General features: G+C 39.6%; 1 protein-coding gene across 5 annotated transcripts; it reads left to right on the forward strand.

Annotated features, from left to right (window-relative positions):
- The first annotated feature begins 11,293 nt into the window (after positions 1-11,293).
- LOC117304084 (neuropeptide FF receptor 2-like) lies at positions 11,294-60,354 on the forward strand. Of its 5 annotated transcripts, XM_033788581.1 has the most exons (8): positions 11,294-11,887; positions 23,203-23,289; positions 46,254-46,928; positions 54,169-54,285; positions 54,925-55,238; positions 56,781-56,876; positions 57,140-57,301; positions 59,326-60,354. In XM_033788581.1, the coding sequence occupies exons 3-8, from the start codon at positions 46,550-46,552 to the stop codon at positions 59,395-59,397; spliced, it is 1,140 nt and encodes a 379-aa protein (XP_033644472.1). In that variant the 5' UTR covers positions 11,294-11,887; positions 23,203-23,289; positions 46,254-46,549; the 3' UTR covers positions 59,398-60,354. The 5 variants fall into 5 exon arrangements, with proteins under 5 accessions (XP_033644472.1, XP_033644473.1, XP_033644475.1 ...); XM_033788582.1 differs by lacking the exons at positions 11,294-11,887; positions 23,203-23,289 and adding an exon at positions 45,236-45,284; XM_033788584.1 differs by lacking the exons at positions 11,294-11,887; positions 23,203-23,289 and adding an exon at positions 45,493-45,565.
- The last annotated feature ends 594 nt before the right edge of the window (positions 60,355-60,948 follow it).

The raw sequence follows: 60,948 nt of genomic DNA on the forward strand, positions 1-60,948 counted from the left end.
CAGTTTTATTCTCTTTTCCATTGCGTTTTGACCAAACTAAAGATGCTTATAAGGTGTAGTGAGGTCATGTATGGCTACGAGACACATTCAAGTGTCAAGACTGGGACCAGAACCCACACAGATCAGAAACACACGAGCTTATGGAATAAAACATATTTTGATTAAAAGACGGTATAGGGTCAAGTCAAAGCTGCAGTTATTTCAGATTTACAACTGCAATTACTGAGGAGATCGTAGGGGGGGGGGGGGTCTATGAAACGAGGCCGTGTCAGGTGGGCCTCGAGGAGGACTCGAACCCACACTCTGCTGATAATGGTAATGAAAATAATGTCAATAAAAACTTACGTGGTAAGAAGTACAACAGCTTTGGAAAGGATAACATTGCATTTTGAGAATTTTTTTACTTTGAAGTACTGCGGTTATGGACACAAATATCACTCCTTATCCCAACGAATTTGAATATGAGAAGCGGGACTAAAAGTAATGTTTCTCAGATTGTCTTTTCCATTGCAGATTATTCTTTTGGACAGGTTTCAATTACCAAACGTATGCATTCCTTTAGTGGGAAATTTGTAAAAACTCTTTCTCAAAGATACAATTGTCCTAACAGAACATATAGCCTTAGCCCCCCCCCCCCCGTCTCCACCCATCCACCTGCTCCGTGATAACCAATCCAGTAATCCCTTCATTGGTGATTTCACGCAATTAAATCCTAATTTGGCACAAGGCTAATATCATTTGCCCGCACGGCCGTGGAAAAAAAAAAATTTAATCTCAGGAGTTAGCTCGTGACCAGTGGGTCGGTCCGCCCGGGGTTCCGGCCATCCATCCTCGGGGGAATTGTATCCGCTCCACGCTCGCTAATTTAATTTTCTCCGAAGGGGATACCTGGCCCTATGAATTCCTTAGAAGAGTGGAGAGGATGTACTTGGTTTGATTAAGCACACCTTTTGTTTTGTTTTTCCAAACTGAGTCGATGGTTGGAATTATAGAGCAATACACATTCAGTGCATTCGGCACCGAAAAGGTTGTATATATATACACTTAAAGGCATTGGAAACCTTTAGTTAATGTCAAAGACCAGTATTCTCACTTGGTGTATCCAAACTTATGCATAAAACAACAAATCTGTGAAAATTAAGACTGAGACATAACATACTTCTTAAAAAAACTCACCAGTTTAGAGGGAGCTGTTTATACTGTCAATAGCTGCCCATTGCTCGTAACCAAATACGTTTGTATACCCACAATTATTTTGAGTAATTACCAAAAGTGGGATTTGATTTCATTGAATGAAAGTATCCATTGTTCGAGTACTTTCTTGTATTCGATTACTCGCGAGACTTAAAGACACTGGACACTATTGGTAATTGTCAAAGACCAGTCTTCTCACTTAGTGTATCTCAACATTATGCATACAATTACAAACCTGTGAAAATTTGAGCTCAATCGGTCATCAAAGTTGCGAGATAATAATGAAAGAAAAAAAAACCTCTGTCACACAAAGTTGTGTGCTTTTATATGCTTGATTTGGAGACCTCAAATTCTAAATCTGAGGTTTTACAATAAAATTCGTGGAACATTACTTCTTCCTCGAAAACTACCTTACTTCAGAAAGAGTGGTTTATGTAACGACATTTTAGAGTGCGGATTTGTAATAAGTAAACAAACAGTAACCTTTCCAATTTTAATGATGTTTGATCTGTCTGGAATACCGTAAACCAGACTAAACCTAGACATATTGTTTTCCCGGAAACGAGCATGGAATAACGCAAGACTTTATTTTTTGGCGGCAAATCTAATACCCACGCGTATTGTCAAAGTTATCGTCTGCAATTTGGAAGCTTTGTGGACAAGAATTACCGTCATTAGCATTAGCGTGAAGTACAACGTTCTTTCCAAAATAACAATTATTTTAAAATTTTATCCTTGCACACCAGCTTAGTACACATTGCAAATCCCAGTAGACAGACCCATGTAGCAAAAACAAAACCGTTGTTACGAAAAGTACTTTTTAAGCGGGCTGTAATAACACCTTGAGTATTGGCTAGGCGGGGTGTGGACTTTTGGTAATGTCAGACGACCAGTATCCTCACTTGGTGTATCCCAACATTTGCAGAACGAGTGAAAATGTGGGCTCCTAGGGTGTTTTTCTTTCATTATTCTCTTGCAACTTCGATGACCAATATTGACCACATTTTCAGAGATATTGTTATGTTGTGCATAATGTTGGAATACAACAAATGAGAATACTTGTATTTTACAGTTACCAAAGGTGTCCAGGGGTCGATTTCACAAAGAGTTAAGACTAATCCTAACTAAGGACTAGTCCTAGGAGATATCAAAAACTTAAGGCTAGTCCTAAGTTATAGGACGAGTAACTCTTCCTAAACTCGAGTTAAAACTCTTTGTGAAATCTACCCCGTGCCTTTAAGTACACAATATTTGAGCATGAGAGAATGTTCTCATAATTTTATCTATCTCCCAGACCTTTTGATTAGATCAACATTCCACCAATTGGATGTTTCAAATATCTAATGACAACATCTACACTTTTCCAGATTGGTAAAATTAGCAAGGTTACCAGTTTAATTTCAGTTTATTTCCATAGAGATAAGAATTTTCACAGAAGATGATGCTTGATAATATTTCTTTCTGAGCAAAATATAACAGGATATCAGTCGTATTTTGATTGTTTTAACTGGTAACCTTAATCTGGTAAGCAGAACTTTGTTGCTTAGCTGCTTTTTGTGCTCAAGCATCAGAGCCCATTGACATTCGGCCCAGGTGGGCGTGGCCATTTCATACGCGTTGTCATAAAACTGACAAAAGGCCTTCTGTAACCTGGCACTCCAAACACCAACACCGACATTGCTGCTTGTCTTCAGTAAAACTGATATTTCAATATGTCAAAGTCGTTTCGTTTCATAACGAGGACTGAGGAAGAACTTCAACGATCTGTAGTTGTTGCGTGCATCAAAACCTGACCGCAAGTAAAACAACACAAACAAGAAAGAAAGAAAGAAAGAGAGATATAGAGATGGTGTAGATTTCTAATTGGGCGCGAAGCCAAGCATTGGATGTTACAATCGTAAGAATGCCTCTTGCGTCGTCCTGGGGGATCATGGCGCCAGAGGTAGACGAGGCAATATATCTTCTTCTTCTTCTTTTCTAAGAGTAAAGTCAAGCAGGAGAGCCGATGATTAAGATGTCATGCATGATGTTAACGCGCTGCTGCGAGAAAGGGCGAGAAAAGAATCACTGGGTTTTATTAGAGGGCGTATGTTGCCACTATGTATAGTTATGTTCAATCAAAGAGATCATTCAGATCAAAAAGAACAACTTGAGGTTGCCATTTGTCTAACATTAGACATATCAGTTATCTCATCAAGCTATGGGAAATGACAGTACTGAAGGTAACAGGGCAATGTTTCCTCATCAAACAAGAACAAGACAAGTTGCATTGAATAAAACGACAGCAATGGGAGACTTTTGGGACGCTTGGTGGCAGCAGACTTACCAGGTAAAATCCATTGTTCTCGGTAGTGTGCGCATGCTCAGAACTACGTAAACAACAGACATTTACCTGGTAAGTCTGCTGTCAAAGTCTCCCATAATGACAGCGACAGCTATAGCAGCAACGACAACGACAATGACAACTATAACGACATTAGAAACGACGACAACAACACTGACGACGACAGCAAAAGCAGCAGCAGCAACAACAACCAAAACATCAACAGCAACATCAATGAACAAAGCCGCAAAAAAGGCGATGATCTCGTAAACAAATGGACTTATCCAATCCGCATCTCTTTTTGCATTCATATACTCACTCACAGAGGCCTAATTACTTCTGTTGATCCTGATTAACCAAGAAGCTATTGCATTATACTCGATTAAGCTCCCACTAGAAACCGCATTAACTAAACATGAACTCTTGGTATATAGAAACCCCGATAAAACACACGGATATCTCCAAAGAGTTATTCAAATTGAGCCGTAAAAATGCACGGAAAACCAGGTTAACCAAACGGGTCGTTACACCAGCACGGGGGGTTGGACAATTTAGAAAATTCTGTTCACCGCGCTCTGTTTAAAAGTCCCCCATAGCGCGCCGCTTGAAGACAGCTAGAGTTGAAAAACCGACACAGTTTTGTATTTTAGAAGTCAAACAAATATATTATGTAATTACAGTCGCCCATCTATCAGAAAACATGATGTTCAAAGCTATTTAATCTTACTGACATGCAGAGCTCATGTATGTTGGCTATCCTGGGAATTCATTGGAGCATTTGCCTGTGAGTTGCTAAAGGGAAGGTGTACGTTTGGTAATCACTCTTAAATTAATGGCTAGACAAATTCTTGGTTGGAAGCATACAGCAGAATTCCATAGTATTGAAGCCCTTTTTAGGTATCTGAAAGAACACATTGACTTTGTGCAACAGGGTTGCTTTTTCTTGATTATTTCCTTGCAACTGCGACGACCAATTGAGTCCCATTTTTCACATATTATTTGTTAATTAATGCACATATTATGATACACCAAATGAGAATACTGGTCTTTGACAAATACTAAAGGTGTCCAGTGCCTTTAAAGTACGTTCTGTGATCATCATAAGCATCTAGGACTGTGTTGGACGCTTAATTTATGTAACTAATTTTGACAATTTGTGACCGTTAATATGTGCTTCAACAACTGCTGTGGCATGGCTGGAAATTCAATTTAGTCCAGCAAACCAACTTCATTGTGTTAACAAGACAATTGAGCATATTGAATGCACATTAATTGCATCAACGCTGAGGGTTGTCCGTTATTGGCTTGCTCTTTAATTAAACAAATTAGTCACAAATGAGTTACAGTTAGTTCACCGTTGGGTCAACCACCATTCGCTCAAATGTTTTCAAAATATATTCGTTGCAAAGACGGACGTTGGTACATGCTGATGTATTTTAATATTTCCATTGTCTTAACAACATCGTACACACTGGTCAGCTCATATGCAATGATACCCTAAGCTGGACCATGCCACTCATCTAAGAGGGGTGTCAATCAACGGGGTTAGTGATTTGGTGAGAAGGGGCAGGACCAAACTCTGCCAGCATCCTTTGTCTACAAAAGGGGTTCGCCCGGTGTTCCTGGTGTAATTGGCTGCATAAAAATAATTCGCCACATCACCTTGAAGACAATTACATTGTGATATTTAAAGGGGAAAGGTCCCACACTTCAAAAAGAAGAATAAAGTTTACTTGTTTATGAGTAACGAAGAGTTTCTACAAACGGGAGTATAGGGTATGGTAGTAACATAAATCTACCATCTATTAAATTAACCATGCAGTCTACATTTTCCTCACGTAGTGATACTTAGAATTCTTCGGGGTCGGGTTAGTGAGTGACAAATTACCACCTTCTCACAAACTACGTTACTTCAGAGGAAGCCGTTTCTCACAATGTTATATACTATCAACAGCTCGAAATTACCCGTTACCAAATAAGTTTTTGTGCTAACATTTTGAGTAATAATACCATTAGTGTCCAGTGCCTTTAAGCTGTGTAACAACATTCCACCACTTTCCGACGGAATCCCAACGATTCCAATCAGTTTTTCACCAACAATTTCCGTAACAAATTTCGTTCAGAGCAATTGACCTATTATCGGAGCCTATCGATGCATACCAAAGAGGAAGCTCTTCTTAAATTGTCCGTGAATAACGGATAAGTCAAGTTTAAGATTCAAACCTCGCCTTCTGTGATGACCTAGTTTAATCTTGACATCCAGGCAGCAATTTCGTTTGATATAGCAAAGGTTTGCGGTAAGACCATGTAATGATAATCTCTAAATGAGTTGGGATTGTTCTGAAAAGAACCGTTGGTTTGCACTCGTTGTTTCGTTCAGTATGCTCTGATCGCCTTGGAATTTTTTTGTTCTGTACTCCAAAATGACCAGTGCCGTAGTGCTTTTCAAAGGGGAAATTTGTTTCTTTTAAATCGAGTTAAACAAAAAAGGGATTCCTAAAAAATAAGTTCAGGGAATAATGTCTGAAGATGGCAAATCTAATGTGCAGAAATAAATCTGCTCTGATTATCGGGGCTAGATGTTGCTGGAAGTGCACAGGTTGTATCATGTTGTATCAAAATTTTCACAGAGTTGTTATTTTATGCAAATGTAGGGATGCACCAAGTGAGAATACTGGTCTTTGACATTTATCAATGGTGTCCAGTGCCTTTAAAGCTCATAGCTATTGATTCAAAAAGTAACGGACGTATAGCTGGCATTTGTGTAGTTCCCGTGTGTCCATTTCTGTATTCATCTACAATCTATATCGGAATTAATAATTGTTATTCCATTGGATGCCATCCCACGAGGATCTGGTACTTCGCATCACAGGTGCGATTAGAATAACAAACCGTGAATGGCACCAGCCTCCCAGCTCGAATCACCCTGGGTTTTAACACTGTGATTTCTCCCGCCAATTGTTTCTGACGTAGCGGGAAAATATTATTGCTCGACTGTTTTTGTTTGCACCCCCCCGCCCCCTAGTTTCAGGAGTGAATCCGTCAGGTAGGGGTACTAAAGACGCAGGCGTTTTTAGATATATAGTATTACAACTATTGCTAAATCTCGAGGGATTTGTTTAAAGTCACCTGGAAATAAAAGTTTTTTCTTTCTAACATAAGAGTATATGCTTACGAACAATAACACAATTTTTTTAGTAATTGTTTGTCACGATTTATATGTTTAAAAAATATATAAAGTTGTTTGGGGGCTGACTCCGCCTACCCCTTTTGTGACGTCAATCGAGGCAGACTTTGCCTGCAATGCGTATAGTAAACACACGTGCAAAGTACATGTATGTCCAAGTCGTGAGTTGGTACGTTTCAAAAAGTGTTTTTTCTGCATTCAGCAGCAATACACCTGGTCGGCATTGCCGGAAAAAACACAAAAAAATCTTTTTTTGAAACGTACAAACTCACGACTTGGTCCGTACATGTACTTTCCAATTGTGTTTACTATACGCATTACAGGCAAAGTCTGCCTCGATTGACGTCACGAACAGCGCCCTCTCGGGTCGTGGTCTGCTCTTAAATTTGTAAATAACATAAGAACTGATTTTGTAAAACCTTAGTTAACTGTTTATTCACATTCCACTCATCAAAACACATATATTAGTGACAAAAGCTTTATTTTGAAAAAATACCACTTCCAGGTGACTTTAATGGTTGTTTTTCTACTTGTAAGGTAAATTTTGGAAGCTGATACAGGTTTGGTATGCAGCAATTTACGTGGTGGGTGAAATCTGAAATGATAATAGAGTTTGTCAGCCCCCTAACGACAATTGCTGTTTATTTAGTGCGATAATTTTCCCATCTATGGGATGGTTCAGAATAAATAATTCACCTTCAACTAGCTTAAAGGAAGGGTAGATACCTTTGATATTAGCTCCACAAATTAAATGATTTTAAGTCTTTCTGCGCTCAGCAAAATCAATTCAGATGTTCAAGAATGGCCTCAAAGCACCTTTTCACCCAGTGATACCTCTTGTGCCGTGCTCATTTTTTCCCTTCTTTTTTTCTGTCACTATTTTCTTGCCACTCAGATGACCAATTTTCGCAGGTCATTTTATTTTAGGCATAAAAATACGTTGCGATACACCAAGTGAGGACACTAGTCTATGAAAATTGCCAAACAAAACTGCTTTTGAATAGTTGTCATCTTTTACTGTGATCATTTACACTTTACTAAAAAAAAATGGTTGTTTTAATACATTTGTTGTTAAGGTTGTTGTCCCATTTATACACATCAAAACAAGTATCAACATTTACATCATTAGGTGTTAAACTGGCACTAATTTCTACCTATTTTGTTATTTTTTATTCTCTCTTCGTTATCTATATTATGTGAGTCTTTATAACAACACCATTTCTACCTTCCCTTTAAGATATTCTCGAAAGGACAAAATCAGTATGGTTGACTGATTTCGATCTTTAATACTTAAATATAATTTCAATAACGCCCTTGGAATTAATATTTTAATAAAATTTACATGCGAATGGAATTTTTATTTTTTGAATCCATGATATTTTCCAAATATGGAAATTGAATTTGAAATTTGATAGCAAGAAGGTAGCCCATCTTGTTACCCAAATCGTTTTTTTAATGCTCAAAATAAAAGTAATATTTTTTTCCTTCAACCCAAAACGGTTTAACAATTCACACAGTCAGTATTACTAGTGATTCATTACTTGATAAAAAAAAAACAACAACACAGATTTCCTCCAATGACGAAAACACATAACTAAGGGGTGGTTTGGGAAACTAAAAAGCTAGACTTCAAAGTAGCAGTCCAACACTTTGAGTGGGCGTGTGTGTGTGTGTGTTTGGGGGGGGGGGGGGGTGTAGGGTACATAAACATGCATACACGGATAAGTTCGATCATCACTGCCCTCTGTGCGGCACCAAATGTAGCCCGAGCCCTAAATGTAGCCTGACCTAAATGTAGCCCCAAACATGCACCTAGATGTAGACCGGACCTAAATGTAGCCCCAAACCTGTACAAGGTGCCGCACAGCCCTCTGTACCATGTCAGAAACTCTCAAAGCCAATGAAGCATTCTGTAACATTTTTAAGAATCCATCTAGCCTGCAAAAACAACACATGAATCTTCTCCGCGAATAGCTAGCAGATCTCGCAACATCACATTCTTCATCGATGCACTCCCCAAGTGCGTCTCCCCCGAACTTCCCGCTGAGTCCAACCGATGAATCATCCCCGGGAATCGACGCGATTGACACCCCCTAGCGGACTCATCACCCTCTCCCTCCACCGGTCGACCTGGTATCAACGCGGATAAAAGTGTGGGTGATAGGCATCGGGATGTTGATCTACTTAAACAGCTGGGGCTGTCTCCCCTGACAAAAACACACATCCCGATGAACTGGACCAGACAAGATAACGAAAGCACATGATATCTCAACTTCATTAAAGTTAAACAAAACAGGGCACAATTTCATCGAGCTACTTTAAGCACAAAAAGTAGCTAAGCACAACTGAACCAATGCTTACCAGAATAAATGCCTCTCTTCATTCATGCATGACGTCATAATTTTTACCAAAGTACCACTTGCAGCGCCTGCGCCTGTGGCCTCGTTTTGGGTTAGAATGGTAACGTACTCATGCATATATTTAGAGAGGCGCATGACTTGACACGGTTGTCTTGAAGCAAGACCAAGTTGTCACACAAAACAACTTTTACGGTCAACTTGGAGGCAACTAACAGCATTTGATGCCATCACCACTTTTGTGGGTCATTTTTTCGAACAATGTTTTGCGATCCACACGAAAGATAAAATGAACATTAAAATGGGAATGGCTTTTTTCTTTGAAGTTGGCTGGAACTGGTTGCCAGTAAATGACCTCTTACGGCATGGCCGCAGGGGTAAACTCGAGTATCCGTTACAACATAGCCAATTCAGAACATGGATTGTGCAATCCATCACCGACAACGTCAATACCTCAATACACTGAGGAGTCCCCACTGTGCCCCCCAACAGTAATTCACAAAATGAGGCTACAACATAAATTGCAGATTGGACTGGAGACGCCGTTAGACTAAAGGCGTCCATCCCGCCAGCCTACTCATGGGTTTATTTGATTCAAGTCACTGCGTCTTCAAGAGATTGCGGTCCGCTGAACTGTGAGATGCAACGGATGAAAAGAGCAAATAGTTCGTAAGACTTGACTCTCAAGTCCCAATACCGTGCGATCGCCTGAAAACTATTGTGTTGTGATGCTCTGCATTACCCCAGCCTGATGTCCATTCTGGGGACCACATTTTGACGGCGAGCGCGCACCTTACGGGTTGTTTGCTAGTTGGCGCGATATGCTTGGGGACCTTTCATACGAGAACGGGACTTGAATCAAGTCTAATAGTTCGTTACACACGTGAGAGAGTAAATAAAATCACCCAAGTTTCAACAGTACTCGTTCAGCCGTCTTTATTTGCCGTGATTGTGGTATTTGTCCTTTGGGACTTAAGACCTGTAAATCTGGAAAGGGGACTAGAACCTGGAAGTCAGGGCAGGGACAAGGACCCTGAAGTATGGAGTGGGGCTGACACCTGGAAGTTTGGATGTCAATTTGGATTCCCTCTTGGGTATCTGTATAACAACTATATGACAACACCCTTGGTGTAAATTTGAACACCCCACTTCCTTGCAGTGTAAACGAGAAAGTACCTGCTGGGTTGAAATCCTAATTGCATGCTTAGTGCTTTAACCGCCTCACGATGGCCTGGCTATAACAATACAATCTTACCGTTACCATCGAACTACACTCAGGTTTCTTTTGTCGTTTCTTAATCCTCGAATAGCACAAGAGGTTTAATCCCCCCTCAACCTTGAAAATGTCTCATCCCCCTTTTCAAGCCTTGTGTGAGGAGAGGGATTATTGCTAATATCGACTATTATCGATCAATGGTGTTCAAATCATCGAACCCTGACGATCAAGCCTGGTATCATATTCGCATCAGGTCCAGCCAGTACATGAGTGAAAATGAGAGTGAAATAATTCAAAGTGTCAAATTAGTATAGTGAACAGTTTTTGCAATGCTAGCCAGGTATAGTAAACAATTCACATTGTTACAATGAAGTTTATATCAAACCTGGCTGTGTCTGTGAGAAGAGTTTGGGAGTAGAGTTTGTACAGTTTTAGTGCAAATGTGACATTCTGGGATTACAAGAATGGGCCGATCACGACGCTTTGCAACGTAGGTATGAAGTTAAAGGTGGCCTAAAATTACACGCTATTCCATTGATATTGCAAGTCAATTAGGACGACAGACCCATATGGGTTTTGTACAAACTATTCAATTAAAACATTCAAACTTAAAGGAATGCTTGTCCTCCTCATTGAACCCAAGTCTCGACACTCCTGGGGTGACAGGTATTTTTCTTCAGCTGCGCCACGCATCTGGGACTCTCTCCACGTGATCTTAGATATTGTCTTTGTACCACAAATTTCAAATCTCTTCTCAAACTTATCTTATGTCACAGTTTTTCAAGAACTAATTTTGTTGTGTCTGTTTCCTTTCGTTTAGTTTTTAGTTTTACTGCAGCGCCTTGAACACCAAGCGGGTGGACATAATGTGCGCACTACAAGTATATTGTTATTATCATGATCTCCAAAACAGACTGCTGAACTAGTTTCTTTTTTTACGGTTTCCCTCATACAGAATCTGGAGTGCGTTAACCCTAACAAGTGCAGAGGCGATATAAACAGAAGGTGTGGGTTCAGTCACGAGTGCAAACTATTAATGCGTAGCCACCGTATCGCTGGTGACTGTGTACCCGGTGTTTACTCCGCAGTGCTACCTGAAAGCTGAATTATTCAAAATAAAATGGAGTAGGCGGGAGCCCTAGTCTTGATTGTGTTAGTGAGTCCACCCCTGACGTCTGATGACACGACATTGAAGAGAGAGGGAGTTGGTTTGCGAGTCCGTTTACCGATGAGTGTATAATCGCCACTCGATTTGCTCTACGCACACCGACGCACGGAACACCGTGGAGCCAGACGTGTGGTCCTATAGCTGGGACATTTTTACAGGCTCTACATGTTGTGCAGTGAGGCTGCATAGTTTTTCTGCCAGAACGTTTTCAGTAGCTGTAGGCTGGGAACAAAAAACAAAAGATGTCGCGTTCTTTTAACATTCGCTTCAACAGGTGACAAGGTTGTCTTGCGATTTGACACCTATCAAGGCTTCTCTGTGAAACATTTTTGAGTTGATAAATTATTGTGTGCTTATAAAATATCTTTCACTGAGTTTCACTTGCTATGTGGTTGAGCTGCAGGGGAAACATTTATAAAGTGGATTCAACTCTCACTGCAAGGTAAGACCAACTCATCAAACTATTCTAAACTTAGGATTAATCTTATGACTTAGGACGAGTTAAAGCAACACGTTGCCTTGGATCGGACGAGTTGGTCTATATAAAGCGTTTGTACAGGCGTTTGTTATAAAATGTATATGGTTGGAAAGATTTTTTTAAAGTAGAATACAATGATCCACACAATATTTGCCTCGAAATTGCGTGGTTTCCTTTTACTTTGCGAACTAACACGGTCGGCCATTTATGGGAGTCAAAAATTTGACTCCCATAAATGGCCGACCGTGTTAGTCGACGAGGCAAAAGGAAAACCGTGCAATTTCGAGGCATGATTGTTTGGATCATTGTATTCTACTTTTACAACATCTTTCTAACAAACGGTTACAAACGCTTTTCAAAGACCAACTCGACCGATCCAAGGCAACGTGTTCCTTTAATTTCCGTATCCTAAGACGTTTCGACTCTTGAACCCATTCTACGCAGACGAGTTACTCGTCCTAACCCGAGTTAGGATTAATCCTAGCATTTCGTGAAATCGGCTCACAGGGTCCGATTCCATAAAGAGCTAAGATTGATCTTAACTTGAAATTAATCTTTTGCTAAGCAAAGTACGGAGGAGGCGCACACACAAGCCAAAAGCCAACTAATGTACACGAACATACGGATTTAACCTGTACGGGTGTGATTGTTATCCTCACGTATAACAAAACCCTTGGGATATTAGTGTTGCACTTCATGCCTCGTTTACAAACCGTTTATGAACGTAAATTCTCAAAACAGATGTTGTTTCGTCCCCTTTGTAAGTCGCGGCACAAATCACTTCTGCAGAGTGTATTTTTCCAATAATGACAATGTTTATTAAAGGCAGTGGACACTATTGGTAATTACTCAAAATATTTATTAGCATAAAACCTTTCTTGGTGACTAGTAATGGGGAGAGGTTGATGGTATACAACATTGTGAGAAACAGCTCCCTCTGAAGTGCCATAGTTTCCGAGAAAGAAGTAATTTTCCACGAATTTTGATTTCGAGACCTCAGATTAAGAACTTGAGGTCTCGAAATCAACCATCTAAACGCACACAACTTCGTGTGACAAGGGTGTTTTTTCTTTCATTATTATCTCGCAACTTCGATGACCGATTGAGCTCAAATTTTCACAGGTTTGTTATTTTATGCATATGTTGAGATACACCAACTGTGAAGGCTAGTCTTTGACAATTACCAATAGTGTCCACTGCCTTTAAAAGGCTCTGCAATGCAGACCAGAAGTTCCCACTACATTGAACACAAACTGGGGTAGTAAAATTGACGCCTTGTTGTGACATATAACAAAGATTCAAAATGTACACCACAGTGTGGTTAAATAACACAAATTTCTGCATAAACATTAACATTTTTGTTATTTTAACACTAGATGTAAAACAAAAAATTGATTGTTTCTTATGATGTCAATGTTAACATCCCAGGTTTCGCAGTGCATTTTTCTTGAAGACAGACCTACCGAAACGTCGACTACGGTCATTCAGCAGTACGTGCATGTATTTTGGAAAAGGAAACAAGTTTGTGTTTTATGGTAGAATTGGCTTGTATTCTACTAATGTAAAAACAGCTTTCCCATCAAATTTTCTTGATGACAGGCTACCGAAACGTCGTTTTTTTCCCCGCCTAGTTAGGCAATCTGGAATGGCAAATATTTGTTTATCCGTACTCGTGGCTTCCGTGTTTTATTTTTGGGGGGGATTTTTTGGAGAGAATTTTTTTTGGTTTTGTTCTTTTTCTTTCTCGAAGACACTACCGAAACGTCGACTTAAATCATCCAACATTCATAATAATGGTGAAACATATTCCACAGCTGGTTGCTATTCCATTCGACATTATCCCTCACTCGTTCATGGCCTCATCTTTGTCAAAAATCCCCTAAGCCCCTAAATCGTCTGCTTAGAAAAATGTCATCAGTGCAATTTGTATTGGTATTATAAATAGCTTTTGCATATATACATGTACTTTTGGGCTCCTGGTTAATGGGAAGTGTTGATCTTGAATGGTATTCAAAACAAAAAATATTCGTTTTTGAGTAAACGTGGTTTACTGACCGAGAGTGCTGAGTGCTCTTCAAAGCAATTGTTTGGCAAACATGAACGTTTATTTTCTAAGTGAAATATTCGATTGATGTATGTGCATTTTTCATTTAGTGACCTTCTGTTTATTCTAAGTATAAAATTGTTACTAAGGACCATTGGACAAACAACATTATTCTGATTGTAACTAATACAAGTAACGGGTGTTATGTAAATTGTTTCTGAAACATCTGGAAAAGAGTATCCTCCACCAAATTTAAAGGTTAATGGCTTGTTTGTTAATTTGTATGTATATACTCGGGAGGAGTGTATTGTGTTCCGTCGATTTCACAAAGAGTTAGGACTCGTCTTATCTCGAGTTAGGACGGGTATCTCGTCCTAACTTAGGATTAATCTTTAGGTCTCAAGCTACAGTGCAGGGTTGGGACTCATCCTAAGCCCATAAGATTAGTTTTACCGGAGTTAGGAAGAGTTTTGTGAAATCGACGGTACCCATGCCTACTCTCTAACGGGTTGTGAAGGGGGTAACCAGGCTGTTTTAGGTATAGGTGGCAACTTGCCCCTGGTGGCAGGTTGGCAGCCCATCGTGTGAAAGACCAATATGAGCGTAAAGTGAGCAAAGATCTTGTTTGGCATTAATGGTCAATACTGGTTGACGGTGACAACTTGCATTTTGTGAAAACCATTCCAAATCAGCATAAATCTAATACGATGTTCCAGGTCTTAATTTTCAAGGAGCCCAGAGCTAGATGCAATTTGTAAGAGTTACATGCAACCTTGGCCTTGGTGCCCCATTGACATATATTTTATTACAATCTTAAGATTTGCAACTTGAAGAGCCTGTTGCCAAATGAAAATAGTGTTGCCCATTCAAAGATGACATTTTTTGGACGTTTTTTGACTTCTGACCAAAAGTTAGTTTGTGTTGTCACAAACTTTAAGCATGAACCTTACTTTTAAGTGAGGGATTTTTTGTGGTCAGTTCCACGTACCACTATATTGGTTGAAATAGCTTAATACCTATTACTTTTAGTTGGCTTTTCTCATAGAGCAAGGCATCTCTCGACGGTAAAAGAAGACCGTCAAACCATGAATAAGTAGGGGTGGCGGCTTGGGGAAGCCACCCGTTGTCCCCAAACAAAAGAAGGGCCACTTTGGACCCCGTTGAGGAAGACTGACATCTCAAAGAGATCTTCTTCTTATCTTGATATATAAGGTTTCTTTAGGAGTCCACAATGCCGGGGTTTGACTGAAATGACCCTTTGTTGCAGAACGGTATTCGGCGAGCAGAGATATTGATAAATTGCACCTCTTTCGGTTTTTGACTGGCGGGCTTTACAGGCAAGGTATACAACAAGTTGTTCCCCATACTATATACACAGATATACCAGCAGATGTACTTTCAGTTAATACAAACTATAACGTGTCCGTGGTGTAAACTTATTAGTTGAGTGACACACGGTAGTGTCGTCGTTTCTAAGTCAAGTTTACTATTTTCTCACCATCATTGCTGTGGAATTCTTTTTGATGTACACCCGGCTTGACGCCATAAAGATAAATTGTGCTGGTATCTACCTGAATCAAACTTAATCTATTAGTTCGGCAGGGACGTGTTTGAATTTCAGTTAGAGTGATAACTTGGCCATTGTCATTCGCCATGCCATAGAAAACGTAATACTATTACTGTAAAGTAAAGGTAGAAGAAATAGTATTCAAGTGGCTTCTTAACGCGCACATGCGTCACTGAGTGACGCTCAAGGTGCTTCAACATTATATATTATATTATTTCCTGCAAGGTCGAATTGCACTGGGTTCTTTTACGCCTGTTACACAACACACGGGACCAACGGTTTAACGTCCTATCCGAAAGACAAATCAATGGTTAAATGTCTAGCTTTAAGGACACATGGTATCACGACTGGGACTCGAACCCACACTCTGCTGAACAGAAACACCGGAGTTTAAAATCGCTGCTCTTAACCGCTCGGCCGCAACACCTCCAGAGTACACAACGGTTACATTTTAGGTACACTCTAAACACTTCCGGGTCAGAGCTTGACCCGGATCCGGGTCATGATGAGGTCGGACTGGGTCAGTATGATCTGGAATCTGGTCACGTGTCGTCCGCAAACATTATCATTGCAATGGGGATTTTGGGACGCTAGGTGGTACCAGACTTACCATGTAATTACATTGTTCTTGGTAAGGGTTCTCTGTAATGCTGTGTTGAGTTTTGACAGTATAGAAATAAATGTGAACTTAATTGAATAAAAAAAAGATGCGCATATCCAGAGCTACGTAAACAATGGACATTTTCCTTGTAAGTCTGCGCCCACACAGGGTTCCAAGTCTCCCATTGGTAAAAAAAATGTATGCATGCTTAGCGTAAACAACGGAAAACATCGTCAGCCTGCTGCCACCTAGCGTTTCAAAGTCTCCCATTGAATTCCCGATACAAAACATATCTATGGACGATTGCTTCCCTTATGCAAACTTATCACACCCGGTGAGTTGTCCCCAATTGCTGATCCAATAACCAGTAAACCTTGTTTGACCACGGCTGTATCTTTAACTCTAGCTCGCCATCTGTGTTGTTTCTACCTGTAACTAGATTTCGCACATCAGTTTCTCACTAAGATACACAATAAGTGCTCCGAGAGCGAATCTTAGTCATTGCTGAACCAATAGAGTCTCTTCAATGATCAACCTGGGAAGGTTAACTATTATCCCCATGAAAAACACCTGACTTGATATTAAGAACATTTACCCGGAAGCGATTTTACTCTGTAGTATATAGAAATGCCATCCTCATATAATTTTCCTGGTCTTTATTTGAAGGATTTCATTTTTTTTCTCACTGAAAAACACTGCGACAGCGGCAATTTTGATGCACAGAAAATAGCTACCCGATTGGTCCGACGACTCTTCCTCTCACATAGGATTACGATAAACAATTTATAAATGATCGGTAAAAACCGACCGGGACTCGAACTCACACTCTGCTGATCAGAAACACCAGAACTTAAGTCCGTTGCTCTGATCCAACCGCTCGGCCACGACACCACAGAAATTTCTTGAAATCTACAAATCATGAACCGCATATTTATTTCTACTTACTGTCTCTTTAAATTGCCTCAACAAACAACGTCTGAACAGAGTTTCACATTAACCTTTGATTGAAGTCAGCTCACATTCTTTCCAGGTAAGCGATTCAAAGCAAAGTATTGGCCTAAGCGCTAGCAATCACTATTAAATGCAGTTGACACTGTTTTGGTAACGATGGGGAGCTGTTGATAGTATAAAACATTGTGAGAAACGGCTCCCTCTGAAGCAACGTAGTTTTCGAGAAAGAAGTAATTTTCCACGAGTTTGATTTCGATACTTCAGAATTAGATTTTGAGGTCTTGAAATCAAGCGTCTGAAAGCACACAGCTTCGTGTGACAAGGGTGTTTTTTCTTTCATTATTATCTCGCATCTTCAACGACCAATTGAGCTCAAATTTGTACAGGTTTTTGTGTACGCATGTTAAGATACACCAAGTGAGAAGACTGTCCAGTGTCTTTAAAGCGAAGTATAAGCGCTATCCATCACTATTAAGACATCAAGATCTTGCACACAGTAAGCCGACAGGTCGTGTATGCCCCCATATAACGCCACGCACATAAAGACAACGCAAAATGTGAAGTAGCTTTAAGAAAATTAATTAAGCCTGTCAGTTCCACCTTTCGTTACATCATCAGCCGTGTCAATGTCGTGCTAGAAAACAGATCAGTTAATACTTTAGGCGGGAATCCTTCACACTTCCCAACCCCGTGCGTGGATGTACTTTATACAACCTCCGGTAACCATAGCAATAAAGACCATGATTTTTGTTTCTTATTGTAGTACGGTTCATCTTCAGTTTGCCCTGTAGCGGTTTTTTTATGCGCAGGTCTAATCCCGTAGACTCAAGATCTTTTGTTGGTTGGTCCATAGTTACAATAGGTGACCCCTGCGGTCAATAACAAATATCACCGTTGTCTCTTTGGTTAGAAATGTTTTGAATTAATGCCCGGGCAGGGCACTTTGTGAACAAATACTTCCCTCTGATCAAACTCGATTATGTTATTGACTCGAGTTTCTTCGCCATAGATCAAGATCTTTTGTTGGTTGGTCCGTAGTCACAAGGGGTGACCCCTTCGGTTGATAAAACAATAATATCGCAGTTCTTTCGTTTAGAAATATTTCGAACTATTGCCCGGGCAGGGCACTATCCGTCTGATCAAAATCGATTATGTTATTGACTCGGGTTTCGTCTTCGCTGAGCAAAACTCATATCATCTTCTCTACATGGTGTAACTGAGCTGTATAATAACGTCTTGCTAGGAAAGTATCACATCAGTTTGATTTTGTGCTTTCCTATAACAAGTAGCAAAGCATGTTTGTAAGGATCCTTGGATGCACTGGACACTATTGGTAATTACTCGGATCCCTCTGAAGTAAGGTAGTTTTTTTTTGAGAAAGAGGTAATTTCTCACTCAAATATTAAAAGCAAAAAATAGTCAATTCGCCTGACGTTTCGACCCTCAGAGTCTTTCTCGAAGGCTAAATGACAACACAACAAACAGGAACAGGTAATTATTGTGTAACATAAGCAGTGGAGTGGAAATACATGAATGTATTTAGAAAGCCTGCAGAACAAGCAAGGGATATCAATAATAAAAGACTTCAGGCCTGAAGCCTTTTGTTATATACATCAAAAAGTATACACAATAAACATTATTTTGTGCAACAAGGGTATTTTTTCTTTCATCAAATTCTTGCAACTTCGATGGCCAATTGAGTCCAAATTATCACGGATTTGTTACTGTTTGCATTATGTTGGGATACACCTAGTGAAAATACTGGTCTTTGACAGTTACCAAGTCTAGTCATGGTGCTATTGCGCAGAGTGTTTGAGACGAAAAGTCTGGTGCCATCTCAAACATTGGCATATTCTATGTCATTACGTGCTATTGCACATAAAGGTATGCCACAAAATATGGCTACACATGGAGCAAGTTCGAGTGTGCCCAATGGATAACTACAGGTTGACCATTGCACTCGAACCCAGGCTGGTTGACCATTGGTTGACCACTGTGGTCGACCATTTGGAACCAGCCTCGAGCCCATGGTTTCTTCACCGGTCCCAACAGCATGTTCCATTCTAACATAAAGTAAAGCGCAGAGGAGAACCAGTGACACTGTAGCGAAAAAGCGGAAGGTTGACTAGACTTCTAAATGAGTCTTTCGAGTGGGTGCGTCGCTGCGCATGTACATTGCTAGTCAGTAGCCAACCACCGGGGCCCAATTTCATGGCTCTGCTTACCGTAAGCACAGAATCGGCGCTTACGGAAGCAGGGAATTCTGTGCTTACGGCAAGCGTATTTCACGGGTTAGCGGCGAATTTGGGCTTCTGCGCGTGCTTACTTCACGTTACTAGGCATTCTACGCTTACAAGGCTAGCGCAGAAATTCGGCGCTTCCGGCGGTAAGCAGAGCCATGAAATTGGGCCCGGGTCGACTCATTGTGCCCACTCGAACTTGCTCATAGTGGGTGCGTTCGTTTAGCTTCCCTGGGTCGACCCCGGTGTGTGACGGTTTTGTTTTCCAGGACGAAGGTGTGCAGATAATTACCCACGTTCGTCCTGGGGAAAAAAAAACCGCCACACACCGGGGTCGACCCAGGGAAGCTAAACGAACGCACCCAATGAAGATGACAGTCAGAGAAATCAGGTTTGAATTACACCAAGTACTCATCATGTGCAATGGCTCACTGATCAGTATACTTGTCAGTGTAGTAGAGATCAGTGGAATGGCTATTATATGAGTTTGATTGCCCCCAGTGAGCACACGCAGTTGGACAAGCCGACAAAGGCGTCCCAGATGAGTACACTGCAACTGTAGCGTGAACTCAGGCGCCTGGGTATACGTTTTCACATTATGGAGAACCTCATTAAAGGCCAATGAACGGTCTCTATCACCCTCGCGCCCACATTCAATCTTGAACCCACATTGAAGGGCAGTGGGCGATCTATATCAACCTCGAGCCCCCAGTAAAGGGTATTGGACGTTCTCTAGCAACAGCCCCCCCCCCCGAAAATAAATAAATAAAATAAATAAAAATTACTTTCCCTTCCAGCAGCTCTAAGAAATGGTGCCAGAACAAGTTTACCTAAATGCCCTTTTGTGTCAACCCCTAAACTATCGCCTTTTGCTTCTGTCAGACAAAATGTATATATCTGCACGACATAACATTTACACAACCCCATCTCGCCAAACAATAAGAGACGAACAAGTACGGGGCTTTCATTTCCCTCCATGCCCCCCCCCCCCCACCACCTGCAGACCCCATCACTGTCTTGACATTAAGTGAGACAAGAGTATTAAGAAGAGAGAAGAGTCATAAACTAGGCCTTCGGGTCAATAGAGGAATAACAAGTGACACCTGAAACTTAACCTAGATCCATATAGCTGCAGACTTGAGGAGAGACTAGACCAGCATTTGACAAAAGGGCGATATTAGAAAGACATTTAATTTGCCTGATATAATTAGTCTTTATTCAATCAGTGATATCCGTCGCCGTTTGGAAGGGGAATAATACTCATTGTTTTGCCTTCAAGGAATGAGCCATCAACAATCACTAGCCTTCAAGAAACAATTTCGAGCTTATAAGTGTCAGAAAACTTCTTAGATTTCATTTAGACAAATATCAACATGAGTAAATGCGATGTTGTGTCTGTTCAAATGCTAAAGGGGTCGTGATGCCCTGTTTCGGTAGGCAATATTAAGTACAAAATGCTCTAATTCAATGCATTGCGATACACACGATCTGAATAGTCTAATTGAACACGAAGAACAAAAATATTGTACGGTAAGTTACAGTAACACCATGCATGTGTGTGTCGACTTTGTTTCGTAGATTTGCTCTTTGACAACTTAACTTAGTAGATTTCGGAATTTGGAAAACTAAAAAAAAGAATCACTCATATTTTGCTAGCAAAGAATTATGATAAGCATTGTTGTGCTGTAACGGCTTTTTGAAACAGGGTACTGGGTGCGGGTTAGACAGGTAAGTAAAATAGTTCAAAAGTTGTCTCCCCCCAAAAAAAAAAAAAAAATGAGTTTAAAGGTATTATAACAGGATTTCCAGCCTTATTCCAAGGCAACGAGTCCCTTTAACTTAAGAGTGCACTATAGCCCTATTTCAAAAAACGGTGGGCATGAGATGAAGCATGACTTCATATCCATGGGGGGGGGGGGGCGGCTGAGAGGAGGACTAAAAAGTCAATATTCACATCATACTCTAGTGACGGATCTAGGGCGATTATTACCACGTGGGAAAAGTGGGAAGGTGGTTGGTCACCGGCAGAAAGTACACTTACCGAAGTAAAACAACACAAAGTTAATTTGTAAACATGTTCATGCAGGCAACTCCACTGGAGTTAATGGCAGTAAATTTTTAGATTAATAATGGACATTGAACATTACAGCGAATGTCAACTTGTTATTTAGGTATTGGTCATTGAACATTCTCAACAACTACGTTAATTCAGAGGGAGCCGTTTCTTACAATGATTTACACCATCAACATCTCTGTATTGGTCGTTACCAAGTAAGTGTTTATGCCACTAGTTATTTTTAATAATTAACAACCGTGCCCAGTGCCTTTAATCACTACATGATTAAGCTATTCATTGGCTCATTCAATCAAGTAGTCTTATAACCTCGTTGTTTCCAAATGAAGTTAATTGCCATAACAAAGCGAGACCGTCTCCCCTGACAATACACCAACGATGGACAATATACAATTCGTCTTGAAGATGTTTCCCTATAACTAATTAAGATGATGGGAGACCACGTCTTCGTTCCGATGAATGAATTGACGAAGACATCCACAAAGGCGGACCGCATATCATGGCTTTGTTTAAGGGCACTGGGCACTATTGGTATAATTACTCAAAATACTTGTTAGCATAATAATTAACTTCAATATATACATTTTATTAACATGTGCCTGCGCTTTATGGGCGGAGAATTGATCCCTGTAAATTTACTCAGCTTTATGAGAACACGCGCCACTTTAATTATCACCTTTGAAAAGTGTCCACAACCAAGCACACAGACGTCCTTACATGCCTCATATGCTAAACGTAACATGCGGCTATCTTGCCGCTCCCATTAAAAAAGGACACTTATAAAGGAATACACTACTCATCGTATGAAAATACCCGCCACTATTTCATCTTTGAAAAGTGTCCATAACCGTTTAGCACCCAGACGTCCCTAAAACTAAGTCCCGATTCTGGCTGGATAAAAGGTCAGCCATTTACATGCCTCATAAATGCTAAAGGTAATATGCGGCTGTCTTGCCGCTCCCATTCAAAAAAAAAACGTAAGGAATACACTACTCATCGTATGAAAATACCCGCCACTATTTCATCTTTGAAAAGTGTCCATAACCGTTTAGCACCCAGACGTCCCTAGAACTAAGTCCCGATTCTGGCTGGATAAAAGGTCAGCCATTTACATATTGCCTCATAAATGCTAAAGGTAATATGCGGCTGTCTTGTCTGAGTCAATCATTTCAATGGCAAGAAGGTCAATTAAGCTGCTTAACACTTTATCATTAGTGCTAGGCAGAAGTGACCAGACCAATATGCGATTTAAATTCGGCACTGGTACCCTGTTTCCAGTTTGTAGCTCGCGAGATGTTAAGCGGTGGTTCAAGCCACTATAATTTCTTACACAATATCGATTGAGTAATGTTTTCAAATAAAGAAAACAAACTTTGCCTCCCAAGTGGTAGAGCAAACTTAAAGTTAAGAATACTTTATCAAAAACTAGTAACCAGCGAGTCTTCCATCATTTTGAGTTTACACATTGGTCGATAGCAGAAATGGCGTCAGTTGGTCGTTCACTCCCATGACGAGTGAGCACCGCTAATCACCGTCACGGGTCCGCAAGTCGGTACCGTAGATAGCAATAATATTCCCCGGTAGGGGGTCCCTGGCTATCGGCCCGAGCTCCCGGGCACGCGGAATAATAATCTCGGTCGAGGTTGACACCTGGCCACATTCATATCATATTGGGTGTTCTTTTAGTCGGTTGGGGATGACCATGATGATGATGATGATGATGATGATAGTTGTAGGGTGGTAATGTTCTTTTGACTTTCTTCGACTTGTAGATTTTCAATTTCACCTTTTGGATCTTTCAGGGGGGATATTGACTCTGGATGAAAACTATACCGTGTGTTGCTCATTGAACTTAGTTTGGATCGGGCAGGACAGGGAAACAATTCGAGGTAAGTTTTCAATTTTGATTCATGTGGTATGGGGTTTCGACTATAGAACTCATTCCTTCACTTGTTTTTATATCTCATAATTATAAAAGTGTTCAACTAATTCTTATTCAAATAGCCACTGCTTCGATGAACTAAAACAATATGTGGAAGGTATTAAGGACACTGGACACTATTGGTAATTGTGACAGACCAGTCTTCTCACTTAAAGTATCTCAACATATGCATAAAATAACAAACCTGTGAAAATTGAGCTCAATCGGTTGTCTAAGTTGAGAGATAGTAATGAAATAGCATTTTATAGGGCTTATTAAATTATTGAGGCTATTTTAGGGACTACATTCGTGTACATGGTTTTGACTAAGTTCGCGCATTATTTTAGGTACATGGTTAAAGCCATAGTGGACACTATCGGTAAATGTCAAAGACCAGTCTCCTCACTTGCTGTATCTCAACATATGCATAAAATAACAAACCTGTGAAAATTTGAGCTTGATTGGTCGTCGGAGATGCGAGATAACTATGAAAGAAAAAAACACCCATGTCACACGAAGTTGTGTGCTTTCTTATGCTTGATTTCGAGGCCTCAAATTCTAAACTTGAGGTCTCGAAATCAAATTCGTGGAAAATTACTTCTTTCTCGAAAACTACATTACTTCAGATGGAGCCATTTCTCACAATGTTTTATACTATCAACCTCTCCCCATGTGAATAGAGCTCAAACTCGCGGCGACATCACAGATGTTGACCTATATAGATCGACACCTCCAGAAACAAATTACCACCAAGGGAACAGGAACACATTAAACAGATACATTCGATTTTGTTGTTAAAAACACAAACCTCTGCAATATCTCCGTTTTTCATCAGAGGTTGTTCAAGCGTATCTCCTTAATGCTCTTAATTTCCTAACTCCAACTCAGACAAAAGGGGCCACGCGCGAATATCAAAATTAAATTGCTGTCTTTATAACGTTTATATTTCACATCAATGACGAGACGCGGTATGTTTTCATGTTCACACCAATCCAAACATACGCAAATAAGGTTTCCCGGACTAACACAAATAGGGACTGAAACACACGGCGGAAACCAACGCAGAGTTTAGATCGAAAACTCGCATCGACGATGACTAAGAGATTCTGAGCATGAAATTGAATTTGTTTGGATGACGAGTACGACATTCAAAAGAAGATTCTTTTATCATTAGGGGTCTGTAACCTTGACAGGTGCAGATGAACTTAAAGGGGTATGGCTTTATAAATAACTTAAGAAACAAAAACTACCCACTAATGTATCACATTATGAGAAATTTTAAGGTATGTGGTTTTAGAGAAACAGATTCAAATTTTGTTCAGGCTGAACGACAATGAAGCCTTTATTTTGTACCCAACTGTAACCTGAACGTAAACGTAGACCTTAGACCTTAAAGGCAGTGGACACTATTGGTAATTACTCAAAATAATTATTAGCATAAAACCTTACTTGTAACAAGTAATGGGTAGAGGTTGGTAGTATTAAACATTGTGAGAAACAGCTCCCTCTGAAGTGGAGTAGTTTTCGAGAAAGAAGTAATTTTCCACGAATTTGATTTCGAGTTTATAATTTGAGGTCTCGAAATCAAGCACATAACTTCGTGTGACAAGGGTGTTTTTTTCTTTCATAGTTATCTCGCATCTCCGACGACCAATCAAGCTCAAATGTTCACAGGTTTGTTATTTTATGCATATGTTGAGATACAGCAAGTGAGGAGACTGGTCTTTGACATTTACCGATAGTGTCCACTATGGCTTTAACCATGTACCTAAAATAATGCGCGAACTTAGTCAAAACCATTTACACGAATGTAGTCCCTAAAATAGCCTAAATAATTTAATAAGCCCTATTAAATGCAGCCCGAACGTAGATGCAGCCTCAAACCAACGTAGCCCGATACCAATCATGTACCTAAATGTTAATACAAACCTAAATTTAGCCTCCGATATCATGTACACGCGGGCTACATTTTATTGCAAGAGTGTTACCAAATGCCTCCCCTTTAATTGGGGATAGGTAAGAACGTGCAAATCACAAAACTTCGGTTGACTAGAGAGAAAGAGAGAGTGTAAATGAGTTCATGTCAAGAACGACACATCAACCACTTTGTCAAAAACATTTGGAATAACAAAAGTTAATGTGTTATATGGAACACAACACCGTTGTGTGGAATACAACATCGTTACAACTGGGATTTCAAACTTTTACTATGTATCATCCCCCCATGCAACATGATACATAAACCAGATTCCACAAAATCAAAAATGAAACTAAAAATGGAAACCTGATATCATAATCAACAGCCGTGGGAGGGAGGTTGATCTGATTTTACATCCAAGCGCCTGAAATTATCTTACACTTTGTAACTCGATTTTTTAAATCACACAAACCAAACAGTCAGAGAGCTCTGTGTTGCAAGTTAGTCTGTGGACATTCCGTTGTACTATACACTTCAGGAAAATCCTTGGCCCAATTTGATGTCGCTTTATAAGCACAAAAAGTAGCTGAGCACAACAGAATAATGCTTGCCAGGATACGGTTACCAGCCAAACTACCATGTCACATGTACATTTAGCGACTGGTATCCTGCTCATTTCTGCTTTTTAGCACAACGATATTATGCAATATTGACTCTGCTTACTTAAAGTCATTGGACACTTTCTGGACAGAACAAACATTAAAAGTTCACAGATTTACAAATAACTTACAAATAACTTTCCTTAGAATATTATTCCATGAAATGCTTTACTTTTTGAGAAAACATCAAAACAATTATCAATTCTCGATATCGAGAACAACGGATTTATTTTAAACACAAGTCATGACACGGCGAAACGATGACCGATTGAACCTAAATTTTCACAGGTTTGTTATTTTATAAATAAGTTGTGATACACGAAGTGTGGTCCTTTTGGCAATACTGTTTACAGATATTGTGCGATTGCTTTAAGCAGCTCTGTAAAATTGGCCCCAGTTCCTAAACACTGAACATTACACGAAGTGTGGACCTTCATAAAGCTGTTTAGAAGAAAGTTCTGCCTATCAAATTCCTTTAAACTAAAACAAACCTGTGCAAAATTGGGCTCAATTGGTCATTGAATTTGCAAGAGAATAATGACAGAAAACAAAACCCGTGTTGCGTTACTTTGTGTGCTTTTAGATGCGTATTATTATTTGAGTGAGGAATTTTACCTCTTTCTCAAAAACGACTTCTTCAGAGGGAGCCGTTTCTCACATTGCTCTATACTAACAACAGCTCTCTCCATTGCTCGTTACAAAGTAAGTTGTTATGCTAACAATTATTTTGAGTAATTGTCAATAGTGTCCAGTGCCTTTAACTCTTCCTCAAGGTTACATGGCTTGCTTGGTCCTTAGTCCTAGCAATGCTCCTTTATGTGCTACGACACCTTTATGAAATTGGGTCCCGGTCGTTAAGAACCAGAAGATGGGATGTAGTGTCCACTTCCAAAAAGCAATCATGTATTGTATTGTATTGTTTACCTCAAAGTAAGAACATCACTAAAAAACATTTACTCTAGATAAAAAAAAGGTGTACATTCTTTAAATGTTACGTTTCAAATGATCCTCTACATGTTATCAATCTAATCCTCGTCAAGCTGACGTCAGAGGCCATTTGGATTTCAGCTAATCCCATCCCATACCCCCGTGGCTCTAGAGTCATCCGCATGTTTTCGCGAATCTACAAGATTTACCTCGGCTTGTCATTTTGACTTTTCGATTTCGAGAAAGCAAGCCCGTAAATGTTGATGCCGTTTTTGACAGACGCAAGCCCTAGATAGGCATTGTAAGAGGGTGGTTATTTTACTCGCCTGCCGGTAAAGTTTAATTTGTCATATCATTCCGTACAGCTAGAGTGTCCGGCCTTACTGTTCAGCGGCCTAGCTTGAGAAATCCAAGGCTTTCATGTCATTTTCTTTTCCCCATTGAGGAGGCGAAAACATTTCTGTTTATGAAAATAAGGTAACTTTATACTCATAAATTTTATACTCAGGATAAATCTTCAGAAAATCATGTAATTGATGTAGAAAGTTTGATATTGTCAACCGTACTATATGATTTTGATCTACATGTTTTCGTTTTTATGTTTTTCACATTATTGTTTTCGTTACTATTTTATTTTCTGTACATATTGGACTATACTTCTCGAGATGGCTTAATTTGTTTAATTTTATTTTGTGTTTCTTCATTAAATCTGATAAGTTGTTGCCACGAAAGCTCGTGCAGATAATTATTAACTACTAGTTAGTCATTAAAATGCAACTTTAATTTATTTTTTTTATTTCTAGTTTTATTATAAAGTGTTATCTAGTTTTTTTTATAACTAAGGAATTTGTTTCCAATGACTTTTTCGAATGTTCTTTTATTTGATTTTTTTTTCTTCAATTAAGGTCGGGGTTAATTCTTGTAACGTCCAATGTTATCCAAAACGACTGATGATGGCCGCACCATCACTCGTTGAAAAACAAACAAGTAAACACCCATCACAACAACCTAACAAGCATGAAGGTCATTGATTGCAATTACATACTTCGAAATGATCAGAATTGTAAACAACATAGTCAAAATCAACAAATGAATGTTCCCCTTAGAAAATGAATGTTTCTTTTTGCTAAACAAACTCCTTAAAGGCCACTCTTGATCAGTAAAACCCCATTTTACCACGCATGAGCTCCAAAGTCTGCAAAAGCAATTTGATGAAACCCAGCACTATAGTCATAGCGGTCAAACTGTCACTTAAATTCGAGAGTATTCCCAAAACTACATTTGCCAACCACTTTTGAAGACAGTGTACACTATTGATTATTGTCAAAAACCAGTACTCTCATTTGGTGTACCAACACACGCAAAATATAACAAACCTGAAAATGTGAGCTCAATTAGTCACCGAATTTGCAAGAGAAAAACACAATTGTTGCATTACTTTGTGTGCTTCAGGCATGAATGTCTAACATTTTTTTTAGTGAGAAATAAAACCTCTTTCTCAAAAACTGCGTTACTTCAGAGGGAGCCGTTTTATACTATCAACAGCTTTCCATTGGTCGTTATACCAGTAAGTTTCTTTGCTATAACAAATATTTTGAGTATTTTTGAGTGACTTTAAGTAACACAACATTGTTAACCTACATGCCTAATCACCTTAAACATGTAATTACAAACACACACAAACACACGTAATTAATTCCTCTCTGATTTCAATTACGTCTTTTTCAAAGGCCTTGTTTAGATGTATCACTGTGTATATGACTGTGCAATCAATACGGGACGTAATTTTGTTTTATGCACATCAAAATTGCCACTGTCGTTAGTGCTTTTCAATGAGGAATATGTTTTCTTCTTAATCGATTTAAAGGCAGTGGACACTATTGGTAATTACTCAAAATATTTATTAGCATAAAACCTTACTTGGTAACGAGTAATGGGGAGAGGTTGATGGTATAAAACATTGTGAGAAACAGCACCCTCTGAAGTGCCATAGTTTTCGAGAAAGAAGCAATTTTCCACGAGTTTGATTTTGATACCTCAGATTTAGAACTTGAGGTCTCGAAATCAACCATCATAAACGCACACAACTTCGTGTGACAAGGGTGTTTTTTTTCTTTACTATTATCTCGCAAGTTCGGTGACCGATTGAGCTCAAATTTGCACAGGTTTGTTATTTTATGCATACGTTGACATACACCAACTGTGAAGGCTAGTCTTTGACATTTACCAATAGTGTCCACTGCCTTTAAAAAAGGAAATTCTTGAAAAAATGGTTGTTTTTTAGGATTGCAATTCTAATGTACAGAAAACAGAATTGCAAACAGGGCAGGGTTGGCACATCACGTCTAAAACCTAATAAGCCACGCCAAGCACGGATACATAACGGGATCGCCTCGTTGAGTTTCCACTAGGCTTTACACGCGCTTTGTTATCTAACCTTTTACATTATAGATGACATGTGTCAGTTCGGTGCAAATTGAAAAAACTAACTTGTCGACGCTGTAGTGATTATTATTTCACGAGGACTTCTCTCGGGCTCTGAAGTAGGGTGAATTGGTCGAGCATTGGTTTCCGCTCTGTTTGGCTTTTTCCTGGAAATATTTTCAACCCTCAGATACAGGATATGTAAATTGTTCTATAATTATTCATTTTGGTTTTTACCCATATACACCGATGTGTGTTAGTACTGTACACTCAGCACTTTCCCTAGTTCTGTGGGGAAAAACACAGGCATATTACTCGGGTGTGATTCGAACCCACGACCTTTGCAATTCTAGAGCAGTGTCATACCAACTATAGACCACCGAGATTGCCAGGTGGCTAGAGGCAGTTCGAATCCCATAATAACCACAAAGAGCATGTTAATTTGAAAGAAACTGTAAACTACGGAAGCGTATAGTGCCACACATGAAAGCAAAATCCCGCCCTTCTTGTGTACGTACACGATGAGAATCATGTTCGTACACGATTATACAACTTTAATATAACTTTATGTTATGGATTTGTTGTATTTATTTTTGAATTGTGTTCAGTTAATATGGTCTGGAGTAATTTCTGTGAGATGTGAGAGACGTTATGGGTGATATAAAAGAATAAGGCCGACTAAGGACGATTGATGAAGGAGGCACCACGTCAGCGCCCGAAGGGATTGTTGCAATGTGCTTTTTGCAAAATGGTTAAATGGACTGAGAATTCGCGTCACAACCAGTTCTAAGGTTTCTGTTATAAAGTTACTCGTTTAAAACAGTTCTCATCGTAGGCCATGCCAAAAATCCCCGATGGACAAGAATTAAAACAAATGGAAACCAGTCAACTCGCCCCAGCAAAGTGTAGCCTATAACATGGGCGACTTTGAGTGGGTCAAGATTGTTTATTGAGCCGGCTTTGTAAAGGGCAAGTATGTTTATAGAGGGCGACTTTGCTTTGGGCAAGTTGACTGGTATAATGTGTATCCTAAATAAATCATTATGGGATTGATGCATCACAGTTTAAATAGCAACCACGAAATTCTTGTGTATCAATTTCTTCTAAAGGGTTGATGACTTCACCAAGCTCACCTAATTAATCTATTTTGAAGTTTTTCTAGGTTAAAGAAAAAACGGATTAAGTCCTTTACGACCCATCAGATTTTCTCCGGCAAACAAATAAATCTCTTCCGAATTTAACTTAACAAGGGGGTTTGTCTATCCCTATGCATGAGTACTTGCAAATAATCTGCTTTACACTAAAGGACAAACCCCTGCCTTATGAGCTAAATAACAGATAAATAAACTCAAATCAATGTTCGTTGTATCGTAATGTATTTAAAAGTGTTTGCCAATACCCCGTGATGCAGTAGGTCTGTTTGCAACCAGCAGTTAGTTTAGGTAGATGCTTTTAAAGTATTTAACCAACTTATCCAACCACCCAGCCGAGTAAAAGGGAGGCCAACTGTTTGAAAAACAAGCCACCCGTCAAATTAATCAATCCGTATAATAGCTTATACACAAAAGGTTGTGATTGTCAGAGATTCGTGAATTCGCACCCGTTTCCAGGTGGGTTCACCCCCCTTGAATTGCTCAAAGAAGCTCGGTGGATTATACCCCTCTTAGGGTCTGTCCGGTCTCCATTAAGGAACTTTCGTACAAAAGGGATCATTTCGGCACACTAATTCCTGACAAAAGATCCCGTCAATTTCAACCCACCCGGCCCCGGCCCCTATTATTATTTTTCGAAATGCGCCTCCATGTTTGCGCGAGTAGAAGACATGTTTTGACAATGCAGCTTGGACATCTTTGCCCTGAAGGATTTTAGTTGTCGAAATTAGACAAGCAGAGAGTGGTTTGCAAAACAGAACCTTATTATTTCCCCCTGATTTTGACGTTTCCGTTCCACGCGTTCATTTATGATGTCTGCTGCTGAGAGCAAACTTGCTTTTCTGTATGTCGACCAATATTTGCATGGATCTTTCTATATCAGTTTACACGTAGAACAATACGGAAGTAGGGATAAGGTTTTAGGTGAGGGTTCTTGGTTTCTGATAACTTTATCCTGACGGAAACAGCCCCTCCCCCCCCAAAAAAAAGAAGAAAACAAAAAGACACGAACGTTGAACGTAAATGTTCTTGAAAATTTCGCTTATAAATCAGGATTAGGTTGAACAGTGTCCGGATCCTGACATTTATGTACCTTTGACCTCAAAATAATTTCACACGGAGATTCGCAGTAAATTCACACATGTTTGACAAAGTGAACAAAACAACACATCATGATGTACATAACATAATATTCAAACAAAAAGTCCCCCGATAATTATTTGATTCTAAGAAGAGTTACCGCAAATAGTGTTTATAAATAGCACATTAGTCTTCCTGTGTGGACATAAACAGCTCCAGATTTTCAGCAATGTCTCAAAAAGGCTGCGACCTTTTGAAATGATATTTTCACAGATTGCTCTTGAGGTATATATCTACAATTACAAAGGATTGAAACGAACAGTGGGTTTCAATTACCAAAGGTATCCAATCCCTTTAATGCTGAATGACTAACTCCAATAGATAGTTTGGTCAGTGAAGATATCAGTGTGTGTAACAATACAACTTCCTTTCCAAGCCGAAACCAGCATCTGACCAAAACGGCAGTATCCCTCGCTTATAACTCGACCTAATTCCACACGTTTTATTATCTCCATCAACACAATTATACCCTGTCTCTTTCGTCTTCTCTGTTTCCCCAAGACATCCCCTCTTTCTCTAGCTTCGGTCTCACATGATGGCCCCAGTCCCTCAAAGTATCACTTTCATTCTCGCCCCGATCTCTCAGCCAAAACCCACGCCGTGAAAATGAGCTGACAGCCCCACGGGCATTACTCAATACAACCGTCATTTAGCTATTGCGTTCGTTTCACGCACCATCATTCGGTCTTTCGCTCCCGCGATAACCTCCGGTGTTTTACAGTTTTTCACTCTTGCACAGCACACCCCCTCTTTCTTCAAAGTATAAGGGTAATTTACACCTTCGGGAATGTTATGTCACGTGATAACAATCACCCTTTGGCAACAAAAGACCAGAGTAAATAATGCTTACTTTTGAAAGCCTCGATGTAAGAAAAGAAAAAAAAATACAAATTTTGTTGCTCAGCTGAGGAAACCCTTTGCTACAAGTAAAGTGGTTCTGTCGTTAACCCCTTTATAATAACTCGGCTGTAGGGAATCGAATTCAGTTTTACCCAAAAAATAAAAATACTACACATGGATTCAAGCTCTAGTGCTGTGAATGCAAAGTACTATTTTCATTCATAACACATCCAAGGGTTTTGTCTTTCGTTTCAGAATTACCTTTCACGGTCCGTATAAGTAAAGCAAGAGCGTGTTTAGATCAGATTTTAATCTTGAGCTGTTGGTTCCTTGGTGAGCCTTTTTTTACCTGAAAAGCTATACCGGGCGGGCACTTCGAGTGAAAAACCCGTCGTTATTTGCATCATGCAACTTGTTTAAAGACACTGCACACTGTTGGTAATTGCTCAAAACACTTATTATCATAAAAACTGACTTTCTAACGTGCAGTGGTGAGCTGTTGGTAGTATCAAACATTGTGAGAAAGAGCTGCCTCCGAAGTGACGTAGTTCTTGAGATATTAAAACAAAATACTTCAGGTCTGAATCCCTTTTACGGCATCTGAAAGCACACAAAAATTAGTGTTTTTTCTTTCACTATTCTCTTGCAGTTGCAATGACCAATTGAGTCCAAATTTTCGCAGGTTTGTTATTTTATGCACAACAATTATGTTGGGACACACCAAAAAACATACAGTGAAGTTCACTGTTAGCACATGCTGATAGCTTAATACAGTGTACCCCTCTAGAACGTGTGGTATGGTCCAGCTCATTATGTGCCATACACAGTGGTCAGCTCATCAGCTCATACAGTGCCTTGATATCCTAAGCTGGACCATACCACACGTCTTAGAGGGGTGTCAATCAACAGGGGTGAGTGATTTGGTTCGAAGAGGGGTGGTCAAAACTCTGCCAGCATCCTTTGTGAACAACATCGGCATTGTCAATAGTATAGATACAACCAAAGTACAGAAGACGAAACTTTAAAACCAGTTTCAAGGTCAGCCTGACCGAGAAATGAGTCAACCTGATCGTAAATTGGTCAGGCCCCTCTGGATTCTAGTATACACATATTCGTCCTTAAGGCTAGTCCGGGGTTTTCCGGAGTGAACTGTCCTTTAAATCTACTGACAAGCAATTAATAATTTAAGGGAAAGCCCGCCGTAGTCCCGAGTTAGAGTAACTCCTCCTGTTTATACAGCCTGCTCCGCTGAAAACGTAAATATTGCGTCTTAAGACCGTGTGAGCCAGTAAACTACTCCTGAATTGCAAAATTGAGTTTTAAGTCAATACTCAGAGAAGGTCATTATAGACAGTTGGATTGGCATAATTATGAAATACATGTCAACTTCACCAAAGAATAAAAATGATCGAGTATTCTACTATAACTACAGACAATAACTTATGGACGCTGTTGTGGTGTAATTTTTTTTTGTCATGCGCGTGCATTTTTGGCGACTTAAATCCTTTCGGGTAAATCAAATTGGAGCTTCGGCGTAAATTGCTATTCATGTGCAAATATGATATTAAGCTGCATTGGAAACGTAATACCGAAATTCATGGAGTTTTGTGATGTGGTCAATGCGGGTAAATCTGAGAGATTGCGGGGTTGAAAAGTCTGGAGGAAGGAAGGTCTGGTGTTGGATTTGCTTTGTATTAAGAGTTAACAATTCTGTGATTGGTTTTTGACATTGCTTTGTTGTTCTTAAGTTCGGTGCATTATGGAGACCAATGACAACACGAAAAAGGGGAGATCAAATAAGTCAATAGGGAAATTCTAAAGACAGGGGTGCTCCGCAAAAAAGAAGAAAACATGTTAAGTGTCATGGTAAACTTGTAAGTACAACAGACAAAGGAAAGAACAACAGAATGTTTCACTAAAGTAAACTTATTTTACAACCTTGGACCATATAGCGTCAGTTTAACCCACTTGGGAATTTTGGCAAAAATTCTGGATCATATTGACTCAAAAATGGGTCAATCCCAACAGATACCAATTGTGCCTAGGAAGTGTTTTAGTGTGAAAAATGAAAAATACAAAATCTACATGAGTGAAGATAACTCTTTATGCATGTGCGGTAACTGTGCACAAAATGGTTAAAATCAATACGGGATGTATAATGGTAAAATAAACAGCAGTTAATGGCATGACGTTTTGACCCTAACAGTCTTTCTCGAATGGCTAGAAAACGACTCTGCTAGGGTCAAAGGGTCAACACAAAGCGTTTGCCATAAAGAGGTCCAGTTTTGCCACAGGTCTCGGGAAAGGACTGAGTATAGCTGCAGTGCTAACACATCCGTTATGGGTAAAAACCAAAATATATTCTTTTTCCCCGATGCAAAATCAAAATCTATCATAATAGGTCCATTTTGGTTTGTAAGCAGATTGCAACCAGCTTATTCTTTTTTGTCCTGGTAAAACAATACTGCTAATTTGATTATGTATACGCTTAGATTAGTAAAAAGCGCTATACAAACAAGGTTATTATTTTGTATTATTATTATTAAATACACATAATTATTTATCTAATAATAATAATTTTATTTCAAACCTTTTTCGAACAAAGCGAACCTTTGGCTAAAATAAATATTAATGAACGGGTTCTTCAAAAACCGTTTCGATTGTGCTACATTGTTAAGGTTTAATTAAATGGATTTGATCAATCATAAATGATAATTTTCCAGCCTATCTGTCATCGAAAATACAGCTGGCTCTTTATTTATCAATTTTGGATGGGCTTGGTCCGAGCAGCTGTGTTTTCTCTGGGGGAAACTTGGCCATTTTTCCCGTGTAGAGATTGAGTGTATATACAACCTAGGGGGACATTTTCATATTATTTAAAACAGGCATGTTACAAAGTCGGTAAGCACAGGGATAGGCACTTCTTCTCTGTTGAGCCAACCACCTCCTTGAATGGAGGCTATGCGTACACATGGTGGGTGCAACCTTCTTGAGTGGAGGCTATGCACACACTACGTGGGCGCAATTGAACATCAAGTCTTGAGAGGAGGCTAACCGTACACGTAGGTGGGTACACGCAACAGCCTCCTGGAATGGAGGCTTTGCATACACACAATGGGTTTGCACGCAGCCTCCTGGAATGGCGGATATGCGAACACTGGTCGGTACTATACGAACAACCGCCTTGAATCGAGGCTAGGCGTACACGTGATGGGTACAATATTCATTTGTATTATTTCGGATTGTACACCCCATCTCTGTAACCGGGTCAATATTTGCTCCCATTCAGGTTCAGTAACTAACCCCTTGGAGGTCAGGTTGACCCCTGAGCTGGTTTTCTGACTCCGATCCTGAGTCAGGTTGACACGGATTCTAGTGGCCCTTCCTCTATGGTCAGACTGTACAGATTCGGTCTGTATGGTCTGATGCTCAGAATCATTGTTTATATACCAAGAGATTGAATATGTCCAGACAACGGGCCAAAGCCCGTTGTACGATCAGAATGTTGTTAAATTCAACTTGATTACCAATCAAACCCATTTAATTACACATATCATTCCTCATCAACTAATCACAAATAGCACTTTCCCTCCTGCATACAAAATAGGGGTCTAATCCCATTAAGCGCCCCTCCCCCAACCCCCCAGCACCAAACACTAACCCATATCCCTGGAGTCATATCAAATGAATGGTTCTTTACATGACAAATTAATGCATGACGCCCCGTACTCGGCCTACGGAGATTACAGCACGAATCCACCACTTCCTGCTTACCAATACAAGAACATTCAAAATACCCATTGAGGTCCCCCCCCCCATCCCGACCCCTCACAAAATCTGGGTTAATGCATCCTTTGTCAAATATCTCACATTGACAGAAAAAGCATCGAGCAAACACAGTGAGGGCTCTTGTGTATCGAAAAATTGAGAGAGAAAAAAAACCAAGAAACCAACATAGACCCTTTTCAGAGCTACCATTTCTTGCTCGAGGATATTATTGCGCAAAGATGGTTCAACAGACATCTTTTGTTCATGCCCCATCGCAGACTTATAGGATGACATGAGAAACTTACTATGCTACACCATCGACACCCTCAAATAATACACAAACATGTCAGCAATATATTACGAACTATAGTGAAAATATGAACAAATAATTATCATGTCGAAATTTAACTCAAAAGAAACCCTATTTAAACTTTTGCAAATTGCTAATACTTCATTTTTAGACCTGTTTATGATTAATACGAAAACCTGATTTAGGAGTCAAAAGCCAAAATATCTAAAAACGAAAATAAATGTAATACGTCTCAAACCAACGATACTCTCTGAAACAAGGTGGGATTCGAACATTACATAAGAAAAAAAATCGTCTAAGATCATAGATCTACATTAAACTTACTCGGTCTTACGATGACGAAAGTAGAAAACATTCCCTGGAAAAAAATTCTGTCTGAAATGTCATATTTGATGATAAATAAATAAAACTAATTTCCCGTTTAGAGTTTATCGCTCAGTGAGCGTTATATTCATTCTTCTTTTGAATCGATGTCATGCAAAAAAATTGTAATAGCGGGTTGTCACTATTTCCATATGGCCAATTGATCTCAAACTTCTACAGGTTTGTCAGTTTCGGTCGATGTATACATAAAGTGCTTACAATGTCAGCAAACCGTTTTGTTAGCAAAAAAAACCAATTATGTAATGTTCTTTATATCATTCGCTAACAGCCCGTATCCTTTTTATCGCAATATCGGTCGAAGATGGAAAGCTCAATAACTCCTAAATCTTTGTCCTTTGACTTTGTTCCACATGTTGGTCTTAATCAGTTTATTGGAATACCACGAATGGATAAATTTGTGTTGATTTATGGCGTCGAGATTACTTAATAACGCGAGACAATAATAGAAACATGTTAAGCCCATCATGTAAACAGTTGTTGTTTTCGTGATCTAGTATTTTCTGTTTGATTGTTGCCGACATGGAATGAAAGAAATGTCCTAAGAATGATTGAAGCTTCGTCTTAACTTGAGTATAGTTGATGAACCATGAAACGAAGATGCCATGTTGCATTGCCGACTTTGGAAGTCACTGGTTGATGAATTGTATGTTATAACAGCATTGAGTAACTCATCCATTGACCCAGAATTGACCCAGAATTGACCCTTTGAACCTGACCCATTTATGGGCCAGAATGACTCAGAATCTGTGTCAACTTGACCCAGCTTTAAACTGATATTAAAATAGCATTGAATGCACATTCATTGACCCAGATTTGGGGTCCGGTAGAGTCTGACTCATTTATGGCCCACAATTACCCGGAATCTGTGTCAACTTGACCAAGAACTAGATTAAACTGACGCAGAATCCAACTCTTAGCACACTAAAAAACTGACCCTCAAAGAGGTCAAACTGACGTAGAATCCGAGTTAAACCACATTTTTAAAATTCAAAGTTCCCGGTCAGCCTGACCCAGGAAGGCCGCCTTGGTTTCGTAACCCGGATCAGTTCCGACCCGGGAGTTTTTAAAGTGGTTGTTTGGGTTATTTTTTTGTATATATGCTCAACAAACTAATCATCATAAAAACTTACTTGGTAAAGAGCAGTAGAGAGCTGCTGATAATACAAAACATAAGGAACGATCCACTTTGAAGTAATGCAGTTTTAGAGAAAGAGGTAACTTTTCACACATATTTTTGAATCTAAGAAAGGCTTCATGCATGAACAATTTCTCAGTCATCTGAAAGCACAGACCTCTTCGCAACGGTGTTTTTCACATCATATTTTCTTGCAAGGTCTATGACCAAAATTTCGCCCAAATGTTCAAAGGTATTGACGAGTATATTGGGATACACCAAGTGATCGTGAGGATACTGGTCTTAGACATGCCCTGCCTACGACAGTTAATGTACTCTTCCAATTTACCAATCTTGTTTTTTTTAAGTGAATATTATTTATGTCTTGTGAAGTCAATGCCTGTCAGAATGTATCTTTAGCTCTACATTGCATAGTCACTTTAACTTAGCGAACCATTTAATCATTTCTCAGCGAACTAGAAGGGCCAGCCTTTCATTTATTCCCCAGCTCATGTTGAAAGTTGAGACAATTTGCGGCATCGTACGCTCAGCTAAGATAACATTTGTTCAGGAAACACTTCCTAAAGTGAACGGGTTTTGTGTGACGGACTCTCAATCTCAATCTGTGTATGTGTCTATGGCCTGATGCGTGGAGGGCCGGCATGGTAGGGGCGGGCCAGTGGGTTGGATGGGGGAGGGTGATGAGTGTTGCTTGAATGGTTGGGGGGGGGGGGGGGGGTAATGAGTAAGGTGTTGATAGCAGGGTGACGGTACACAAGCTGCCACGAGGTGGAGAGTTTGGGGTTTACGAAAGGACAACGATGAAACAAAGCACATTTTTTAGTCTAAAACTAAATAGGTGACACCAACGGGAGTGTTAGTTTAAAGATCAGTGTACAATTTCTAAGAGCTACCTATACTATACGAAAAAAATGTTTATTAAACATTTTTCTGCTCGCTAAAAAGGAGCAGTATCAGACATAAACTTATGTACACGTGACATGGTATTTTGGCTGTCAAACTTATTTTGGTAAGCATAAATATGTTGTGCTTAGCAACTGTTTGCTTCCTTTCTTATGTTACAACTCTATTTCAACATCCCACAAATGACGTCAAAGTATTGTCATTTAGACGAACGCCGTCAACGACAGAAGTGTATTTTTTTAACCTTGATGTTGCGGCCTAATTATTTTTAATCAAAAATTACGAAAACAACTAATGACGAAAAAATTAAATAAACGCGCATTGAATAAATGATTGTACACAGTTTTAAATGGCACTCCCATAGCATAGTAGCTGTTCAATGACAGGTTGAGTTGTAACATATGTTATTTATTTATTGTTACTTCTAAGGTACGCCATTCCTCAAATAGTTGAAACATGATTTGTATAAGTTACTCATTGCTAAAGTGTGAGGGCGAAGATAGGGAATTTCATTTACAGAACCAGAATCAAAATTAGAAGACAGTGTTTCATTATGTTTTACATAAACAAAACACCCACGTAAGACTTTTCTCCTCTGTATTATGGTTGATACTCAGTATGGATTGAAATATGTTTATGAAACTCACTCAACGTCTGAACATCAATTTGATGTTTAATTCGCTTTCCAGTTTTAAAGGGTCTATAGGTATACTTTTTGTAAGACACAAAACACCATGTACACAGATTTACATTAAACTCACGCAGTTTTAAGATAATGATGGTAGAAATTCCCTTAATAATTACTTGCTGAGATGCTGTAGTTTATAATAAATGAGTAAAAAAAGTCACGAAAATAATTTTCGTCCTATAGGTGACGAAAAGTATTTCAGAAAGTAAAACGTATTTTTGTAACATTGTTTTACATATTATTTTCTCAAGAACTACAGCACCTCGGCAACTATTACTGTACTTAAGATATAGACTATCAGTGCCTTCAAACGGTGTAAGTTATGTGGACATTTTGTTTTGTGTTACAAAATGTACCCAAATCCTTTAACCTCGCGCACTGTCTCCCATAAAGGAAAATCATGACTGATTCATTATAAATTATTCTTTCCACACAAAAGGTTTTATGATATCTACAAATGCCATTTGGATTTAATCCAGCAATTTTGCATTAGCGAAATCTTCAGACTGTCAAGTTTTGTGCACACTGAATTCTAAGTAGCAAGTGATGATAAGTTTTTTAGCAAAATATACATGTTGTGTATAATTTCGCTAACTATACAAGGGGGATCATGCACTCACTGTCATTCATGATTCAAACTGGAATAAATAAACTGTAAAGATGAAAATAAAACAGCATACCTGACGATGCTGAGGAACAGCGGCATGTGGAGAAAAAGAAATAGGCCAATTTATTACCCATTTCATTTTATATACCTCTAGATGAAATACCTCCAGTTAAAATTAGCATAGCATTTCCTGCGACTTGTCTTCGGAATCATGTACGAGTTTGGCATTTTTGGTTGTATTAAAAAATTCCAACTTTCTAAAAATTGGGGACATTGAATATTCTTCTAAAGTGTGTATGGCGGTTATCAATCTCCTGTGTGTTTTGAAAGTTCCAGTTGAACAATTATTTGTATGATGATTTTGTAAAGATGGGTTGGTGAGATACAACTTCTGGGTTTTGTGGGGCGTGGCCGAGTTGGTCGAAACGTCAGGCAATGAACAGTTTGCTGCTTCTATACCATGCGTTCTTTTGGTTGAATGGTAAGAAGTATACAATAGCTAGTTTAAGGGCCCTATAATGTGCTCAACAGTATAAGATAAACCAAATTAATGATGGTTGACACTCCATTATACTCGGATGGCGTGTTAACTTTGTTTCTACTTTTCTTTTGGTAACTTCAACAATGAGCAACGAATCAATTTTCCCCATCAGTTCACCCTTGCGTGAAGTGAGACGCTTCGCGCCCAAATTACCGTCAACAATCTCGGCCTCTGCGTGTCATGTTAGACGCTAATTCAGCCGTCAACGTATTTAATGTGGGATTCCCGGAATCGTTTTCGGTTTTGATGGCCATGCATCTTGAAACGCTTCAAGTAGCGTTTAGACGTTAATTCAGCCGTCAGGTTTTTTAATCTACGAGTCTTGGAATTACCCCTGTGTGATGCGAAAAGTGCGGTGGATTATGGTGGGGGATCAAGTTGTCCGTACCGTAGTCGTGTTGATTGTTCCGTGCCATCAGAGTTTGACCATGAGGGAAAGGAGGGAGAACATTCAAGATTGGAAATTAATCCGAGATTTTCAAACCTCTATCCGTCTTACCTTGAATAATAACTTAACTTTTAAATGCTACTTTTAGGATTACAGCTCTGTGAGTTAGCATCATATTATCTCAAACACATCCCAACAGTCACGGCGTGCACAGGCCAAGACAGTCATTTTTAGTTTTAGGTATTTGGTTATTTATTTTAGTGCCAATCAGGGTGAATATGGATGGGGATTAAAATGCTCGGTTGTTGATGTGGGAGGAAAACCCAAAGTGGGGGAAACCCACGCAATGAGGTAGGGACTGAAAACACTATCCACATGCAAGGCTCCTGACCAAGGTGGGATTCAAACCCCGGACCACAGAGGTGAAAGGGCAGGGAAAGAAACCAGCACAAAAAGAAGTTCATCAGATACCATTTATCATGTGGCTGGTATCCTGCTCAAATCTGCTAAGCAGAATCTTTTAAGCAATATTTTCTGCTTAAGCAGCTCCATGAAATTGGAACTTTGACCGGGTTGTCCAACTACACAAAGAAGTACTTCAGAATTATTCTTACCAGAACAGGGTTACCAGCCAAGATACCGTGTACAATTTGTGGCTGGTATCTTGCTCATTTCTGCTAAGCAGAATTGTTTAAGGAAGAGTTTCTGCTTTTAAGCAGCTCTATGAAATTGGGCCCTGGACAGGGTTCTACCAACACCCATAATTCTTTCCCGATAGCGTTTAGGATCTAGAGCAATCTCCCTGAAGGCCTAATCAACTGTGCATCTCTTGCTAGTTTTAAGCAGGGTGTCAGTCAGCCCAGATCCGCTAAGCAAGCCTAAGCTGTTCTCTCTGCTCACTGTTCACCCCCTGCACTGTATATACTGTATCCACACCATTGCATGGAAACCACAGTATGTTATACGCCAGATGGTGAACTGTACTCTTAATGCAGAACTATTGTTCAATATTACTAAAAGAGTTCGCCATGCTATTACTAAAAGATAGCGAAAACCCCAGAGAAAACGCCTAGAATTTTAGACCTTAAATAGTGCACTCCGATCCCCAGCACATGTTCAAAAGATGCATACTAGGTCTTATGAATTATACTTAAACAAATTTCATGAAGACAATACGTTTTACCAAATAAGGCTAATATTGACATTGAGGTCTGAGTGGTCAGGTCACAAAAGGGGTTAGACAATGATGGTAAAAGGTTTTTTCTGTTTTGCCCTAGTTTGATCAGTCTATCTTATAACTGCGGAAAATAATGTGACAGTTATTGGCTGCAGTGTAAACTATACGGGTCTGTGTACGTTAAGTATTATGACTATGAACATTAATGGCAATAACAACTTTACGTGGTAAGAAATACAACAGCTTTTGATAAAACGCATGTTGAGACATATGCCACTTCGAAGTACTTTGCAAATGAAAAAAATTATATCACTTCTTTTCCCCCAAAAATGAACTGAAGAAACGCTTCTCTGGAAGGCATCGTCTACCTGCGTGGACATTTCGCTCCCTGCGTGAACATTATATCGGTTACATCTCAAAAACGCGACCAGTAACATGGAATTTTCACAGGTTTATTTTGTTGTATAACTATATACAGTTCAGGCATGTATGCTTTGGTTTTGAAAGGGCAAGGGCACCAAGACATTTTCTCCTCTGTAAAGGGCACCGTATGAGGAAGTTGTACATTACTACTGGAGCATTGGCACCATGAAAATGACCAGGGGGCATGGAGGCAATTGCCTTCGTTGCCTCCTTGAAGTAGGCCTATCTGACTTGACAGTTATATTAGAACAAACGAAAGGTTCCAAAACCGAAGGTATATTTTCTCAACAGCTCCCCGTTTCTCGTTACCAAGCAAAATTCTCTATAATTTGAGTAATTACCAAACAATATGTCATGTGCCTTTAAAGAAAGCGAAAAACAAATCAATTTGAATCTCTGAAATTGACTGAACTTAGCGTCAAGCTTCTGCAATGACTTGAAGTCCAGTAGGCCTACTTATTCGAACTGAAGTACACTTACTAACATTTACTTGTACACCGACCATCGGGTGGTTTTTCCACGGATGTTAACTTACCGGTTCTCGTCAAATTACCCGCTCCTTGCTTCTCAATATCCATTCTAAGAGCACTTGTTTTATTGATCAATAATTTATTTGTAGGTCTTCTTGCACGGCAAGAAAGTCTAACCAAGACAAGAAAAAACATCCACAAGCATTGCATTGCGTGTCTAGAATAACAACAACTAAATGCAAGCTGCGTCATGTAATGGCGAATGGGATAAAATATGGCGCTCGTAAGTGGGTAGTTATTCTACTGAATTTAGTGTACGTGTACTGTACAATTCCTAAGATGGGGGTGAATAAGACAATCAGCGTTCTCGTTTGAGTGGAATTTATTTTATTAGCCAAAAATAAGAACCAGCTAACAGTGCCCTCAACGTTTAATGAGCCATACTCAGTCGACGCCATATTGAATCTGGGGTCTGTTTTCAACACATTAGGACGCCATGCACTCTTATTTATGTACTTGTCATTTGGCAATCTCATTTTGGGTACAGCTGTAGAGCTAGAAATAAGAATTAGCAAACAGAACCCTCACATAAAGAGCCATACTCAGTCGACGCCATATTGAATCTGGGGTCTGTTTTCAACACATTAGGACGCCATGCACTCTTATTTACGTACTTGTCATTTGGCAATCTCGTTTTTAAGTACAGCTGTAGAGCTAGAAATAAGAATTAGAAAACACAGCCATCAACATAAAGAGCCATACTCAGTCTACGCCATATTGAACCTTGGGTCTGTTTTCAACACATTAGGACGCCGTGCACTCTTATTTATGTACTTGTCATTTGGCAATCTCGTTTTGGGTACAGCTGTAGAGCTAGCAATAAGAATTAGCAAACCAAGCCCTAACATAAAGAGCCATACTCAGTCGACACCACATTGAAATCGGGATTCTGTTTTTTACACTTAGGACGACAGCGTGCACTTTAAATAAGGCCCAATAAACGTACTTTTCACCTTGCTATTTCGTTTTGGGTACTGATGGACACCATGCTAATAGACCTTATCGCAACCACCAATGCGCAAGCGCAGACTGTTGAATGAGGTGCATTGTGGGATATATATGGATCAAATTTGGATACCAGCTAGACCACAATGCACCTAATTCCAAGCTTTACGCGCGCGCCCCGGTATTTGCGAAAAGGTCTATGAGCGAGAAATAAGATTTTGCCAACAGTGCCCTCAACGTTTAATAGCATAGAGTCACACTCTGTCGACGCCATATTGAATTTGGGGTTCTGTTTTCTACACTGAGGTCAGCGTGCACTTTCACTCACGTCTTTTACATTTGGCTATTTGGTATTGAGTTCTGCTGGGAAGTGCAGTCTTATCGACACACTTTGTGCTAATGAGCTAGAAATAAGAATTAGCTAGCAGCGCCCCCAACGTTTCGTTTGTGATGCTTTCTCTTGACGTTTTTTGTTTTGTTTAGTAGGCCTACATAGCCCGTTTCTCTAAAACCGTAAAACAGTACTATTTTTAAGACTAATTGAAACCTTAAAGGAAGTTATACCTTTGATAAAATATATTAAAAAAATAAATGAGCATACTAAAACCAGATTCGGCGACATTTCTACACAGTATTTGTAAGCTCAAAAACATTAAGTGATTACAAAAATGATATAGCGAACGACAAGAAGATCGATGATATTATTTCTTTGTTCATTTACTTGTAATCATCATAAAACAAAAAGTCAATTTAGTGGCCTAGAAATCTATATAATTAAAACAACGAAACGGTTAAAAAAAACAAAGGAATACTTTAGCCTTTAAAGCCCAAGCTTAGGTCAGGTGTAAGATTTTGATAGTTTTCTTCAACCAATTATTTACTAATCTCCTCATTACAGCCAGGAATGTCAATAACCGCAATGTAGCATAAAGGTGTCGACAAAACCGCGTGCTAGATTTGGCGGTTCACTCATTGCGCTCACTCCCCCAAAAACAAGGTCGTGCGCACGCAAGGAAATTCTACTTGAACTAGTGCGGAGTGGTGACTCGTAGTATAATGAACGACTACGTTTAGCGTGGACAGACTCTCTTCAACAACACCTACGGTAGGTGTCGCATAGTGGCTTCATTTTCAGAGTCGATATCGCAATCACAACGCTAGCAGTTTGTGTGCCGAATTAAGACGCGGGATATTCGAACGAGTAGCTCGTGTCTCCTTTGGGGTTTCACACACAACACGTCATAACCCCGTTTCGCATCGATTCCAAAGGCAAAAATTCACTGTCGTGCTCTACGCGTTCAGAAGCTTTAGGCTACAACTCTCACCGCTTTGCTGTATGCAGTTTTTAAAGTCACTTTCAACAACTTTCAACATTCGTAGTGCACGGTACGAGATGTCACGCCTAAACACACTATTTTGACATCTCCTGTTGTTAGAGTCGATCGATGCAAAAGCATACTTCACTACTGTCATATTTGGTAATATTATGACATCGTTTTGTGAATGATTGCCACTCCATATTGTAAATAGGTCTTTATAGATGTGTTGATTGTCTGTCGTAACTGTCAAAAATGATGGTATCTCTTTTTTTTATCCGGCGTTCAGAGAAACGAACATCAATAACTAGGAGTAAGCGCGGGCGCTTGGATGGACTGCACCGGGCAATCTCGTTGATCACCCCCACGGCATTAGCAGAGGGCTATAGGGTCGAAGACGTGATCAGACGTAGATGCATTATTAGCAGTTTAATTTTGACGGGTTAATTTTGCGTCGGTTGTTCAGGTCTATCACCCTCTTAGCTGAAGTATAGACACTCGGCAATGTCCGTGCGGGGCTATACATTACTGCTACAGCTCCGAGAGCTACGGAAAAGCTTTCAAAAAAGACGGGCAATGCATTTGTAAATTGATACTTCTTGAATGTGGCACACATTCAGGCTATACTTTAATGTAGTTTTAGTCGGAATTGAAGTGCTAATCCCTTCTCGGAACGTAGAGTGCTATTTCCTCATACATAAAATAAAACACTTGTACAATTGCTAACCCATTATCACATTTGTTTGTTTGCCTTGCAGGGATCGTTTTATTAGAGTAAGGAGTTTTGAGTTGAGAGTGACGGGTTGTCTTTGGAGTTGAACTCGTCACTTGGGATAGGAGGGAGAGTTGGTCCGGATGAATGGAACGTTTCTTGCACAGCTTCTGTGATTTCCCTTGCGAGTGAACGCCACGAATAAACTACTTTAAAATCATGAGTGAAAATACTGGGATCAAAATGTGACCGAGTGCTTGCGTCAGTTAACTTCAACAAGGCGGCAACCAAGCATCAGCAAGACTTCCATTTGCAGTTTCATTAGAACTACGCCAATTAAAAATGGCGACTGTTTCGAGCGGACCAGAGTACGCCATTTTGAACGATGATAACCCGAATTCAACCGGCTTTGATAACTTTTCCACCACGACCGAGCCATACTACGCGCGGCCGTCCTACGAAGTGGACACTGCAGTCTTTGCGGCCAAAGTTATCTCAGTGGGTCTGATCATCCTGTTAACCGTAGTGGGTAACACCATTGTGATAACAATCATACTTTCCAATAAGCACATGAGAACCACTACGTACTTCTACCTGGCGAATCTGGCCGTAGCAGACATCACTATAGCATTGATATCGGAATGGACGTGGCTAGTCAACCACTTGATGAAAGTTTGGGTGTTTGGGTCGGTCATGTGCAAGATGTCCGCACTGGTTCAAGGTAAGTTGCTCTTTTCGAAACTCGGGCTTTAGGCTTGGAAGTGCTTTCGGTACAGGGCTTTAAGATCAAGCAGGGTGCTGGAGAGTAACCCGGGCCCATACAAGTCATGGTTTCGAAAAGGCTTTAGGGCTGTACTTGGATTGGCTATGGCTTCACGTATACGTTTTAAAACCCTGCTTGAAGCTCGGGCTGCGTCAATATTGTGGATGTTTTACAAAAGTGTCTGTGTTTGTCGAATTCAAGATCTGCAAAGAGTTACTCAAATATAATTATCTTCTGTTCGTGTTGGTATTGTATACATCTGCCATTGATTGTAGCTGTGATGCACCTTACCATAGGTTTCAACAATCTTATATCTTACTGATTTGTTCATTTTAAAGTAAGATGGCAATACTCACGGAACTGAATAAATCAACTGATATTATTGTTGTTTGCACCAAAAAGTCTGCCGAGATAGCCGCCCAGTTTACTGCAGCAGAGATCACAGTGTCAGACACACAAACAAAAAAACAAGCACTTCCCTTTGTGCATTGAAGTATAACTTGAATAACAACATCATTATATCAATTTGATTCGAATTACCCGTTTCTACCTAAAGTCATTATGGCACAAACATCAAACACTGAAAGACAGTTTTTTGAATGGACGGGCAGAAAGCAGGTCGTCAGACTACGGAACACATTTCTGCCATAGGCGAGTTTTATCAGAGGGGCTGTATTTTTCTATAAAATCCCTGCCGTTTCAGCCGCTGATCGGGTTTAATTTAATAACATCGGCAATCCCCTTGAAGGTCTTTTCAGGACGACCATGACGTAGAGAACTACTCAAGACGAGGCAGAAAAACACCACCCCTGAAACCCCCCAGAACAAAACGAGAAAGAAAAAAACGAGAACAAAATCGAAAAGGGCGATATGAGATTCAAGAATATTATATGAATGCCACCTTTTTTAAACCAAATGCCAAAGGCAGTAACTTTGTTGCCATTGAAATATACACTGTAACTTGGCCTAGGGGACGAGTGCGGATCATGGGGAAGGGGGGGGGGGGGCGAGGGGGTGGTTTTCAGGATGAAGATATCTTGAATGGGCACGGTGTAGCCCTCTAGCATATATCGTATCGTATCTGGGACACTGCGCGGAAGCTGGACGTACATACATTATAAAGTAGAGATAATGTTGAAGGGGAGCCTAACCAGTGCTTCAAGCCTCATTTTGGGTTGCGTGGAAGAATAACTGAATGCATAGTTTGGATCAAGTGAGGATACTCTAGTCGGTTGGAATACACAAAGAGTGAGGCTGGTTTTTGACAATTACATCAAGTCTATTCCACCTGTAAGAAACCATTTTATAATCTTTGACTTTTGGCTCATTTGTTTTTAAAATCCCACCTTTAAAGGTAACACATAACTGTACAGGGCAGTTTAATGATAACAGTATCGAGTTTTGTTTAGGAAACATCACCACATCCTATTGAGACTTAACTTTCTGCAAGGAATTCGGTGAACATTACACGCCGTTCCCTCCATGGCAGTTCCGCCGTTAAATAAAGTTGAACAGTCTTAGGTTTCTCCCGCGTATTTGCCGTCTGGCCGGCTGTGTTGATACGAACCGTTTTGATAAACTCACACTCGGCTTATATCCGATGGCTGGGAAAATATATTCCACCAAACTCAATCATGCTTAAAGGCAGTGGACACTTGGTTATTACCCCAAATAATTGTCAGCATAAAACCTTACTTGGTAACGAGGTTGATAGGATAAAACATTGTGAGAAACGGCCCCCTCTGAAGTAACGTATTTTTCGAGAAAGAAGTAATTTTCCACGAATTTGGTTTCGAAACCTCATATTTAGAATTTGACGTCTCGAAATCAAGCATCTGAAAGCACACAACATCGTGTGACAAGGGTGTTTTTTCTTTCATTATTATATCCCGAAACTTCGACGACCGATTGAGCTCAAATGTTCACAAGTTTTTTTTTGTTTTGCATATGTTGAGATACACCATGTGAGTCACTGACAATTACCAATAGTGTCCAGTGTCTTTATAGGCAGGGTATACTTGTGGTGATAGTCAAAGACCAGGGCCCAATTCTATTGAGCGGGCTAATTTCATAGAGTAGCTAAGCCCACACAAAATATGCTCACCACAATAAAGTTACCAGCCAAAAAAACATGTCACATGTACAAATCGTGACTGTTACCTGCTCATTTCTGCTGAGTAGAAAATTGTTATGCTGTTTTCTGAAAGCAAGTCTTGACTGATAGATATGGAACAACATCCGATGAAACATTGTCCGTGATTGATAGTTTCAATTTAGCTGAAGCGGTTTTAGTAACATGAATTATTGATCAATTGTGTTGACCAAAGGCATTTTTTAGAGTTCAGCGGAAGGTGTGAATGAGCGTGACATTAAAGTTCCATAGTCCGATTTTTGCCCAAAGAAACTGATGTTGTTTTCTTCAACGAGTTGAGCAGATGATGCTGCATGTTTCAAAACGAAAACAAAAACACGAAAGCTTTCTAATATGCCACACACTAAGAACTCAAAAATATTACCGGGTCAGACTTGATTCGGAAACGGGTCCCGTGGGCCTGAATATCTGGGTCAGATCAGTATTATTATTAGGATCCGGCTTCGGTGTCAAATTTACCAGAAATGGGTCAGATTGACACAACATACGGGTGAGAAAAAAAAATACCGTTGTTTGACCAGTTTACCATTACTCAAAATAATTTTTAGCATAAAAACTTACTTTGCAATGGATAGCTGTCAGTAGTATAAAACAATGTGAGAAAAGACGTCAGGCCTGAAGCCTGTCATATAGGTATGAACCTGAAGGCACTAGAAACATACTTCTCAAATATTTCTGATCAGGGCAGGGCATTCAATTTGGACTCAATTTGGAAAACCCTTAAATTCGTGTGAACTCAATTTTGACAACCCTGTTTTATGGCAGCAAATGTGTACACCATTTCCAAGATAATTTCTAGGTAGAATTTACTGAACTGAAAAACAAATGAACCATTAGTATATAAAACAACACCATCGTTCATTAATTTGGTTAAACAGAGATTGCACAATGTCATTTCCCCCACCAGTGAATCGTATATATATATATATAGGAAATTTGAGTCTCGTGTTTAAGGTCATGTAGGTTTATGCCAACATGTCACTAATGATTTTGAACAAACCCTGAAAATACATCACATGGTCAACGCATTGGTTCAAAAACCTCAAATGCACCAGTGCCCAATCTCAAGGCTCTGCTTACTGCCGAATTCTGCGCTTACGAACACCATTCTCGCTTACTGTTGTACATGTACAAGCGCTGAACTTAGCTAAGAATGCCTAACAAGGGACCTTCATGCTCCGAAATACCAACAGGTCATGGGCACCGAAATACCACAATGCACAAAAAGGAATCCAGAAGCACCATCAAGGTTCCAAGATACACCAAAATTACCAAAGTGTCCTCGCTACGTGAAGTAAACGCACAGGCAAAAGTTCCCTCTGCTAACCCGTGAAATACGTAAGCGCGGACTCCGTTTCCGTAAGCGTCGATTCTTTGGTTACGGTAAGCAGATCCATGAAACTGGGTCCCGATCTACTACTCTACACTCATCACCAACTGCACGTTACATTGGAACTGACAGCACATGTCAGGTATATTTGGATCCGGTGTTCGTTTCAACACAAAGTGAGCTCGCCGGCTGGTGCTTCTGAATGATACGTTTGATACCGTATGACAACATTGTCATCGGCCAATGCATCTTCGTTACCCCCTTGGTTTCAGACAAAAACGACAGATGAGATAAAATAATTTAAAGGGAACATTTACCTTTGGTCTTTGGAACAGTTCGATTCCACTGCTATTACCAATTTAAATTACCTCGTTGTAACCATGTTTTCGCTACTATGTGCTCGTATAATCCATATTTAAATGCATTGAAACACGCACGGGAAGTTTGGGACCGGCAAAAATCCTCGTATTAACCGGAACATCGTTATATGCGAGCTCGTAATCACGAAAGTAACTGTATACAACAAAAAATAACCTGTGTGCAAATTTCATTTCAAAAAGTGTTCGCGTTTTTGAGACATTGCCGAAAATATGGAGCGGGATGTCTACACAGGAAGAATAATCTGTAATTGGTTTTCACAATCTGAGAAACGTTTCTGAGATAATATTTCTCAGGTTCAAATTTTTGGGGATAAAACCTGATATCTTTTTCCATAACCCCATTACTTCGACGTGGAATGACTCTCAACATGCTTTTTTTTAGCAAAGCTGCTCTATATATTTATGACCAAGTCAATCTTTAATGCCATTGATTTTGAGCAATTACGAAATGTATCATTCCCTTTGACGGTGAAGGCAGTATACTTATTGAGTTTGATCGGAGATGTTTTTTAATCCCTCTCCCCTGTGGAAGGGAACTGTCTCACAAAATTGTATACATAATCTAACAGCTGCAGTGCGTCTTATCTTGTAAGTTTTTCAAGGTCATTAATTGTGGAGTAATTACCAAAAGGTATTCCCTCCTTTCAAATATCAAGGATACCAAAAGTACCCATAATGCCCCCAGGAATTGTTTTCTTCTAACATACCACCATGTCTGAGAAATGATTCCATAATCGTGCGGTTTAGATTTCGAATTGCCTTAAACTTCTCACAAGGGACGTTGATTAGGATATCGCTAGTCAAGTTAGAATAATATTATTTTCCATTTGAAATCGCTAGAGGAACCACGTGGTATGCAGTCTCTCGAATGTTGCGAAGCATTTTGTTTCTATGGCGATGTAGTCATGTTATGCTATCTCTATTAAAGGCAGTGGACACTATTGGTAATTGTCAAAGACTAGCCTTCACAGTTGGTGTATCTCAACATATGCATAAAATAACAAACCTGTGAAAATTTGAGCTCAATCGGTCATCGAACTTGCGAGATAATAATGAAAGAAAAAAACACCCTTGTCACACGAAGTTGTGTGCATTTAGATGGTGGATTTCGAGACTTCAAGTTCTAAATCTGAGGTCTCGAAATCAAATTCGTGGAAAATTACTTCTTTCTCGAATACTATGGCACTTCAGAGGGAGCCCTTTCTCACAATGTTTTATACCATCAACCTCTCCCCATTACTCGTCACCAAGAAAGGTTTTATGCTAATAATTATTTTGAGTAAATACCAATAGTGTCCACAGCCTTTAAAGGCACTGGACACTATTGGCAATTACTCAAAATAACTGTTAGCGTACAAACTTTGGTAGAGCAATGGAGAGCTGTTGATAGTATAACACATTGCGAGAAACGGCTCTCTCTGAAGCAACATAGTTTGTAAGAAATTGGTAATTTCTCACTCAAAATGATAAAAGACTTCAGCTGAAGCATTTTATTTTGCATCTGAAAACAAGAACAGTTGTGCAACAAGGGTGTTTATTTGTTATTGTGTGCATGTTGAGAAAGTGAGACAACTGGTATTTGATAATTACCAAACGTGTCCATGGACCAATGCCTTTAAAACATGGAAACAGTTGTGTTCCGGGAGGAGGGGGGGTTACTAAATACAAATTGTATTTATCGTAATTAATGCTTTTCTGTTTGCTTTACTCTGTGCCTACGTGTTTTTGTATAATATTTATTATATTCTTTTAGTTTTTGAACCCGTTTGCCAGTGGAAATCGAATTTCTATTTGCTTTTTTAAATGTGGACGAAAAATGAAATCGAACCGAATCTGATCTATTCAACAGCACGGATACTAAGCCTATACATAGTAACCGAAGCTCTAAACCAAGGAACAAAAGCACATTATTTTCAGAACATTTTTAAACCCTCGTAAATATTTGCCATGTGTCTACTCAGCCTCACGAAGAAGGGTGGTTACCCGGAGACAATACAGCGGGTAAGATAGACAGGGATGCCATGGGGTCTCTGGTGCGATTCTTACGGTCGGTGTGGCCGGCCTGGATTGGGTGTCGTATCGCATAGCACGGGGCAAGGGAACTGACATTAATTGAAAGCTCAACATGAAAGGAAACTGTGCCGTACGTTTCATGTTGCACAATACCCTCTCTCTATCTCCAAGTGATAGACAACTTCTGATATTAAGACCATACTTTGAGCTTTTTCTTTTGTAAAGTCATGGGATGTACTGAGGCATAAAGGACAATTCGGCAAGTACAACAGAAAATTTTAAAATACTTGAATACAATTAAATACAATACAATCCCGTCAACCATCAACAATCACAGGCCCACAATAATTCAGAGATATCATTCAAATGGTATTGATCTAGCGTTGGTTTGCACAAAATAACGCGTAAACCAAACTGATTTTGTATTCATACGTTTTGCAAAATAAATATCGAGTCCTTACATGCATGTTTTGTTTTACAGGAACGGATGCTTTAGAACCAAAATTGAAGTACGTGTTAAAGTCTTAACAAAAGAAAGGTTAACAATGCCTCAATACAAAGAAACTAATATTGACAAGGTTAAACAAGTACTTTTCAGTAATCCGGTCAGAGCCAGAGCCAAAAACACAGTAAATCAAAGACATTACTCAAACTTGAATATAAACCTACCTGCAGACTGGAGTACTATGTACTCGAGTACTAACATTCTTACTCGAGTACCAATACTCGTACTCAAGTATACTAATTATACGTACTCGGGTACTAAATAGTAATACTCACATTCGAGTACTAAATCTCGTACTCGAGCACCAATAATCGCACTCGAGTAATACTCAAAGTTGATCCTGAGTACCAATACTCGTGTTCGAGTAGTACTAAATGTGCGTAACTCGAGTAACAATTATAGTATTCAAAACTCAGATAGTCAACGATATATAGAGATAGCCACCGTTAGTCTGGTAAACGAAAGAAGGAATTCGATATCTCTCATAATGCTCTATCAAAACCAACAGGTTTCTAACCAAACAAAAGTTTTTATTGCCATTAATTTTAAGAGTGATTACCAAACGTATATCATCCCTTTAAGTGCAGTGATAAAGCTTCTTGATAGAGCGATATATATATAAATATTGGCTATTATTGTATTGTATTGATCGTGCTATAACACTGACAGGTGATTGTACTCAACTATAAGTCAATACAGTGAACTAACCAATCTGGCCGATTTGAACAAAGGATAACGGACAAAATCCACGTGGAATTTCAAATGAATTGTGAGCAGATGTTACATCATTAATTTGTTCCCGCTCTTTTTTCCTGTAGGCGTTTCGGTGCACGTCAGTATCCTGACGTTGACGGTCGTCGCTGGGGACCGGTACTTCGCCATCTTGCATCCGCTGAAATCTCGCGTGATTAAGAGGAACGCGGGACTTGTCATTGGTGAGAGAATTCAAGTGTTTGCCTCTCGGTTCGGACAAACGGACTTGAGGTTTAATTTAGTGAACGTCTATAATGCATATATTTTTATGGTGCAACTAATTTTACCTATGAAGTGTTCTGTTATTTTAATAAGAAGAAAAACCCCAATGATAGACCATGGAGGAAGGAATGGGTGACACCTGTTCCTTTGACTAAATTGAAAGCCTTGAGAACAGTAATTTTACTGACTCTTGGAGATAACGTGCTGGCCACACCGCAAACCCAACAGTACCACAGTATATGACCTTTATCACTGTGCAGCCATCTTTAATTTCTCCCATTGTTACCAAGCCGAGGCTGGAAGAACAAACTAGTCTGGTTCCTAATTGCAAGATGATTATTAGCATGCATTATTGGTATTCGATACGAGGAACATGACCAAGATGGAGGTAGCACGATAAAGGGATATTATGCCACCACGGGTCGATTATACAAAGAGTTTAGTCCTAGGAGATATAAAAAATAAAACGCATGGCTAGTCCTATAAGTTAGGACGAGAAACTCGTTCTAACTCGAGAGAAGACGAGTGCTAACTCTTTGTGAAATCCACCTCAAAATGGCTTATAGAATTGACTTGACTTGAATTGTCATACTTCCCAGCTATTCTATGGACAATAGCTTTCCTGATCAACATCCCTCTCCTGCTCAACATGAGGTACGTTGACTTCACGTGGAGCGATGGGAGCGAGACCAGTTGGTGCTACGAGTTCTGGGTGACGGACGACGGTACCGAAAACAAGACAGTTCGCGCCATGTACACTACGCTGATGTGCATTCTGGTCTACATTCTTCCCCTACTGCTCATGTCTGTGACGTATATCCGGATTGGCTGCACACTGAAATCGCGCAGTACGCATGGGCCAGGGGTCACTGTTGGCTCGACCATGTCAACCCAGGAGCGATCGAAACGAAAGGTAGGAGGTTTTTAAATTAATATATATACTAATTATCTTGATTTATATTCACAAACAATATCCAGCTCTTTTTTTCTTCTTCTTAAAAAAAAATACTATTTAGCTACATAACAAAATGTAATTGTTTGAATTATGATGATATAAATTCCTTTTGGTAAAAACCATGCAACTCTTTTCTGACTGCTGAGCTATATACAAACATTTACTGTTTCGAGTGGTACGGTTAGAACTAGCCTACAACTTCCGACCAATCATATTTTTTCCTAAGGTTCATTCGTTATATAACACGTCCGGAACATGGTGTGTAGGGATATATGAATGAGTAAAATATTGTGCACTTTTAAACTAAAAATCCCGCATAAGTTTTTTGATAAATCATCTAATAAAAAATTGATGAAGAACCCTTACAAATCAATGTACATCTACAGTACAAATCGATACATCATAAATTGTCAAAAAAGTACAAAGACCGGCAGAGGGAAACCTCATTCCAGCGTACATAATGGTTTATAAATAGGGAACCTCTCTCTAAGGATGTGAGCCCTATTAATAAACTATTAAGGATGTGAGCCCTATTAATAAACTATAAACATGTACACTTAAATGTTACAGAAATTAAAGGTACTGTACACGTTTTGGTAATTGTCAAAGACCAGTGTTCTCACTTGGTGTATCCCATCAAAAGCATAAAATAGTAAGCCTGTGAAAATTTGGGCTCAATTGGTCATCGAAGTTGCGAGAAAATGATGAAAGAAAAAACGCCCTTGTTGAACGAACTTGTGTGCTTTCAGATAGGAATAAAAGACTTCTAGCTTAAGCTAGAAGTCTTTTAATATTATAGTGATAAAATGACCTCTCTTTCTCAAAAACTACGTTACTTCAGAGGGAGTCGTTTCCCACAATGTTTTATACTATCAACAGCTCTCCAATGCTCGTTAACAAGTCAGTTTTTAAGTTAATTTGTTTTGAGTAATTAACAAACGTGTAGGCCTGCCTTCCCTTTAAGGTTACAAAAGTTAAACTGTCGGAACATTAAATGCAGTTACTATCCAGATCCAGAAGGTCGGCTATTGTAGACTAATGAAGACTTTTTTTTCATATGACTGTGGATAAGGTTTCATCTCTATTTCACCGTAAAAAAAAAGGAATGTGAAAAAAACTTCCGGCGTGCACTAATTCCAACCTGAAACCCCATCTGTACTCGACGTCAATCAAGCAGTTCATATTAACCAGACTATTGTTAAAATATGGATCTTTATTATTACCAATTCCAGAAAATGTGCACTTTTAGGTTTTGACTGTTTGAGCCCCAGTTTCTGTTCACACGATGTTTACCCACGCGAGTATCAAATGACTTTTTCCCCCACAACGAAATATTTGTTCGAAAACTTAAAACAGAAACATTAGCAGCCAACTTCTTTAAGATTAACGTGCAGAATTGATCGGCGAGTTGAACATTTATGAGCCCTTGCCTGCCTGGGTTAATGTTCTTTAAAGACCGTTTGACAAGGTCTAAACTTCTTGTTTTTGTTTCTTTGACAGGTTATTAAAATGCTGATGGTGGTTGTGAGTATATTCGCGCTGTGTTGGCTGCCGCTCCACGTGGTGAATCTCATCGTTGATTGGGTACCTGACGTTGTAAGTTCAAACCACGTGGTGTATTCTGAACCAATCATATAGGTCGATAGGATCCCTTTATCAAAAGTGATACTGTCACCTTGACCCTATTCTGTGTCATTTAGTCACATATTCCACGGTCATGCTGACCCACAACAATTGAGTCAGGCCCAAACGGACCCGGTTATAGAACAATATTCGGACCCGGAGTAAGTCACTTTGATCACGTTTAAGAATGAAGAATATAAATTGATTTAGTTATTGCGCTATTTTTTTCTTAACAGAAATCACAAGATGTTCCGAAAGAGGTGTGGTTTCTTTGCATGTGGATGGGGTACGCCAACAGCGCTCTGAACCCGTTTGTTTACTGCGGCTTCAACGAGAACTTTAGGCGGGGGTTCCGGGACGCTTTCACGGGGAGGTGGTGTGCGAACAGAAAGAGACTGGTAAGGCTTGCTTTGACTAGACTCTAGAAAACAAACCGGGTCAGAATTGACCCGGATCACGAGTCCTATAGGGGGATTGACCCACTTCTGTGGGACAGACCAACTTATGTGGGTCAGGGTGACCAGCAAAGTATTAAAACAAAAGTAGATTTTTACTCGGACTCTGCGTCAGTTTGACCCATTTCTGGGTCAGTTTGAAAAAGATTCAGGATCATTGATGTGTCAGGTCCCACGGGGACGGACCCGCGTCAATTTCTGACCCGGAGTCATTAGATTGTATAGTACAAAGTACACAGGGCATGTTGCTGTTAAGGGTTTCACGGCGTGCGTTAACAAAATGTTTTTACCCCAAAGTGAAAACTACACTTAATTATATTGATGACTGATAACAGCAAACGGGTTGAACCGTCGAGATAACCTTTTCCTCAGTCATCATTCTTAACATCAAAAGGAGTTAAGTAACCAAAAGACGATCAAATATTGATCAAGTTCTACGTACAGGATGCATGCATGAGCTTCATATCCCACCTCTTAAAATTAAATTCACAAAAAGATTGGATTACTGTTTCTAAGTTTTCAGTCCCCATTGACCAACTTTAATGAACTATGAACACTTTTGTATATAATTATTTCTAGTCCAAAAGAAGGAATCTTCAATGGATAGCATCCGCAAAGGTGGGTTGGCGTGTCCCCGAACTACTAAACTAACACAATGGTGTCCCTTGTGTCAGGCTTTTACTAACACTGTCCAGATTTCACAGTTGCTCAAGCACATGAATAACCAAGCAAAAGCACTTGCTTATGGCCAAGCAAGAGTACTTGCTAAACAGAAAATGTATCATCCATAACACTACGCCAAGTGATTAGTAAAAACTTATTACGAAAAGCTCGATACTAAAGAATTTCAAAGTCAGACAGCAAAACTACATCCTTTTCAGTGATTGAGTGTGTGTACATTGACTATTGAATCGTTGAACTTTAACTGCCTGAGGCAGTCAGCAGCACGACTGACTTGTTCTTGATCCAATTAAAAGATTAGGGTCCGTTTGGAAAAGAATTTCATTTAGATTACAGGTGTGAGTTGGTGAAGACGAAAAGGATGTATTATTCCGTCCTCTTCCTATGATTGAGGTTCCCGTAATGACATGATTACCGGATCATTTTTCTTCAGCGGAAATAATGTTCTGCTTAAAGGGCCGTGTGTTGTGGTCTTCTCCCACGTGTGTTTCTTCAAAGATATAATCAATCTTAACAAAGCCTCCATCTACATCTACAAACACTACATGTTCTTCCAAGAGTTTCATACCCATAATACCATCCTCTGGTTCTTTGGTTTGCGTGTGACTGTCTTGGCTTGTCTTAGGATAAACCATATCACACTCATCCATACGGATATTTAAAGGGTGAGTCGCGCATAAGACAAACACCGTTCAGCAGGTTTTCAAATACTGATACCGTATGGATTGCTGATCACTGGAGGGCCCATGCTCTTGGTTGGGTCCCCCAAAGAGACTTGCCGTCAAAAAGTCGAGTTCTGCCGTTCTGTGTACATAATCACAAACACCCGCTTTGACAAGCTTTAACCTATAACCTCAACTTTAACAACTAACAATCTGATTCTCTTTTCGGTGAAACTTTCACATGACTTTCCTGGGCTAGGGTCTCTGAAAACTTAAGTTGCCATTACTAACTCAAAACAGAAAGAGAAAGGCCCCAAATTACTTGCAACAAAGGCGGTTGTTGCATAATTGTCTTTCCTCTTCATTGGATTTATTATACAACCTATTAATCATTGATAAGGTCTTTCAAAACTTCACAAATAATGTCAACCCAATTGACCTTGACTTCCGGTTCAAACCGGAAGTTAAGTTTAATATTGGAAAAACTATACTCCTGAAAAATCTATGGATTGATAGGGTAAGAAGTCGTTCTCAAATCATTTGATGACATCACTCACGCTCGTTTTAAATAAAATTAGCAAAAAATGTTTTCTAATTCTGTTTTTCTTTCTTCTTCCTCCTCAGGTCAAACCGAATAAATCCATCTGCTCCTCACACACGGACGGAACAGTCGTGGAGTGCACGAGCATGCTTTGATGACGTGTGACGAACTGAGCTCTTAATAACGCAAGCTGATACGCCGCAGAATGTTTGGGAAGACATTTTTTTGGCGCGCTTCTAAAAAGCAGCTTAATCAATGAAAAAACAAACCGGGCGGCTGTTTTTTTACCCTACGCAAGAACAGCCCAAGGGCTTTCCTTTCAAGCATTACGTATAATGGAATGGTATGGGTTTTTCGTAATAAACTGATTAAGTATCTTTATATCCCATTCAAAAATCCACATCCTTAACAATTATGTTACCTGTTCTTTTAAATGCGAATCATTTGCGGGAACAAGCCTTTTTTTAACTGGAAGCGATTCAAGGTCATTGTTCTTTGAAAGCAAAAATGTATAGAGGTTGAATTCTAAAAGAAGCAGATTCGATGTAAGCCACGTCCACTAGTTTGTGGTTTGAAAAACGTAAAGAAGTTTAACCACAAGAAGCGAATGCTAAGAGAAGCAGATTCGAGTCATCAATTATTGAGTATTGACTCTATTGATTCGATGTAAGCCACGCCCACTTCGGATTGCGATCATTATACTAAAAAGAGCATGTAATAGCTGGTTCAAAGAAAATATTCTAAAAGTATTTCAGACTGAAATATTTCTCAGAATAACTGCTAGAGTAAGACAGTACGCTTTTCGGGTAATTAACAATTACTATTAAGTATTAGGCGATTATGCACCAGGCGTAGATTGGGTCTATATACATGACCAATAAAACATGAAAGGAAATAAGGGTTGTACAGTCCAGCCAGACACTAAAGTACGGCTGGGGAGACCTTCAAAAATGTTTTGAAGCTCAATTTGTTTTTTCGAGGAGTCTTTTATTAGAATAAATTCTCTGTGCGCTTTCCCAGTGATGGTTTTGTGTACATGTACTGATAATCCGGTTTTCAGTCACGCCATTAGTCTTGGTGCAAGACGTTTCTCGTTTCCTTTTCACGCACACCGCGGCCAATTCACCGACAGCGCGCGCACCGACTCGCCTGACTTATAGTCCACTCAGCGGGGCGGTGAGTTTCACTTATAGTGAGTTTCACTTATAGTCCACTCACCGCCCCGCTGAGTGGACTATAAGTCAGGCGAGTCGGTGCGCGCGCTGTCGGTGAATTGGCCGCGGTGTGCGTGAAAAGGAAACGAGAAACGTCTTGCACCAAGACTATCACGCCATATGCAGTACCTGATATGGCAGCTTACTTCACACTCTTAAAGGCAGTGGACACTATTGGTAATTACTCAAAATAATTATCAGCATAAAACCTCACTTGGTAACGAGTAATGGGCAGAGGTTGATAGTATAAAACATTGTGAGAAACAGCTCCCTCTGAAGTGACATAGTTTTCAAGAAAGAAGTAATTTTCCACAAATTTGATTTCGAGACCTCAAGTTTAGAATTTGAGGTCTCGAAATCAAGCATCTAAAAGCACACAACTTCGTGTGACAAGGGTGTTTTTTCATTCATAGTTATCTCGCAACGCCGACGACCAATCGAGCTCAAATTTTCACAGGTTTGTTATTTTATGCATTATGTTGATATACACCA

The sequence above is a fragment of the Asterias rubens genome, chromosome 20 (genome assembly GCF_902459465.1).
Source record: "Asterias rubens chromosome 20, eAstRub1.3, whole genome shotgun sequence".
Taxonomy (NCBI): Eukaryota; Metazoa; Echinodermata; class Asteroidea; order Forcipulatida; family Asteriidae; genus Asterias; species Asterias rubens.

Bases quoted from the DNA above. Each gene is read 5' to 3' on its own strand.
- LOC117304084 (XM_033788581.1), top strand. From the start codon at position 46,550: ATGGCGACTGTTTCGAGCGGACCAGAGTACGCCATTTTGAACGATGAT. The intron at 46,929-54,168 runs GTAAGTTGCTCT...TTTTTCCTGTAG, and splicing joins GATGTCCGCACTGGTTCAAG to GCGTTTCGGTGCACGTCAGT. The intron at 57,302-59,325 runs GTAAGGCTTGCT...CTTCCTCCTCAG, and splicing joins GTGCGAACAGAAAGAGACTG to GTCAAACCGAATAAATCCAT.